Raw genomic sequence first — 71,730 nt, forward strand, 5'->3', positions numbered from 1 at the left:
GGGTTGACAGTGTTCATTATGAGCTCCTTTTATTATCAACCAGAGAGTTTTCAGTTTTGGCACAGTATAAGTCATCACAATAACAAAATATAAAACCAAAATGGACTGCATTAGGGGCTTATTGACCATTTAATTATGTTTAAACAAAAAAGATCTGCATGAAACAATATTTACTTTTATTTTGACTTATAAAACCACTTGTTCCTGAAACATGTTCAAAACAGAATTGTCCATTTCTGTATCTAAAAGATAAACTTCTACAAAACAGATGAAGATGTGATTCCAGTGCCCCAATGAAAGGAGAGTTTAATTTTACTTCCATTTAATTTCAATATATTCCATCTTTATAACACCACGCTTTCCATGGCAGATTACAGCAACAGTTAAGATGAACCCATCAGGAAATGGATATCCTCACTGAAATTTGGCCATCCGTTTTGTACAGTGTAGAAGAGTGAGCACAAGAATTTATAACTGCTTTTGTTACCAGCTATAATAATTTTTTAAGCCAGTGGTTCCCAAACCTGGTTCTGGAGGCACCCCAGCCACTCAGGTTTTCAGGATACCCACAATGAATATTCATGAGAGATTTGCATGCACTACCTCTACTGCATGCAAATGTATCATGAATATTCATTGTGGATATGCTGAAAACCTGACTGGCTGGGGTGCCTCCAGGACCAGGTTTGGGAGCCACTTTTAAGCTGTTTTAGTGCTATTCAATTTTTATTTCATGACATTTATATCTAGATATGGGAAGCATGCAAAGCTAAGTGCTTGTAACCTTTGTAAATCCTCTATTTGTTGTGTGATTCTACTATTTAATTAAAAACAAAGTTAATAAAGGTATTTTGAGAACAGGGGTGTGTGTGACCTACAAGTAATCTTAATGGCACCAATTTATAGGTTTGTAGGGGGCGCCAGAAGCCCTTGCACCGGCCCTGCACTCAATGTAAAATGAACACTGATACAGCATGAAGAGAAGAGGCAAGGGGCGCTACACTGAAGGAAGGAGTACACACAGTGAGTGAACGTGTAACCCAGTCTTACTATCCTGATTTAGAAGGGGCTCGAGTGGCACTCCATGTTTTTATCATTTATTCCCTCTGGTCCCGTCAGCTCATCCACTGAGAAACCACACAACATTCAGAGAATTAATAAATGTTCTAGTTCTTTTAACTCTTAACTGATGGTTTCTACTGTATTGATCTTCTTAGTCATTTGTAATTTATATTGCTCTCCAGATGATCATAAGCAGTACATATCTGGGCTAATACTCATGCTTAACCCTCATGCCTGTCCTGTAGATCTGGCAGAACCCTGAGTGGATTTCACACTCCAGATGTACTTCAATACCATCTGGGCCAGGAACAGCTGAACTCCCCAATTGATTGATGCAATATAACACCTTATTGTCCAGTAATCTATCCACTGGTTAAAATGCTAGTATAGGACTTCCCCTTCTCTTGCATTGGGTCATCTGGCAGGGGAACCAGCAGTAACACCCAGCCCTTTTTTTGTAGGAAAAAAGGTGCAGGTACTCATTATGGGCGGGGTCACAACATATGGCTCCACCCCTATGATAGCCACACCCCTTATACCAGCCATGGCGCATATCATTGAAAATATTATACTAGTATTGGAGAAAAAAATAACGTGACTTTTTCATTTGAAATAATTTCTGTAAGCTGTTACAGCTCCAGTATACCCAGTGCAAAATAAGACAGCAGCTGTAAGTTCTCAAATTGGACACATTTCAAACACTAAAATGAAAATAAAATGATTTTTTTCTACCTTTGTTGTCTGGTGACTTTGTTTTTCTTTCCATATTGGTCCCAGTCTCTGATTCTGCTGCTCTCTATCTGTTCCCTTAACTCTGTTTCCAGGGCTTCCTTTCCATTTATTTCTTTACTTTCCTCCTTTCTTCTTCATTTCTTACCCTACATCCATAAGTAAAAGCTGGGTCCTCCTCCATGGAATTGACTGGAGGAGGTATAACGTAGATCCAGCTTTTGCCTATTTTCTCCATCCCTCCCAACTAGTCCATATCCAATGATTCTCCTCTCTCCCCTGCCCTCCCCTCTACCTATGGCTTTTCATCTTTTTCTCACCCTTGTTCTCCCCATGCCCCTTCCTCTTATTCTCCAGACTTTCTCTACTCCCCTTTTCCATCCAACAGCTCTCCTCTTTCTTTCCCCATCCTTCCAGTGCACCCCAACCAATTCTGAAGCCTAGAGTGGACCGCCCTCCAGAACGCTCGAACTTTGACTCATCCCCACCATATATGCCCCATGGTGCCCCTGTGTCCACACTCACCCTCGCTGTGCCAACTACTTGATTCACCAACTTCTGCTGGTGGTTCGCTAAGCGTGCTATCCGAGCAGAAAACAGGAACACCTCAGGAGCCCAAGGAATTGTGCACCCCAACCAATTCTGAAGCCTAGAGTGGCCCGCCCTCCAGAACGCTCGAACTTTGACACATCCCCACCATATATGCCCCATGGTGCCCGTGTCCACACTTCCTCCAGCATTTATCCGAACAGTTCGGAAATATCCTCTGCAGGCGGGCAGGTGTAAGATACCATCTATATAGCACCTTCACTGCATTCTCCTGCAGAGGAGTATGAATAGACACCCCCACCGCCCCGCTTTCTATTCTCTTCCACTCGGCCTCTCCCAGGTTCTTCCCTAGTTCCTTCTCCCATCTTCCCTTATGGACACCACTGCAAACTGACTGGTGACTTATCAAGCCACGAGAGGAGTGAAGCCCTGTTCTGATGCAACTTCCTGTTCCGCGTGGGCGGCAGGCATCACTGGGAAGATCGAGGCAGCCTGCCTTAATCGCTGCAGTGTCGCTACCCTTCAGCGATCAAGCTTTTCTTTATTCTCGCGCAGGATGCTGGTGTGAAACAGCCAAGGGCAGGAAGCAGCCCTCCGCTCCGTTCCTCCTCGTCTGAGAATAAGAAGGTAGATTGGGGGGGGGGGGGGAGTGAGAATTGACAGAATGGAAGAAAGTGGGAGATATATTGGAGACCCAAGAGAGAGCAATACTGGAAGGCATTCAGGCCCCAGAGTAGGAGTGCAGGAGGAAGAAAAGACAGAGGAAGGTCAGGGAAACCGAAGAGATGCAGAGCATGGAGAAAGCATAGGGAAAGGGACACACAGGGGCAATGCTGGACACAATGAGGTAGGGTAGGGTGGGGAGGGACAAACAGGATGAAATGCAGGAAAGAGCAACACAGACACAGGGGGAAGATGCTGAATGTAATGGGAGGACAGAGACACTAAGAGGGCAGATGGGACAGGGACACACAGAATGGAGATGCTGGACGGGACCAGTAGGGGACACAGAGGGAAGATCAATGGTGGACAAGACAGAAGAAATGTCAAACAGACAGGGGATACTGCAAAAACAGGAAAAACAGAAAATAGACACTGGACCAGCCTGACTACAAAAATAAAATGCGCAGACAAGAAGGTAGAAAGAAGAATTTTATTCTGAATTTATTAATTGAAATATCAGCTTTTAGAAATGTGCATCTGTGATATTTTGCATGTAAGTTTCAATTTTTCTAGTATTGCTACATGCCGAGTCTGACTTCTTGTGGTAACTTTCCAGTTTTGCCTTCATATCTGTTGTGTCATGTGTTTTTCATGCGTGATCAAGATGCAGTATTCTGCTAGTGTGTAGTATTTGCCGGCATTTTGTTTTGTTTTTTTTGTTTCACTAGGTTGTGTACTGGTGTTTTAGAGCCCGGTGTAATTACAGTTCTGCCTTTCCACGCATAAGGTTGTGCTCCTCCTGTCCTTGGAATTAGTGCTGTTATGGTTTGGTAAGGTTATGAGTGTGTTTTTGCACAAGTTTGTGTATAGTGTTTTGCAGTGGAGAGATTGTGTGTTGGCCTTACTGAGGTGGCACCAAAACATCAGAAAGGGTTTTAGAGCCTAAATCATGACACACTACCTCTTGAAGGATCTACATATGGTCGTTAATAAAAGGAGCTCATTGTGAACACTATCCACCCTAAAAGGGTGTTTTGTGGCTCTACATGAGAATTCTGGTATTATGATCCCTTGTTTCATATTGTTGATGGTCTGCATTTTCCGTATGGGTGGTATATTGGTGTATTAGGGTATGCCTAGTGTTATGGTACAGTAAGGTTCTGAGTGTGTTTTTGCACAAATTTGTGCATAGTGTTTTACAGTTGAGCGATTGTGGTTAGTATATGCTTTGAGCAACCACTTTATTCTTTGATATGATACATATCTAATATCTAAATTTAATAAAAGGTATTGTGACTTTTATTTTTACTTTTTTTTTCTGTTTGTTGTCAATTGTGGATATAAGCTCCGCCCCTGGTTCCACCCATAACCCCGCCCCTTTAGCCTCCCCAATCAGTTGGGCCACCGACCGCCTATGCCCATAATCATTTCAAGAAAGCCAATTAATTATTAGTGGAACATAACCACAGAGGTATGGTATGGTTGCATTTTCAATATGGCAATACTAGAACCCATCTAAGGAACAGGTTCTTTTGAGTTAGTCTTCAAAGGCCAAGACTTGCTTTCCTTGTGCCATTACCATCCAGTTGGATAGGTAGTGTCTTAAAAGGTGGAGGATAAACGTGTGTTTTTTCCCCCCATTTATATTGCACATTATCCCAAACAAAGTCGGTTTCAACGTGGCTTACATTTGAAAATACAGTGAGAACTCAGTTATGTCATAGGAGCAAACAGATGGATATGTTTGAAACATTTAACAAAGTTGAGATTAGCATATATACCCAACTAGGCATTTAAAAGTCTATCCTTTAATGATGCAGCATGTTCAGAAATCATAGCCATAAGTACAGACAGCTATTCAAATATCACTTGTATACACCAGAACAGGTATCCATACACACATTGCAAAAATAAAACAACAACTTCTGCAGAGTACATCCAAAAATGAATTTTTATTTTCTTAGTTACAACTTCCAGAACTCCAGACAGGAGATGTACAGATCAGCAGGACCGAAAGCAGTCCCAAAACAAATAAAGTCAGAAACGACACAGTTTATACCTAATAGTTCCACCACCCTTAGGATTCACTTTTGGGTTTAAAAAGCAAAACAATGTGCATATAAGGACTAGATAAACAAATTAAAACAAAATTTAAAGCAAATGCCCTTAATATGTAATACTTGGTAACAATAATGAAACAGTGATGGAATATTCACATACCAAGCAACCTCAGCCAACATATTTATTTTTCATTGAACATAATTAACTTTGTATGAACTTGGTGGCTAATAGTGTGCTGAACTGGACAATGTTGGCACATTTAGACTTGACTCTGGACTTCTGCATGAAGGTAGCTCTACCCTCATTATTCAATATCTGTCTTTTTAATAGTAGTAATAAAAAATGTCAAGTGCATTTTTATAATATACCACTGCAATCCACAAAACAAAAGGCGCAAGTTCCTACATGCTATCTTTTTCTTTTGATCTAAGCCAGGAATTTTTTTTTTAATGCTCCCAGGTTTCAACCGAATTCATGTTTAAGGTGGGGTATAAATGTCATAAATAAGTAAATAAATAAATGTAAACTCTAAATGTTGAGCACCTAAATCTCATAAGTAGGGTTACCATATTTGCCCTAAGAAAAAAAAAGAGGACACATACCCTGCCCCCTGGCACACCCCTTCCCCGCCCCGCCCCCTATGCAAGACTTCAATGGAAGTTTCGCGAAGCTGCCGCTTGAACTGTTAGCAGCAATTTTGAAGTGGCACAGGGAGCAAGACAGTCTGTAGGTGTGCCGGGCAGGAAAGAGGGGGCTCTTTTCTGCCCTGAAGAGGTCACTGGACCACCAGGGCACCACAGTAAGGTAAAGGAGAGGAGAGGAGGATAGGACACCCTGAGGACTGCCCAGCTGTCTGCCCTCCAGCCTGCCCGTTCATCCGCAAATCTGGCTAACAGGCAGGCTGGCAAAACCCACCCGGATGCCTGGCCGTGTCCTCAACAAGAGGACATATCCAGGTAAAACTGGACATATGGGTGCTCATTTTCAAAGCACATAGACTTATAAAGTTCCATAGTAACATACATAACTTTGTAAGTCTATGTGCTTTGAAAATGAGCCTCATGGTAACCCTACCATCCTGTGCAGAAGGAATGGATCCTCAGAAGCTTAGTAGAGATTGGGAGGCAGGGCTGGTGTTTGGATGGTGGGGCTAGTGCTGGGCAAGACTTCTACGGTCTGTGTCCTGAAAATGGCAGATACAAATCAAGGTAAGGTATACACAAGAAGTAGCACATATGAGTTTATCTTGTAGGGCAGACTAGATGGACCGTGCAGGTCTTTTTCTGCCGTCATCTACTATGTCACTATCCAGCTTATAATCGAAAGTGATCGCCGGCCATTTCCCGACACAAATCGGGAGATGGCCGGCGATCTCGGAAAAGCGGCGAAATCGGTATAATCGAAAGCTGTGTTTTTGCCAGCATCGCAGCTTTCCCGTCACCTCGCCGGCGAAAGTTGAAAGGGGCGTGTCGCCGGCTAAGCGAAGGCGGGACATGGGCGGGTGTGGGCGTGGCTACCAGATGGCAGGCTTTCGCCGATAATGTAAAAAAAAAAAAAAAACCCCGGCGATAAGCAGTATTTCGCCGGGTTTACTTGGTCCTTTTATTTTCACGACCAAGCCTCAAAAAGGTGCCCCAACTGACCAGATGACCACCGGAGGGAATGGGGGATGACCTCCCCATACTCCCCCAGTGGTCACCAACCCCCTCCCACACTAAAAAAATACAATTAAAAACCTTTTTTGCCAGCCTCAAATGCTGTACCCACCTCCATGACGGCAGAATGTGTTCTATCCTCCGACAGCCTTTCCCTGGTTGTGATGTGGCTCTCGGGTGAGTGTGACACCTTTTCTGTTAGGTGCCCTGCAGAGTCACATCAGCAATGCATTGTGGTGGGTGTAGGGTACTGGGCTGTACTCCCATGGTGCTTTTCCCCCTGCTAACTGGGTCAGAGTGTGCCCTGTTTTACTTCCGTTGGTCCATGATGTAGTGGCCATGTTTGTAAGCCACTTTTAGATCCCTTTCATGTGTTAGCCACGTTAGAGAACTTAGTTCTTACCTTGAATGTGGCTGAAAGAGGGCATTGTACACCATTGTGCCAGCTCTGACCTACTGCTAATCTCAGTACCAGGAAGACTCTTTGCCAGTGGGGCACAACCTCTGATCTGCAGTTAACTGTAAGTAAACGTGCTTATTCAAATAAAGGACTTTTTCAAAGAGATTAGTGTTCAGGTGTCAACTGGTGTGGCAAGCTTATACAGCAGCAACAAGTCCTGTCCCTGGAGCACTTTTAGTAGGTACCGCAGTGCACTTAAGGCAGGCGGACCCATACCCATCCTCCCCCTACCTGTAACACTTGTGCTGGTAATGGGAGCCCTCGAAAACCCACTGTACGCACATGTCTAGGGTGCCCAGTTGGTATCCTGGCATGTCAGGGGGACCAGTGCGCTACAAATGCTGGCTCCTCCCACAACCAAATGGCTTGGATTTCGACGGGTTGGAGATCGCCGGTATTTTTTTCCATTATCGCTGAAAAACAAACCCAGCCATCTCAAACCCAGCGAAATCCAAGCCATTTGGCCGGGCTAAACTGTATTATCGAAAAAAAAAAGATGGCCGGCCATCTTTTTCGAAAATACGGTTCCGGCCAGCTGTAGCACCGCCGCCAACATAGATCGCCGGCGATCTACTTGGCCAGCGACGTTCGATTATGCCCATCCACGTTACTATCCAGCTCATAATCGAAAGTGATCGCCGGCCATTTCCCGACACAAATCGGGAGATAGCCGGCGATCTTGGAAAAGCGGCGAGATCGGTATAATCGAAAGCTGCTTTTTTTGACAGCTTCGCCGCTTTCCCGTCGCCTCGCTGGCGAAAGTTCAAAGGGGCATGTCGGTGGCGAAGCGAAGGCGGGACATGGGCGGGTATGGGCGTGGCTACCAGATAGCCAGCTTTCGCCGATAATGGAAAAAAAATACAGCATTAAGCAGTATTTCGCTGGGTTTACTTGGTCCTTTTAGTTTCACGACCAAGCCTCAAAAAGGTGCCCAAACTGACCACATGACCACCGGAAGGAAGCGGAGATGACCTCCCTGTACTCCCCCAGTGGTCACTAACCCCCTCCCACCAAAAACATCCCACTTTAAACACTTTTTTTTTCCAGCCTCAAATGCCGTACTCACCTCCATGACAGCAGAATGTGTTCTGTCCTCCGACAGCCTTTTCCTGCTTGTGATGTGGCTCTGGGGTGAGTGTGATACCTTTTCTGTTATTTGCACTGCAGAGTCACATCAGCAATGCATTGTGGTGGGTGTAGGTATTGGTAGTTGGTAGGCACTACTCCCCTGGTGCTTTCCCCCCTGCTTACTGGGTCAGAGTGTGCCCTGTTTTGTTTCCTGTTGTAGTCCATGCGGTAGTGGCCATTTTTGTAAGTCAGTTTTAGTTCCCTCTCCTGTGTTACCCACGTTAGAGAACGTAGTTCTTACCTTGAATGGTGCTGAAAGAGGGCATTGTACACCATTGTGCCAGCTCTGACCTACTGCTAATCTTAGTACCAGGGGACTCTTTCCCAGTGGGGCACAACCTCTGATCTGCAGTTAACTGTGAGTAAATGTGCTTATTCAAATAAAGGACTTTTTCAGAGATTAGTCTTCAGGTGTCAACTGGTGTGCCAAAGTTATACAGCAGCAATAAGTCCTAGAGGCTGTATGCAGGTCCCTGGAGCAGTTTTAGTGGGTGCAGTACATTTGTGGGTAGCGGGGGTTGGGGGGCTCAGCCCCCTAAGTAAGGGAGATATGCACGTGGGAGCTGTTCTGAAGTCCACCGCAGTGACCCCTAGGGAGCCCAGTTGGTGTCCTGGCATGTCAGGGGAGCTAGTGCACTAAAAATGCTGGCTCCTCCCACGGCCTTGGATTTGGCCGGGGTTTGAGATGGCCGACATAACTTTCCATTATCGCTAAAAAACGACGCCGGCCATCTCAAACCTCGGCCAGATCGAAGGCATTTGGCTGGCCGGAACCGTATTATCGAAACAAAAGATGGCCAGCCATCTTTTTTGAAAATACGGGTCTGGCCAGCTGTTTGCAGCACCGCCAAAATACATCACTGGCCATGTATTTCGCCGGCGCCGTTCGATTATTCCCCTCCACGTTACCAGGGAGAGCCATGATTTTATGTCATAGTTCAAGTTTTTGAACAACTGTTTGCCCCCATTTGCATGGACAAATAAAACCCACAAGAAAATGGAGGTAGACCAATAACGTTGAAACACAAGGGTTCGGCTTTAATTGACATCTAAAAGCACAACAAACAGTAATGTTTAACGCAGGATTCAATGAGTCCAAACAGAAATAACAATTGTGGCACCATTTAACCAACCATGGAATAGTGACTTCAAAAGAATGCAGCAGTATATCAACTGCACAGGAACAAATGAAGTGTAAAACAGAGACCTGAACGGGACAAATAACACCCACAAGAAAATGGAGGTAGACCAACTCTCTAGTGTAAAACCTCTTACAACTATAAAAGCAGCAAAACTGCGAAAAGTTGACAAGCAGCTGTACTGAGTGTACAGTACAACAGAGAATTGCAGTGGTTCCCAAACCTGGTCCATACTCCTGGAGGCACCCCCATTCCAGCCAGTCAGGTTTTCAGGATACCCACAATAAATAGTCATGAAAGAGATTTGCAAAGTTTGCATGCAGTGGTCCTGGAGGCTCCCCACATGCAGTGCAAACCCCTCTCATGACACTGCAGCAGCAGTAGACAATCTACGTTTCAAAGGTTTCTGAATTTGACTTAGTCTGAGCTCTAGAATACTTATCAGAAGAGCGGATATTCTGCAACAACTTTGGTTGGCACTTGATATACATATGAAAGTCTTTGCATGTCATATGCTTAAAGTTGTGGTGCACAAACAGAATTCCCATTACAGATTCAACCTGAAGTTCGTTTCTCTCCTTTGTCCATTGGCTCTGCATTAAGGAAAAAAAACTTGTTCAGTGTTGTTAGCATTATGTGATGGAATCGCAAAGAAATACTCTGCAATGATAAGAAGTTCTGAGAAACATTCCTCAGTCTTGCATCTGTTGAAGTACTTCACCCATTTCTCATGTGACAATAACTTTTCAAAATCTTCATTTTGGTTTGACTCAACAAATCTCTTCAAGTTGCAGAACTGATCAAAACATTTGCTATCATCAATGTCTATTTCCTTTTCTTTGAGATATGCCACAGTTGCAAGAACTTCATCCCAACTTGGAATTTTAGTGAAAGCCATCCATGAAAATACAGTGAACTCCTCCAGTGGCACGGTCCACATTTCCAAATATTCCAAACATGTGGTGTACAGCGAGGCTACTTGTGAACAAAATGCATCACAGTGGTCATCCAGTCCATCTTGACGCAACTTCTTTAACAACTCCTTCACCTTTAGTGACATGAAACTCTGTTGTGCTCGACATGTAAGAGCAGACTGGACAGATTTAAGGCAGTTCATAACCTCCAGTAGTGAGTTATTGTCACGTTCAAGTTTTTCAATGTGTGAATGGAACACATTCATCAGCGAATGCATATGCCAAAGGTAAATCTCACTAAAATCATTTTCAAAGAAATTTCGGATCACAGCAGGTGGCTCTTCTTGAGACAAAAAGAAAGACTTCAAGGCTGGAAACATCTGCAACATGCGATGGATGCTAGGAAACAAAGACAGCCATCGAGTCTTGCAGTGATAAAGTAGCTGACGATATTCCACTTCAACAAATTCACAGTACTCTTTTAAATGTTCAGTTCGAACAGTGTAGATTGAGAAATAGTTGTAAATTTTTAAAACTATTGACTCAATATCAACATCAAGTGTATCAGCGCCATGCTGAATGCAGTTATTCAAAACATGTGCTGGACAACCAATTTCAACTAATGTACCATTGCCACTGCTTTTTCCTTTCATCTTCTTTAAATTAGCAAACACATTCTGGCCAGCAGCTCTAAGCTGGACACCTCCAAAATTAGTATTACAATTATCTCCTGCAAAGGCTATACACTTCTGAAATAAGCTATGTCTGTCCAAGGTGTTCTTAATGCACGTTGAAATACTTTCTGCAGTTTCATCTGGAGTGATATGCACATCAATGAGTTTCGACTGTAAACCACCATTTTTCCAATCGAAGTAGTAAATAAGAATTGGAAACAACTTCTGAGATCCATGATTACTACCATCTGTCGCGACCCCACAGAAACGTACACAGCTTAGTGCTTTTACAACCACATCAACGGAATGCGGAGCCAGCACACTATTAACAATTGCTTCGGTTTTCGTTTGTGCACATGATATTTTTCGTGCAATGTTGGAGTCAGATAATATTGTTTTTACTAACCTGCAACTGCAGTCCATTGATTTATAGCTATGATGATGTTTAACTGCATGAAACGCCAATGTTCCTTCAACAGCCGAAACAGAATCATCAATTTTGGAACACGGTGTTATGAAAAAATCTGAAAGTTTCATAGATGAGCTTTCTCCCCGAACATTCTTAACATGTTTCGACGTTCTGATATGCGCCTCTAAATCAAGTGCACCGTTATGCGCAACAGAAATATAAGTCCCACCACCACATGTTATGCATTCCGCTTCCCTGTCATGTCGACCTGAACGAAAACATGGGTATTTCGCTTTCATCACATCAGTAAATGAACAGTTTCGTTTCGGCATTTCAAGTTCGTAGCTCACGTTAGATGACTGTGCTCACTAGGTCAGTGCAGTGAAAACTCTGTAAACACAAAGCAAGAAAACCGTAATATCTATTCCTTGTATGTCCAGGATTCCCACTGTCTCCCTGTTCACTCTTCCATTTTCATCCTGTCTTCTTATCCAGCATATCTCCCCCATGCTCAACCTCATTCCCAGATACAAAACGTCTCCCAGTTTCTCCCCCCCCCCCCCCCCCCCCCCCCCATTGTCTGTTAAGCTAATTTAGGAATGAAAAACAAAAATGAGAATATTATGATGGCTTTTGTATCACTCCATGGTGCGACTGCACCTTGAATACTGAGTGCAATTCTGGTCAACATACCTCAAAAACTATATAACGGAAATAAAAAAGGTATAGAGAAGAGTGACGAAAATGGCAAACAGGATGACTTACCTATGAAGAAAGGATAACGAGGCTAGGGCTCTTCACCTTGGAAAAGAGACAGCTGAGGGGAGGTATGATAGAGGTCTATGAAATAATGAGTAGACATGAATTGCTTGTTTACTGTTTCAAAAAAATACAAGGCCTAGGGGATCATATGCAACAAAACTACTGAGTAGTAAATTTAAAACAAACTGGAGAAAGTATTTCTTCACTCAATGTGTAATTAAATTCTGGAATTTGTTGCCAGAGAGTGTGTGGTAAAACAGTTAGCTTGCAGGGTTTTAAAAAGGTTTGAATAATTTCCTAAAAGAAAAGTCCATAAGCCATTCTTAACAAGACTTGGGAAAATCCACTTCTTATTTCTAGGATAAGCAGCAGCATTGGGGGTGCTGAATTTTTTTTTTTTCTTTTACAGGTGATGCAAGCATTCCCCCTCTCCCTCCTCCCCTCTGAGTTTCAGGGTCCCGTCCCTCCCTCCCTCCCTCCATTCGAGTTCCAGGGTCCCCTCCCTCCATTCGAGTTCCTGGGTCCCCCCCTCCCTCCTTTCGATTTCCAGGGTCCTCCGATCTCCCCCTCCCTTTGAGTTCCAGGGTCCCCCCTCCTCCCTCCCTTCGATTTCTAGTGTTCCCCCCTCCCTCCCCTCCAAATTTTAAAGGTCACTGTAGATGTAGTTATTCTCTTACCTCATCAGCTGATCAGCAAGCAGGCAGGCAGGCAGGCTAAACGTTCCTCACCTCACCCCAGTCCCTGGACGGAGGAGTTAAGCTGAGCTGGCTGCAGCCTACGGTCTTCAGTTCAACGTTAGGCTCGCTTCGGGCTTCCAATCTGCCATTTATTTGGCAGCAAATACATGGCTGATATGGCTTATTATATCGGGTTATTCTGCCCAAGTTATGTGGTTTTTTTTTCAACCCTGCAAAGATATTTGGGAGAAAACAACATTTTATAATGACCAGACATACTCAATTAATTGCATTTAACTATTCTGCATCGACTACCTGCTCTTAGCTCTCACTGTCTAGGAGAGATAATGGGAAATCCTTTAATATGGAAGTTACTTGAGTAAAAGTCCAAGAAAGCACAAGGGCAGACGGTCTGCAAACTCCAAGATGGAGTATATACATGTATATATATTTTAATTGTTTTTTAATCAATAAACCACATTTACTCTTTTAACGATCTGCTTCGTTTATTTTCCAATTACTTGAGTAAGCCATATTTGTTTAACAACACAAAGTGGGAGAGGGTCACAAATCAAATACTTTTTTTTCTCATCTACTGTCTCCCCCCCCCCCCCCCTCAACAAAAAAAACCAGCCAATTCCCAGCAAACACAAGAACAACAGTTCATGCATATCTGATCTACACTGATTTTTTTTCTATGTTGGTGCTATAGACTAGTACTAACAAATTAAATAATCCGTGCAACACTTTGACAGCTGTATCGTATTTACGAGTAATCAAGTGTCAGCAAGCTTATTAGTACATGGGCTGGCTGGGGCCCATTTTGCAAAACCTTACAGTTTAATGGCAGCAGATACTACTATTATATTCAAGGGTCCTGGGGAGGAGAATTCTATGCAAAAAAAAAAAAAAGAATAATAATAATTATGCACCCGTTTTGTAATTTTCTTGAGTAGGCTTCTCCCTCACCCCCACAGCAGCAGTTTCCCTCTTCAATTCCATCTCCATTTCTTAGTTTGTATCTCTTCCCCCTTCTTAAATTCAGTCAGTTTTCTCTACCCCTCCATCCCCTTTTTGGTCAGCTGCAGCATTCTACCTTCTTAAATTTTCTTCCCAAACCTCTGCCTTCCCCTTGCTGAGTCCCAGCAAGGTCCATGTTCTTTCCATGGCCCACCCTATCTCCTCCCTCTCAGGCAGAAACCCACCTTACTTTTCTCTACTTCAATCCATATTAGCATACATTCTCCATCCACCTTTTGCCAGCTCTCTTGTCCCCCCCCACCCACCCTCCTTACATGCTTCTACGTTCCCTTCCCCCCAGGCGGGCCCTAGTTTTCTTCAGTCTACTACTTCTCCCCCTTCCCCACCATGCATGGCAGCCTACCAACCTACCACATCTGAAAGAAAGTGGCTCCGACCCAGACCCAGACAGGGGAGGCCGCCCTTGGAGGTGAGAGACAGAGACGAGTCGGATAAAAAAAATTGACCTCGTCTTCGTTCATATGGCAGCGGCTGCAGGCAGCAGCCAGTAGAACTGAAGCGCTGCACTGTGCGCCTGCCTGCGTGCTCACGGAGGGTGGGAGGGAGGATCATCAGTACTGTAATTAGCTGACTGGGGCGGGCTGGGCTGGCTAGCACACGCACGGACGCTGCACATCGGACGACGGGAGGAATCTGAGTCAGGAGGAGTGGAGGACTAGTCTCGGACTCGGAGAAACCCGAACAAACCCATCAAATGAAGAAATCCGCCCGGACTCTCGACGGCGCCCTCAAAAAGAGGACATGTCCGGGGACATCTGGACCAATGGTAACCCTAATAATAAGTCTGTTTTAGTACCCCTATACCAGGAGAAAAAAGTCTCTGCACTATAATACGTGTTAGGATCCTCAGACGCTTAGCTGAGAGTAGGTGGCAGAGCCGGTGGTGGGAGGCGAGGATACTGCTGGGCAGACTTATAGGGTCTGTGCCCTGAAAATGACAGATAGAAATCATGTTAAGGTATACACAAAAAGTAGCACATATGAGTTTATCTTGTTGGGCAGATTGGATGGACCATGCAGGTCTTTTTCTGCCGTCATTTACTATGTTTTTACTATGTTACTATAACCAGCCCCTCCAACACACTGATTGCTATTTATATCAAATTACTCTATCAAAGGTTATTCCATTATTATACTTCTGTGTACATCTGTGCACTGCATAACATGTTTGAAAATATAAGTGAGATCAAATAAACATGCTACCAACAATAAAGAACGACAACGTGGATGTAGCAGCTCATAGTTTTGTTTGTTTGTTTGCTTTGGGGGAGAGGAAACTGAGAATTATTATTATTAGCATTTGTATCCCACGTTTTCCCACCAATTCGCAGGCTCAATGTGGCTTACATTTGCCGTAATGACGATTGCCATTTCCGCGTCACAGAATACAAAAGTCGCTGCATTAAGGTGCGTGCATACGTGGTAGAGTGGAATACATTGTGGTAGTGCATATTAATTTCTATGTGATACATAGGAATGTAACATACAATTAACCTAATTGGCTTCAACATTTTTGAAATGTACTTACATACCGGCAAGAGCGGCCATTAACTGAGGGTCCACAGGGCCTGCGTCCCGCTCTCCGTCCCCTCGTGCAGCAGATACAGTCTTTGATTTTGGCCAGGAAGGAACGGAAGTACAGTACAGGTCAGAGGTCTCGGAGGAGGCGGGAAGTGACGCAAGACAGGAGAAGAAGAGGCCGCCCCCCCCCCCCCCCCCCCCGGAAGGAGAAAGACCTGTGGTGGCAGCGGCAGACAACAGTTGGTGGCAGAGAATTGTTCCGCGCGGTTTCTGTTTTGTTTTGGCGCTCCCTCTGCCGCTCTTACCGGGTTGCGCCGGCCCTGGGTAAGTGAACGCCACTCTTTTAGCTTGAGTTGTAGAGTACTGGTAGGAAAGTCCGGTCCTAAAGGTTTTACAGACTGGTCAGGGTTTCAGGATATTCCTAGTGAACATGCATGAGATAAATTTAAGCCGGAGTTGTCTATATTTGCCCTGGATAGATGGATAGGGCTCAAATGTTTACGAGAAGCGCTCTCATACATGCTAATTCAAAGGCGCCCAAGGCATGTTTATGTCCTAGTAAGCCAGCGTCTACGAAAAGAAGAGTGTGTAGGAAGGGCACACCAGAAACATTGATGTCCATAGAGGTCTGTCTGTTTTTCCCCATTCCCTATGCATTTTATTCAGTTGTCAGGGGAAGTCGGCAAGCAGCATGTCTTACCTGTTGCTTCCTCCTCTACCAGTTTTCCTCTGCAGTCAAAACCATACATGGAGTTAAAAAAAGAGACGGCTGAGGGGAGACATGATAGAGGTATATAAAATAATGAGTGGAGTGGAACAGGTGGATGTGAAGCATCTGTTCACGCTTTCCAAAAATACTAGGACTAGGGGGCATGCGATTAAACTACAATGTAATAAATTTAAAACAAATCGGAGAAAATTTTTCTTCACCCAACGTGTAATTAAACTCTGGAATTCATTGCCGGAAAATATATAGAAAGATATAGTAGAATTGGAAAAGGTGCAGCGAAGGGCGACTAAAATGATAGCGGGGATGGGACGACTTCCCTATGAAGAAAGACTAAGGAGGCTAGGGCTATACAGCTTGGAGAAGAGACGGCTGAGGGGAGACATGATAGAGGTATATAAAATAATGAGTGGAGTGGAACAGGTGGATGTGAAGCATCTGTTCACGCTTTCCAAAAATACTAGGACTAGGGTGCATGCGATTAAACTACAATGTAGTAAATTTAAAACAAATCGGAGAAAATGTTTCTTCACCCAACGTGTAATTAAACTCTGGAATTAATTGCCGGAAAATGTGGTGAAGGCGGTTAGCTTAGCAGAGTTTAAAAAGGGGTTGGACGGTTTCCTAAAGGACAAGTCCATAAACCGCTACTAAACGGACTTGGAAAAATCCAAAATCCCAGGAATAACATGTATAGAATGTTTGTACATTTGGGAAGCTTGCCAGGTGCCCTTGGTCTGGAGTGGCCGCTATTGTGGACAAGATGCTGGGCTCGATGGACCCTTGGTCTTTTCCTAGTATGGCATTACTTATGTACTTATGTATATATTATGATGGGGGAGAGGGGAAGCAATGTGTTTGCCTAGGGTTCACTGGGGGATTCATTCTGACTTACCTGGAGTCATTTTAGGACAGAAATTGCCAATTCTGTCCTGGAATTTTGTGCGTCTACAATGATTGTGCAAGAGAGATTTACATGGAGTGCCTTGCAGGACAAGGATTGAATCTCATTTTGTGGACTACTGAAAATTATGCAATGAAATGTAGAAAATGCAGCAATCCTTTTAATTAAAACCTTAAGTTTTTCAGGGTTATAGAAGGGTTTCTCTATATAAACATAAATCTTTTGCTTTGTACATGAAACTCCTGCATTAGTCAGTGTGTTGAACATTGCAGGGATTTCACATGTGTAAAGCATCCTGGGGAGAAGGGTTAGTGCCTTATTAAGCACTTGGGAAAATTAGGGCTCTCTTTATTGAAAGCTCAGAAGATGCTAAAATAACTGTCTTTTGAATTTGCTTTTAGGTCATCTTTGTGTCAAATTCTATACAGAGTGGAAAAAGTTGGGTACTATGAAGAAGCACTTGATGTAGCTGAACTTGAATTCATGGCTTCATTAAAGGATCTGGAAGCTGGATCTCAGCCTGTTATTGAGGAGCATGTGAGCTACGGTCTCTCAAACATGCCTGACATTAAAGTAGAACATGCAGTGGAGTCAAACCCAGAGGAAGGACAAGCCCAGAATGTGGCAATGGGAATGAAATTCATTTTGCCCAATCGGTTTGATATGAACGTTTGTTCTCGCTTTGTGAAGTCCCTAAATGAAGAAGACAGTAAAAATATTCAAGACCAGGTCAACTCTGATTTGGAAGTGGAATCTGTCCTATTTAAAGGTTGATATTTATGGTATAGCTTGTAGTTTAATATTCTTTGCACTGATGTAGAGAGATTATATGAAATAAAACCATATTCAGGATAGGTATAAAAATATTTTTAGAGTTCCAAAGAAGTCCGAGAAGTCTAAATGTTCCTGGAGCCTGTCTGAGGATTTTGTACTTAGAACAAGACATGTAAGAAATATGGAACACTCATTGGCAGACATCTTCAGTGTGACCTGGGAAGAGAAGGGTCATGGATTTGATATACTTCCAAAACGATTTACATACATAGTATATGCAGGTACTTTCTCTGTCCCTAGTGGGCTCACAATCGAAGTTTTTGTAGCTGTGTCAATGGAGGGTTAAGTGATGTGCCCAGGGTCACAAGGAGCTGCATTGGGAATTGAACCCAGTCCCACTGGTTCTCAGCCCACTGCACTAACCGTTAGACTACTTCTAAAACCTATAGGATGGCTTCCGGTGACAAGTAGAAACAATAGTTTGACTGGAAGCTCTTAGCCTCAAGGCACCATATTCTTTTCTAAATTTCAGTCTTCACTGTATTTGCCCCTTCCTATTAGTTGCAATTGCTTAAAAGATTTCATAGTTACCGTTTTTATTTGTTGTTATAAATTGAACTGTGCATTTTTATGGAGAAGACTGGGAGGCCGTTCCACGAATTCACCACTCTTTCCGTGAAGTATTTCCTCAGGTTATTTCTGAGTATCCCCTTTGAGCTTCATCCTATGCACCCTCGTTCCAGAGCTACTTTTTAATTGATAGAGACTCTCCTGCTGTAGGGGGTATTTATCATGTCTTCCCTCTCTCGCCTTTCCAAAGAATACATCTTGAGATCTTTGTCTGTCCCTATGTGTTTTATGACAAAGTCCACTGACTATTTTAGGAGCTGCCCTCTTGACCGACTACATCCTATTTATATTTTTTTGAAGGTGCGGTCTCCAGAATTGTACACAATATTATAAATGAGGTCTCACTAGAGTTATTCGGGGGCATCCTTTTTCTACTGGCCATTCTTCTCCCTAAACACCCAAGCATCCTTCTAGCTTTTGCTGTCACTTTTCCTACCTATTTGGCTACCTTAAGGTTATATGATCACACCCCAGTCCTACTCCTTTTTCATGCACAAAAGTTCTTCACCTCCTAAACTTTACCGTTCCCTTGGGTTTTTGCAGGCCAGATATATGACTCTGCATTTTTTAGCATTAAATCTAAGCTGCCAAATTCCAGACCATTCCTCTAGCTTTGCCAAGTCTGTCCTCATATTGTCCACACCATCAGGGGTGTCTCCCCATTGTAGATTTTGGTATCCGCAAGGAGGCAAATGTTACAAGACAGCCCTTAAGCAGTTTCGATTACAGAAATGTTAAAAAGAGCCAAACCTTGTGGCACACCACTGGTAACATCCTTTTCCTCAGAATGAGCTCCATTTACCACTACCCTCTGTTACCTTCCACTCAACCAGTTTCTAATCCAATCAGTCACTTTAGGGTCTATACCGAGGGCACTCAATTTATTTATAAGTCATCTATGCGGAGCCGTGTCAAAGGCTTTGCTAAAATCTAAATACATCACATCTAGCACTCTCACCCAGTCAAAGAAATAATCAGATTTGTCTGACAAGACCTGCCTCTAGTGAAACCATGTTGCCGTGGGTCCATGGATTCCAAAAACTTTATTATTCTCTGTTTTTAAAGCGTTTCCATTAATTTACTTACCAGAGAAGTCAGACTTACTGGCCTGAGTTCCCAACTCTTCTACTTTTGTGAATGTATACAAATCCACTGGTGACACTATTTGATATATAGTGAAATAGCTCATATTTGGTTTTTTGGTTTTTTTTTACTTGTGATCTGGGCATTAATTGCATTCTTAGATTTGCATCCTCATACTTTGTTGATTGGAGTGGAGGAGTAGCCTAGTGGTTAGAGCAGCGGACTTTGATCATGGGGAACTGGGTTCAGTTCCCACTGCAGCTCCTTGTCACTCTGGGCAAGTCATTTAACCCTCCATTGTCCCAGGTACAAATAAGTACTTGTATATAATGTAAACCGCTTTGAATGTAGTTGGAAAAACCACAGAAAGGCAGTATATTAAGTCCCATTCCCTGTCCCCTTTCCCTTTTTCAGTTATGGAAAAGGTGCTCCTCAGGACAAAATTCATATCTCACGTAAAATTAAGGATTTAAAATTTAAATTTATCCTATTAGGAGAGAATGTTTGTACAGAGTTTATAGCAGCCAACGCCCATTGCTTAAGGAGGCAGTAATGGTGTGCAGGTCTGTGAAGATATTTTAAAAGCTAAACTTTCCTGGTGTGGACTATGGCTGACACCACAATATAGGGAATGAAGGCTAAGATCTGTGTGACAGGGTCGGTTAGACCTGGTGTCTTGGAGAGGTGGTACGCTCGGGCCTGGGGAAGGAAGCTGGGTGCTGCTGTGGTGGTAGTCCTTATTTTAGCAATGCTGCTGGAGTGCCTCTAAGGAGATGGCTCTTCCAGCCCTGAGAGCTAGCAAGGGGTGCCTGGCTGTCCAGGCATAACTGTATGAGGTGTGTAGGGGTAGCAGAGATGCTAAGGCAATTGGGAGAAGACAAGAACATCTTTTCAGTTTTGCGTGTTCTTTTCCTCCTGGAGAAGGTCAAATGGCATCAGTCTGCAAATGAAGGAAAGATGTAGCAATGTATTGTTTTGTTGTAGCAACAGCTGTTTTCAGTCGTTCTAGGATACAGCATCGCTTCAGCAGGACAGTGTTCTCTTTTGGTTCTGAAGTTTGTTTTGGGGTAATTTTGCACAGCTTTCTTTTTGCAGCTTGGTACATTTTGTTAAAAGCGTTCCCTGCCTGGTAGTATCCTGATTCCTTTAATGACTCAGTAGTGCCAGAGGAATATAGTGTCATGGTACACAGAAACATACACTCCTATTATTTACAGTCTTAAATGATGACTCTGACAGTGTCAGTGATTCTCAGTTTTGCTGTTTCCTTTCCTGCTTTACTTTTCTAAGCATAGCAGCAGAAGGATTAGCTGTCGCTTTTTATATATGCCCTTACCAGTGCTGTGCACTTAACACGGTACCTGTGGCAGTTTACAGCTTGCAGAAACTGAGATACACCTTCCTGTCTCCAAGAATCAGAATGTGAATAAATAGCTGTGACTTGCATATGTAACACCTGCAAAGTTACTGACATGTTTTCTTTTTCTGATTGACTTAGCTGAATACAATATCCATGCTTCTCCTTCTCCTGGGATACAAGTCCGACATGTATACACACCATCAACAGCAAAACATTTCTCCCCCATAAAACAGTCAACGACGTTAACCAATAAGCACCGAGGAAATGAAGTCTCTACGACACCTCTGCTCATAAACTGTAAATATTTTACTTGTACCATCTAAAGTGTTGTCATACTTTGAAATACTGACTTTCTTTATCTAGCAAGATTTAATACGTTTAAATCGGTTCAAAATTTTCTGTTAAATACCGGCCAAAATGTGTATTTCTCCATGGTTATGACAAAAATAGCAGAGTTGTTCATTTCTGCTGAGTGCCCTCCTGAACACTGTATTTTTCATAGTGGTTGTCTTTTTGAGGCCATGTCACATTCAAATAAGTGCCCTGTTAAAGTGAGAGGTACAGTCTGGTAGGCTGTGTGATCTAAAACACTGTTGCAAGATAGTATATGTATAAGGCAGGTGCTTTTAATCATATCACAATGAAACAAACTCTTGAATAACTGATTGACATCATTGTTTTGGTTTTCTGTGTTGGCTTCTATATAGTAGCACAAAGCATGATGTCATCAATAGAGAACAGTTTTGTCCTTGTTTCATGTTTGAAAATAAGTGCAGTAAATTTATTTATTTATTTGCTGCACTTGTATCCCAAACTTTCCCAGCTATTTGCAGGCTCAATGTGGCTCACAAAATGTTATAGCAACATGTACACATTATAGGATAAGAATTTCAAAATATAGATGGGTACATAGAATATCAAGGCAATCATAATAACGGAATAATAATTTTACAGTTACTACAAATAAGAGTGCATAAGTAAATCATATTGGATTGGAAGCGGATTGAAAGATCAACATTACATAACATAATTATATCAGAACAAGATATAATATTCAGTCGTGAGGATGTAATTAGGACGGACAGATTTCCAGCTAAATTGAAACAAATAGGTTAACTGCTAGGCCAGTGGTGTTTTAGCTACCGAGTGGGTTGCAAGATAATACGTGGAGCACCAGAGTCATGAAGGCCTTTTTGCATACATGGAGAATGGGAGAAGAGTTTCAGGGAATCGGGTCTCGATTTATTCCATGACCTAGCTTCAGAGTGCTCATTGCTGTGAGACTGATCAGATAGAGGTTCACTCATGCAGGACCCATAGCAGTGACCTCTCCTGGCAGCACCTCATTAATCATAATATTGCCAGGATAGAGGAAAAGGGAGTGGAACTGGGGCAAATGAGATACCAAGCTGAAGAGGAGAAACTTTTTCATCTGACTAATATTTTTTTCAAATTTTATCGTTTCCATTTTGCTGTCTTTAGGTTATTCTGTTTGAAACATCTTCTAATATAAGCCCTGTACATAATAAAAGCAAGAGGAAAAGAGGCTGCTTAGTGTGAGAGGGAAGGTATTGTGGTTGCTGTGTTAGTTCACATGGCTACATAGAAAGGCAAACAAGTTTTAGGTGACATGAATGCACTGGACTAACTTAGTGCATTTGTGACAGGCCCGAGTAATCAGTAAATTACAGCTTGCATTATAATAGTGGGGATTGTTTTTAAAGTTGTCAAGGTTTGTAAAATAAATAATGGTAACAAAACAATTTAGGTTGAAGGAAGACATTGGTACTAAAAGCAGAGTCTGTAGAGTACAATGAAATAATGTCAGTGAGATCAAAGAATATCTGTGAGCTCATACGGTAAGACTGCAAAGGGATAACAAATAGCCAGACAGACAATACTGGCTGTGATGTGGGGAAATGGGATAGAGCATTAATAAAAATAGAAATAAATTTTTAGTCTTGAGTGTGAAGTTCCAGTAAAAAGATTAAAGAAGCCCCTATAACAGTCACCCAGTGACCTCTGTGTCCTCTGCTTACAGCTCTCTCCGTTCACCAGCTGGCAGCACAAGGAGAGATGCTGTATTTAGCAACCCGCATTGAACAAGGTAAAACTTGAACTGTAATGTGAAAAGTCTTGAAAGAGCCAGCTGCATTCTAAAAATATAACTTTCAGTCAGATGTGATGAAATGTCCTGATGTATGTATTTTGTGCCTTCTGTTTTCTCTACTACCAGTGGTTTTGTTGAAGTTGCTGAACCTCTTGGTGGGGAGGGAGGAGAAAGATGCTGGACACTTGAGGGAGGAGAGGTGGGGAGATGCAGTGGCATAGCTAGGGTAGTTGACACAAGGAAAAGGAAAGCATCTTAAACACTACAGTGAGCACTAGAACATCAATTCACCTATTGTAAAACGAAAACAGACAGATTAGTACAGATCGTTGATTCTGCACAGTCAATGCCAACCGAAAGCCATGTCTTTTTCACAAACACAGATACACCCTAATCCACTGTAGAATAAGTAATCATAAACTTTCTATTTAGATAAAAATTAAACTGAACCCCCGATGCCAGACTCTGCATACAATGCAACACCACACCACAGAAACAGAAAATGTCCCCTAGTACTGTGCAAAATAGGCCAGTGGCGTTTTAGCTACCGAGTGGGTTGCAAGATAATACGTGGAGCACCAGATTCATGAAGGCCTTTTTGCATACATGGAGAATGGGAGAAGAGTTTCAGCAATCAAAGAAACGTCTATCTTTCGGAAATCTCTGAAAACATTCTTCTTCAACAAGGCCTACAATGAGAACTTATAACCTCACTAAGTCCACTCAACTATGAGCGCACACCTCCTATAATTACCCTAACAACTCTTTTCCCCCTTCCCTCACCCCTTCCTAAGCGCTACACGTTACTAATTGTATCCGATATCCTGTTATGACAATGTTATCAAATCTATGTAAGCCACATTGAGCCTGCAGATAGGTGGGGGAATGTGGTATACAAATGCAATAAATAAATAAAATATATATATATATATATATTTTTTTTTATTTTTGTTACATTTGTACCCCGCGCTTTCCCACTCATAGCAGGCTCAATGCGGCATACATATCATATACAGGTACTTATTTGTACCTGGGGCAATGGAGGGTTAAGTGACTTGCCCAGAGTCACAAGGAGCTGCCTGTGTGCCTGCAATGGGAATCAAAACCAGTTCCCCAGGACCAAAGTCCACCACACTAACCACTAGGCCACTCCTCACTCCAGCAGATATAAATTTGAAAAAACTAACAAATACCAATCACCACTTTACAAATTAACAAATAGAAATAAAACAAATACAGAAAATAAAATAATACCATTTTATTGGACTAATACATTTAGCTTCCAGAGGCAAAAATCTCCTTCCTCAGGTCAATACAGTATAGTGCTGTTACAGTATCCTATCCTGACCTGAGGAAGGGGGTTTTGTTCTCTGAAAGTTGTCAAAATGTATTAAAATTAGTCCAATAAAAAGATTACCTTATTTACATGTTCTATTTATAAATATTTATTAGCACAGCTACAATACTATATTCTAAAGCAAAAAAATAAAAATATATATTTTATTTACAGTTTGTTGTCTCTGGTTTCCTCATCTTCTTTTCACTGTCTTCCTTCCATCCAGCATCTGTCTTCGCTCTCTCTGTGCCATCCAGTGTCTGCCCTCTTTCTACTACTACTTAGCATTTCTACAGCGCTGCCAGGGTTACGCAGCACTGTACAAGTTTAGACAAGGGGAAGGACAGTCCCTGCTCAAGAGAGCCCCTTCCATCCACTGTCTGCCCTCTCTCTCTTCCATCCACATCTGCCCTCTATCTCTGCCCCTTCCATCCACCATTTGCCCCAGTCTGCCCTCTTTCTCTCTGCCCCTTCAATCCGTCAGCCCTCCCTCTCCCATCCATCCAGGGTCTGTCCCCTCTCTCTCTCTCTGCCCCCTCTTTTCAGCCCCCAGTTCCAGCCCCCTTATTCCACCTGCCCCTAATTCCGACCCAGCCCACATCTCCCACCTGCGCCCCTTTTCAGCCCCCAGTTCCAGTACTAGCCCCCTTATCCCAACTACCCTCCTTTTCAGCCCCAGACCCATTCTCCCACCTGCCCCAGGCTTGGACCCATTTTCCCTCCTGCCCCCTTGTCAGACCCAATTCCAGCTTCAGACCCCTTCTCCCATCTGAGCGCTCCCCCTCTCCCATTTGAGCCCCCCGACCCGGTCCCGTCCCCCCTCCGTTGAGAGCCGACAGAGCACTCTTCTCCTGCCACCACCCTGCCTTTTAAAAAAATAAATCCATACAGCGGCGCAGGCAGCGCCTCACGTCTGCCCTGCGTGTGCTGTGAAAGGAGAAAATTGCCTCGCTGGCGTCAGGCCTTCCCTCACTGTGTCCCACTGTTGAGGAAATAGGAAGTTACCTCAGAAGAGGGCGGGACACAGCGAGGTAAGACCCGACGCCAGCGAGGCGATTTTCTCCTTTCACAGCACACGCAGGGCAGACGCGAGGCGCTGCCTGCGTCGCTGCATGGATTGTTTTTTAAAAAGGCAGGGTGGTGGCAGGAGACGAGAGCTGTCGGCTCTCGACGGACCGCCCCCACCGCCCCACTCTTGCTAAGCCACTGGGGAGATGAACAGGGGTAGGGAATGGAAGATCTGGGCATGTGGTGGGGAGGGGCGGCACAGCTGGTACTGAAGGGCAAAAAACACTCTGAAACCTGCAGCAAGAGAGGGAATTTAAAATATCTTCCTTTTAGGATATTTCTGTAACTATCTTTGTTGATTATTTATTTTTTTCATTGTCTTTAAGAACTGATTCCCTTTCCTCTAATAGTGGTTTTATTAAGTAGCATGAAACAAGTCCTAATAACTCTGTTATTCTTGACTAGATTAGTTTGGAGGTATTTCTCTGTATACAGTAATACAAATTGGATAACAAGCTAATTCTGGGTCTAATTCAGTAAAAAGTTTTTACAAAGGCATATACTAGAATGAAGTCCATATGAAATAGGTCCTTCTGTGCAATAGTACCAGAGTTTGCATTTTTAGGTTGTGTATATATTGGGCTAGATTCAGTAAATGGTACACAAAACTCAGCACTCGGTTCTATTCTATAATGGGCACTCAGATGAGCACCCATCATAGAATAGCGTTGTGTGCTGATTTGGGTGCTAGGACTTACCACTGCTGAAACCAGGTGTAATTCCCGGCGCGCACCTTCAGTATTCTATAACACTGCGTGCAAATTTTAGGAATGCCCCGACCCATTCTCACACCTCCTATGGCAACACCCCCTTTTAGGTTGTGCTATGGGATTTGGGCACACATTGTTATAGAATAGCGTGTAGCAAGATGTGCACGCAAATCCAAATGGATGCCAATTAGCACCCAATTATTACTAATTGGCTCATTAGCCAGTTTAGTTGGGCACACATCTTCGATCAGTGCCAGTTTTTGGTGCCATATATAGAATCCGGGGGAATCTGGTGTTTGGTGTCGGCTCTCTGGAGTCACTGAGGGGAGAGCTGGGCGGTCCCTGGGTGGGAGGAACCCATCTCAAGGAGAGTGGTATTAAAGTAAGTTGAAGAGAAAATGTGTTCTTTGGGTTTAAGTGACAGTATGGGTGGAGTGATGTTTGATAAAAAGAATCACTGTTGCACCCCCCCCCCCCCCCCCCAAGGATCCTTGGGGGCAGAAGGCAATCCTGGAGTACAGTATAAACTCAGGCTAAGAAAAATGAGTAGTTTCTGCCCTTATAAGTGGCAACTGGAAGGGAATTTGGAGCTTCAGGTAGATGAGGGGAATCCAGCCTGGAAGCAGGAGTCAGAGCAGGGGAAGCCTGTTCAAGGCCAAGGTGCAGCCCTGCGATGTGCATCGCTGTTGGAAAGACAGCCTAAAGGGTCTATGCCTGAAGGAGTGGGATTGATATCAGGGGTAACAGGATCAGCCTTGGATTATGTCTGGCCCAACAGGATGGGTAAAGAAGAAGGAGGAAGAGTTGTACATACGTAAATAACTAGAGATACTGCCGTAAATATGATGGAGAAAGGTACAGGGATTCCTCCTGAAGGGATAACTGAATAACTGGAAAGTGGTTTGGAGTTCAAATCATCACCAACTTCTGAAGGATTGTTTATTGAAAGCCATTTGCAGGAATTGCATTTTGAAACCATCTGAGTGCTATATGGCTCTTGGAGGTGAGAGCAGGGACGCTTGGTCTCTGGACTGAATAAGGTGATAACATAGAATTCGCCACAAGCTCCCAATACCCCAAATCTCTATTCTGGACCGTTGGCCCAAACCCAAGCTCGACTGCAGGCAAACTGGAACTGTGAATGTGGTGTGTGTGGTTCCCTGACGCATCTGGTAAAATTTAGCTTGTGGACCAGGTCAGACTGAGGGAAATTTCCCCTGAACTGAGCTAGTGGGCTGTGAGACCTGGGTTACATGTGCTTACATTAGTTCTTTGGATGTAATGAGGCGTCCCACAGATCAAGCCAGTGACTGGTGGGTTATGTCCCTCTGCCAGCAGGTGGATATAGAGAGAATACTGAGGTTTGGGTGGTTGTGTATGACCACATATAGTGAGCATCAGAAGTTCTCTCTAGCAGGTGGAGGGTCATAACTCTGCAGTTCTGGTGTCTGTGCTCCTCACCTGTTCCCTCGGGACAAGTTGAGCCTTTCTTAGGGGGTTGAGAGCTCTCTTCTCTGGTGAGCAGGGCATACCTGGTGGTGCCAGGACCCTTTCAGTAGCCACACGAGGATCAATGCCTTCTTTGGGAAAAAAACTCCAGCGCTCTCAGGCAGCAGGATTTTGTTCCCGCCGGTGGTGAGTGTATGGGGAAGGGGTCCACGGGGTACGCTGGCTGCTCCATCTGAGATGGTGAAGCGCTGCTCTCTGTGCAGGGGCTGGAGAGCAGCGTTGGGGGTTTCTTTTGCTTCCCCTCACGAGGCTCTGGATGGAGAACGTTCAGCCGACTTTGCGAGCCACATGGGGCCTCGGGGGTGCTCGGCTTCGGAGTCGGCGGCCTCTTACAACTGCTGTGGCGGTTTCGGGGGAGGAGGATTTTGCTCCATTTCTGCCTGCGGAGCTTCGTGGATTTTGTCGTCGGCTGCTGCCCTTCCTGGGTTGACAGTGCGTGCGTCAGCGGACGCGGTTTTTCTATCCAGCCAGGATGCGGGAAGGAGCAGGGGAGCTCTGTCTCTTGGATCTTCATCACGACTACCTTCGCACCTGGTTCCTCCGGGGCAGTCCCCTACTGGCGCCATTTTGAATTCTCGTGTTTCATTCTTGCCTGCACCTGTACCTGTTTCTGAGAAGGAGACAGGTGCTGCAGACAGGGGAAAGGGATTTTGGAACAGAAGACCCCTTTTCACCTGAATTTATTCTTTTGTTGCATAAAGCCTTCCTCCTTAAGCGCTCGGGGAAGGTCTGCTAAGGTGACTCTTGAAGCCCCCTCAGGGGAGGTGGCCTCTGCCCCCCCTTACTACTTAAGTGGCCACGCCTACAGCCTTGGAACCTAGAAGCGGTTTTGGTGGCCTCGGTGGCGGATGATGGCCAGTTGTCCTCTGTGTCTAGGTTGTCCAGGTCTGATACGCTTGAGGAGGGCAAGTTCGCTCCAGAGAGTGGAGATGGTCCTACAGCAGCACGGCTTTTTTGCCAGGAGGAACTTCCAGCCCTTGTCGTGCAGGCTTTGGAGGTTTTAAACATCTCTCCTCCGGGTAGGTGTCCCTCGATCATTGTGATTCCTTCCATTATGTCAGGGACCAAGAGACCCACCAGAACCTTCCACATACATGAGGTGATGAAGGTCCTTATCGCTGCGCAGTTGAACACGCCAGAGACAGGTTTGCAGGTGGCGAAAGCCATGGCACGCCTTTATCCACTCCCGGAAGGAGAATTGGAGACCTTGAGTTGCCCACAGTGGATTCTTTAATTACTGCAGTTACTAAGAAGACCACCTTACCCGTGGAGGGCAGGACAGCCCTCAAGGATCTTCAGGACAGGAAATTGGAATCTTCCCTAAAGTTGTCCTTTGAGGTTAAGGCTTTGGCACTTCAGGCATCTGTTTGTGGCTCTTATGTGGCCAGAGCGTGTCTGTTGTGAGTACAGAAGGCGGTGTCCCCGAAAGAGCTGGTGGAGGCCTTGCCATCTCTTGAGGCAGGACTCGCTTACTTGGCGGATCTCCTCTATAATCTACTTTGAGCCTTGGCGAAGGAAGTCTCCCTTGCGGTCTCAGCTCGCCGTTGGTTATGGCTGTGCCATTGGGCAGCTGATACGACTTCTAAGTCTCGGTTGGCGCATTTACCTTTCAAAGGTAAGCTTCTGTTTAGTGAAGAATTGGACAAGATTGTCAAGGACCTTACGGAATTTTGTAAGTCTAAGTATTTGGAGATCTAAGTACTTTGAAAATGAACCCCGCTATTTCTCAAGTGATTAATGGTATCGTGCCGCGTAGACTATTTAGTATGTCTCTGTCTCCCAAGTGGATGGATGATGGGCTAACTGCCCTGATCCTGACCTGGTTTCTAACTAGTTTTAGTTGTGCTTTAACTACGCTTTTTGAGGTTTTGTGTTCCTGAGCCAGTTTTATGCTGAATCTCAGTTGAGTTGGAGGTGCCTATTTGGCTTATTCTCCTGAACCAGTTTCTCATCTGTGTTTTCAATTGTTGGGGGTGCTTTCTTTGTTATAAACTCCTGTTTAAAAAAGGAAGCAAGGAAGCTGTTTTAAGGAGCTGAGGTATATCTCGGAGGTTTCTGAGATCCACCCCCCCCCCCCCCCCCCGGACCACTGGTGTCTCCTTTCGAAGTGAGCCTGTTCTGATTTTATTTCAGCTGTTTCTGTGCACTAGTGTTGTCTGTGTTTGTTCCTTTTTAAACAAACACACAGGTGTGTGGCTTGTTCTTACTTACAGCAGGGACCCTTTCAAAGCTGCATCAGTTACTGACAGAAAGCCTTGTTGCTAATCTTTCTCAGTGAATTAACTGTGTGGAGGACTAGCTTTTGTTTATAGCTGCTACTGTTTCTTTGCTACTTTAAATTTCTGTTACAATATTTCCCCACCAGAACTCTTCCTGTTTCTGTCTGCTGGTGGTTGTTGGTTTTTTTTTTTTCTATCCTAGCTGTATGACTCACAGTGGTCAAATCTGTCTTATACAGTTGTACAGTCAGCCGCGTTGTACATCTGAAATAGCCAAATTTCAGCAGTTGCCTACATGTTGTAGTGTTCTAAGTCATCTGTAGTGCTGTTCTAGAGGTCAGGAGGAGTGGCCTAGTGGTTAGGGTGGTGGACTTTGGTCCTGGGGAACTGAGGAACTGAGTTCGATTCCCGGCACAGGCAGTTCCTTGTGACTCTGGGCAAGTCACTTAACCCTCCATTGCCCGCCGCATTGAGCCTGCCATGAGTGGAAAAGCGCGGGGTACAAATGTAACTAAAAAAAAAAAATCTGTATTGCATGGCTATTCTGTCACCCTGTATGTGCACCACCAGTATAGCACAGTTCAAGCAGTTGTCTTTATGTCTCAGTTATGGAAGCTCTGTATATGGCACAAATGCAAAGCTGTCTATGTAGCATGAGATATATTAGATGCACATTTGTTCTGCTTCCCAGGCAGCAGCTGACTGCATGACCTTGGCTGCGGTGTCCGTAAGTAGGGTATCAGATGCAGCATCTATGCACTTGCTATAGCTATCATATTACATGCAGTACCTATAGATATGGCTTCAGCCACCTGTATGATGCCAGTTACCACAGCTACCTCTACCACTCTGCTGCTAGAATAGTTCCAGCTACTGCAGCTGCCTGTATGGATATAGCTGATCACTTGCTTCTGTAACTCATGCTACAGCTGTGGCCTGGAAGTCTCCAGTTTTGACAGCCACATCTCTAGCTCCTACCATGTCTACATGTATAGTATCTCTTGATGCATTTGCTTATGGTGTTTGGCTAAGTCAGTAGACTGTCTTTTCTGGTTTTGGTGGCTATGTGCCTCATCTACTCTGCACAACTATTTACTTCAGTTTCGCTGGTGACCCATATGGCTCAGGCTATATAAACCATCTACTTTATGCAATTCTACAGTCTAGCTATTTTGCACAGCTAACTGAATAACACTAGCATTAGCCACTACTTTTACACAACTTCAGGAAGTCTCTGATATTGTTGTTTTATTCTGAGCCTAATAGGCTCCCATTCTTGGTTGTCCTATTTGAGTGTCTTATATTTCATGGTGTGTCTCAGGGTTCTTAAGATGACATTTGGATTTTCATGTCTGAATAAGGCATTCTTTGTCACCAGGTCAGTCAGTAGCCATTCTGTTTGGACTCCGTTGGTCTCCCTTTATTCTCAGCGAAGGATGATTCTTAAATTTTACTTCTGGATTTTCCTGGTTGTCACAGATGTAGACAGGGAAGCACAGTGGCTTTTCAGTTCCTGACAACTTTCTTCTTATACTCCCTTCTCTGGATATTCAACTCATCCAGGACTTCTGTTGTAGTTGCAGTATTCCCTTCATAGATGTGCTTTGGTCTTAGGCTGTTGCCTGCAAAGACCCATTCAAGAAAAAACACCTGTTAGGTTTGTTTCTTGCTTTATGCATCTCTTGCATGGTGTATCAATGCTATTTCCTATTATTCCTACTTTTCATGGGACTTGCGTCCTTTTCCTCTTCCATACCCTTTGTCTTTCCAGAGTCCTTCTGATTGGTCTTGGTTCTTTCTACTGGGTTCCGCTGGAAAGGATCTCTAATGCTATTCCAGTTATCTCTTTTTTTTCAGTGCTTCAATGTTTTAGTCCCACCCTATCTCTTTTTTTTGAGTGCTTCAATCTTTTAGTCCTACCCTATGTTGAGGACTCTGCTTTGCTACATCCCATTGGAGTGGAGGAATAGCCTATTGATTAGTGCAGCGGACTTTGATCCTGGGGGACTGGGTTCAATTCCTACTGTAGCTTCTTGTGACTCTGGGCAAGTCACTTAACACTCCATTGCCCCAGGTACAAATAAGTACCTGTATATACTATGTAAACCGCTTTGAATGTAGTTGCAAAAACCACAGAAAGGTGGTATATCAAGTCCCATCCTCCCCCCCCCCCCCCCCCCCCCCCCCCCCCATTGATCTGGACTGATCTGATAGGATGCCAAGGAAGGAAAAGTTATATTTTACCTGATAACTTTTTTTTCCTTTAGTCCTAACAGACCAGTCCAGAATCCCTCCCTGAATGGTTAATTTTATTTGCTTACCTGATATTTTTTCAGATATCACTGATTCTACTTTTAAGTTTTCCTAACCTATTATATGTCACGGTCTCCTGACTCAATGAAATATCTGCATGTCAGTAGAGTATATGCTGCAAAAGCCCACATTTAAACATGAATTAGGTTGAAACCTGGGAGCATTTAAAATCTTTTTTTTTTTTCCTGTGCCTACATCAAAAGAAAAAGATAGCATGTGGGAACTTGCTCCTTTTGCTTTGTGAATTGCAGTGTTATATTATAAAAATGCACTTTTTTTTTTTTTACTACTTTTTCACAGAAAGTTATTGAATAATTAGGGAACTTCATGCAAATGTTTTGTCTAGCATGAGTCTTTGAAGACACATCTCTTCAACAAAGCCTACAAAAGACACCCTTAATGAAACAAATCATTCCTTAAACCATTCAAGTGCATCAAAAAAACACCTCTCACGCGACCTTACTTAACACCTTTCCATCTAAATCCTCATCTACCTTCAGCTTATTATCGATTGTATTTAAGATCATGTAATGACTATATCATAACAACACTCTGTAACCACATTGAGCCTGCAAAAAGGTGGGAAAATGTGGGGTACAAATGCAATAAATAAATGTGCCAACATTGCCAGTTCAGTATACTGTTAGCCGCCAAGTTCATACAAAGTTAATTGTGTTCAGTAGAAAATAAATCTGTTGCCTCAGGCTGTTTGCTGTGGGAATATAGCATCACTATTTTCATTATTGCTACCAAGTAGCATTAAGGGCATTTGCTGTAAACTTTGTTTTAATTCATATATCCAGTCCTTACATGCATATGGTTTTGCTTTTTAATCCCAAAGGTGAATCCTAAGGGTGGTTGAACAATTAGTTATAAACTGTGTTGTTTCTGACTACTTGTTTTGGAATTTGGACTTGCTTTGGGTTGGGCCAGGAGCTGGGATGATTACTTGCTGCGGGGATGGACCTCAGGAGAGCCATTTTTCTCAGGTTTACATTACTTATCCTTCTCCCTCAGTGCCCTCTCCTTTTTAGGGGAAGATTCTTAAACTGTAATACTAAATATCTGTATTGTCGTGTAGGTGTCGGACACTGTTTTCTGCCTCACAAACCACAGTTCAGTCTGGAAGGAGCTTTTTACCCAATAACATATTATGCTAGTATGCTAGTACCATTATGGGCCTGGAATCTGCTCTTTTAGCTCTGACAGCATCTAATGACCTGTTTACATTCTTTCTTTTAGACTTTTATACAGTTCTAACATAATAAGTAACAGGGAAGGATCAACACAACTTATCCAATCTGCCCAGAAAGGTGGCTAGGATTGTACCTGCCACTTCATACAGACCCCCCTCTTCCCCCCCTCTTTTGTTTTTAGGGTTGTAACTGTCACTCCTTGACAAGCAAAATGGATGTAATGCCCTTCTTGTCTTAAAATAGAATTGGTAAGAATCCTCGGTGGCCTGGGACCTCCACAGCTGAATCGTATCCTTCAGCCCCCATTCTATTCTAGCTCCTAATTCTGAGTAAGCACTCCCATTACAATATTCTCCTCTCAAGATTCCAGACAGGTTGAGGATTGGGAGAGAGCTTAACAAAATTTATTGTAAGGATCAGGAATGCATAATGAGTAGAAGCAATGAGAAAGGATCCTAATTAGGTCTGTCTATCGAAACCTATGGAACTTTGTAAGTCTCAGTGCTTTGAAAATGAGCCCCATAGTTATTTACGTTTTTTTCATTGATCCTAAACATTCAAGCAATAACTTTGATTCTCTCTCCTTCCTTCCTTCTCTAATCTAAGTTAGAAAAACAAGTTGAGAAATGAGTGAGTCATGCCAGGTGCAAAGAAAATAGGGAACTAGCTGTCCAAGAAGGGAGGAGGACTTTCCTATGAGCAAGATTGTGGTCAGCCAGTTTGGAATTTACATTAGAGTCAATGGAATGCATTGGTTTTCTATGTACTCGAAATTGTATATAAGAGAGGGCAAAAACTGAGCATTTTAGAAGACCTTCTGACTTGCTACACGAAGTGCTGTCCGGCCGTCCACCTATCTGCTTGTATTCCTGATCCTACTGTGTTATTGTGGTAAGATATAATAAAGGTAATTACCCTTGCTATCTGTCTTCTCTCCTTCTTAACTAATGACTAGCAGGATGCTTACCCTCCTGAGCCTAAATTAGTTATGGGTAGGACCCTTACACATCTACTGATATTCACGGATATCAGGAGTCACCATCTCCTCCCTTCCCTCCATTCATTATCACCATTTTTTCCCTTCTCTTCCCTCCTTTCTATGGGCACCATCTCCCTTCTTTGATTCTTCCATCCCCTATTTCTAGCATCTGTCCCTCCCCCCAAACCCCATCTTTCTTTCTTTTCCTTTTTTTTTCTCTCCTTTCACCTCTTCTTACCTCTCTGGCACTCTGCCTCCCCCCGCATCTCTCTCTCACATTAGCACCCCTCCCCCACATCTCTTGCTCTTCTCTTCTATTGCTGCCCCTCCTCCCTCATCTCCTTCTGCCGCCATTGCCGCCCTCCTCCCCCACATCGCTGACTCGTCTCATTCCCCTGCTGCCAACCCTCCCCCCCCCCCCCCCCCCAACAGCGTGGTCCACATCTTTTTCTCTCTCTCTTTTTTTTTTTTTTTTTTTTTTCTACTGGCAGTGACACCTCTTCTTATCTCTCCGGCACTTCAGCAGCTCCTTCTCCCTAATCCTCACAGCCAAGCACACTGTCATGCATGCCGATCCCTCTCTGTAACAGGAAGTTCTGCCTCCTCTGACAGAACTTCCTGTTTCAGAGAAAGGCTTGGACCTGGGTGACGCACAGTGTGCTTTGAGTGCAGCAGCCATGAGGAGCAAGGAGAAGGAGCCACAGAGGATAGGACAGTGCCGGAGAAGTAAGAGATGCAGGCAGAGCAATGCTGGATGTTTGCTAGTGGGGGAGAAACGCGTTAACTTGTGTTAAAACTTTTAATGAGGGAAAGGGAAATGGGACTTGATATACCACCTTTATGAGGTTGTTGCAACTACATTCAAAGCGGTTTACATATATTCAGATACTTATTTTGTACCAGGGGCAATGGAGGGTTAAGTGACTTGCCCAGAGTCACAAGGAGTTGCAGTGGGAATCAAACTCAGTTCCCCAGGATCAAAGTCCACTGTACTAACCACTAGGCTGCTGCTCCACTCGGTAAATATTAACTCGTTAATCGCATTATTAACATGTTAAATGTGCAGCCCTAAATAGAACTAAGAAACAGAACAATGTCCTGCTGAAAGTATAGTATACGTGTAGCCTTGTATTACATTCTAAAAAATTTGTAAAATCGCTGGATTCAATAGTTTGATGTCTACTACATACTGTTATATTTCATAAAACCAATACAGGAAGATGAACAGGTTGGATAGGTAAATGCAAAAGTTAGACGTGTAGTTTGTGACTTGGAGCTAACCACAGGATGGGGCTATGTGTAATCATCACATGTGGAAGGAGCAGTAGTTAGTTACAGGACAAGTACAAACGTGGCCATGAAAAAAAAAATAGCCAAAAGTGAAGATGGCTAAGGGGACAATGATGTCACTGCAATCATATTCTGGTTATTAATTTTATTGTTGACCTGACACGGCCATGTTTTGGCAAGTGCCTGCGTCGGGGTCCTTGTGTTAAAATAACATACATTTTGCCTTTATATAGAAGGCTGACTTCTAGTGGTACTAGCACGAGACTACCACTAGAGCTCCAGGCATGCATTTTCAACTGGGAGCTGCAAGGGGATTCGCTCCTGCCTGACAGACCCCACTTGGACCACGAGGGAACTAGAGGTAGAATCGAGGGAAGGGGGGCAAGCGAGAAGATGGTCTGGCATTGAGGGGCGTGGTTGAAGGAGGGGGGGTTAGTAACCAGGGAGCCTGGCTGCAGAAGGGGGGCTCATGAAACAAAATGGGGGGGGGGGGGGGGTCTGGCATCTGAGGGTGTGAGAAAAGGGAGTTGAACCACAGCTTCAACCACCAATATTCAGTGTCAGTAGCCGCATAGCTAAGCAACCAAAGTTAGGGTTGCTATTTATGCATTCCTGTTTGGTCATTTAGCTAGATGGGTGCCAGCACTGAATATTGCCGATACCCACCTAGCTGCCGGCTCCTCCCCAACTCTGCCTCCAGTATGGCCTTCTGCCTACTTTTCAGAGCCAATATTCAGCAGTACTACTGTTTAAGTGCTGCTGAATATCTTAAGCCGGCCTGCTGAGCGTGATTTAAGCAGGCAGTAGCTTCTCCTACCCATGTAAATTGCTTTCAATATTGACACGAATATGTTCACAAACCTTAGCCTCTCATATCTAAAGGATAAAAATATGAATAAATGATTAACAATTTAAAATTATAAAACCAAAATTATTGATTTAAAAAAAAATGTGTGCTTATAGTCAGTTGAACCAACAAAATACTGCTGCATCATTCAAAATTACATTGAAACAGTCTTCACTAGAAGAAACTGAAACAATAAAGATTTCTCTGCATGAAGAATAATATTGTTACCTTAAACTGAATGTATATGTGAATGTAGACAGGGTTGTGTTGTCCAATATACTTAATGTCTATTTATAACCCTGTGACTAAAACCAGAACTACCAAAATTATTGCAAAAGAATATTCAAATAATATTTTATTGCACCCTTATGCTGTCATAATTACTTTTAAGGAAAGGGTGCTGTCTCTTATCCACAATAAGAAAACTGACAAGGATGGTATAAAACAAAAAGAAGAAACAGACTTGATTTAATAAACATAGAGAACAAAGATGGCATTAGAAATTAAAAAAAAAAAAAAAGAGAGAGAAATAGTCCTCATTTCTAAAACATAGAAAACATCCCTGAAACATTAGTCACAACATTGTACCTTTTTTCTTTATTGTGCACATAGCGTTAGGTTCTGCTTCTGGCTGTAATCTGTTTGTGGCTATTTCATCCATCTTTTTCTGTAACTGTAGATAGAGTGATAATAGAGGCACTAGTTGTGCCTCTCTCCTTTTCCTTTTCACAGCTGTCATGCCTTGTGCAGGTCAGTTTGTGTGCCCATCCAGTCCAGAGACAGTGGTTGTACAGAAGTAGCTGTAGAAGTACAAGCTCTGAATCTTTTTACAGTATTACACATTTGATGTCTAATAAAACTTTACAAGAGAATCACAGATGAGGCTAAAGTGGAGTTCTTTTTATCTATATTTTAAGATTTTTGTAAACTGCTTTCTCGTTCACAATTGAAGCAGTACAGTAATTGAAAAAATGATAAACAATCCTGGAAAACTGCATTAAGAGATCATAAATCCCAGCCTTAGCGTGATTAATCTCTCCAAGATGGGGTTTATTGGATTGTGATCACAGATGTTTGTTTATTAAAAACTTAGTATACTGCTTAACTTAAGAGACCAAAGCGGTTTACAATTCTGTGCAAAAAAAAATTTAAAATAATAAACTAAAAAATAAATTCTTAGGAACTCCATAATATTTATTTATTGATTGCACTTGTATCCCACATTTTCCCACCTATTTGCAGGCTCAATGTGGCTTACATAGAGCTGTTATGGCGTTGCCAAACAGGGTACATGATACAACTGGAGTTACAATGAGATCAAGGGATGACAAGAAGAATTATTCAAGTGATAAAGGAGAGAAGACATTCAGAGTAATGGAGGAGTGATAGAGTTAGGTTATGAGTTCTCATGGTAGGCCTTTTTGAATAGATAGGTTTTTAGTGATTTGCGAAAGTTAGCTATTTCATTAATTGTTTTCAGGTTTGTTGGCAGTGCATTCCACAGTTGCGTGCTTAAGTATGAGAAGCTGGTGGCATGTGTTAGTCTGTATTTTAATCCTTTACAGCTGGGGAAGTGTAGATTAAGAAAAGTTCAGGCATTTCTTTTAGCATTTCTAGGTGGCAGGTCAACGAGGTCCATCATGTACATCGGGGCATCTCCGTAGATGATTTTATGAACAATCGTGCAGATCATGAACGTGGTACGTTCTTTAAGTGGTAGCCAGTGTAGTTTCTTTCTTAGTGGTTTTGCACTTTTGTATTTTGTTTTTCCAAAGATAAGTCTACCTGCAGTATTCTGGGCTGTTTGGAGTTTCTTGATGGTCTGTTTTGAGTTTCCACATGGAGTTGAACATCTTCTTAGTTGTGTTTTTCATGTGGTTTTCGAGTGTGAGATATCGATCAATGGTGACTCCAAGAATTTTCAGAGTGTTTGAAACGGGAAGGGGAAAGTGTGGTGTATTAATGGTAGTGAATTTACTTGTGTTATGTTGTGAGGTGAGTATAAGGCATTGTGTGTTTTTCTGCGTTGAGTTTTAGCTGAAATGCGTCCGTCCAGGAGTTCATAATTTGGAAGCTATTGCTAGGAAAGACCTAACCACACTCACACATCAAACATCTAGATTCTTTATTCAACTTGCAAGGAAATTCACTTTCCAGAGGCATTTGTGCACCAAGCCATCAATACAGGAGTTCAAATTTAAAAGCCTCTTTAAAGAAGAGTTTTTAATAACATTTTGAATTTCTTAATATTTTCTTCCAAACAAATATTGTTTAGAAGATAATTCCAAAGGAAAGGTACCATGTAGAAAAATGCTGTAGTAACCTCACCCTCTGTAGAGAGGGGACTACTAATCTGTGATCCTGTAGGGACCTAAGAAACCCAGTCAGAACCCAGGAACTTGAAAGAAAATATACCAGTGTCTCCTGTCCCTGTACATCTTAACATCCCTAGTAAACTTTCTGGGAGCTTGGAAACCAAATATCATGATTCCTCCTTCACTCTAGTCTTCAACCCTGGAGAAGTATTTGAGCAGTGTGAAACGTGCATATGATACAGGGGAACTGTTGGAGAGCTTCAGATAACAAGACTTGAGCTGTTCCTTTTTATCTGTTTTTAGAGAATGTGATTAATGTGAATGATGAAGAAGGCTTTACACCACTCATGTGGGCTGCAGCTCATGGGCAGATTGCAGTGGTGGAGTTTCTGCTTCAGAACGTAAGGAAAAAGATTATGCGGCTTTGTTATTTTCTTTTAATGATTTGAAGGTTCAGAACGCTAGCCCTAACTGCCGTGGGACTGATTGGGGACTGTGGTAGTCTTTTGAAGCTCAGCTAACAGTTGAAGGGGTGACTGTAGCCACTTACCATTCTAAAAGCTCCATTCTGGCTACCAGGCAGTTCTCTATACTAAAACCTCATCTTCCTGCCTTCACACCTCTCACTCATCCTGAAGCAAGATTAAACCTAGGTTTCTGGAGTTAAAGTGAGTGAGTAGCCACTACTTTAAAACAAAGGGAAACAAACCCATTTTCTGTTGTCCTAATTCTTTGCTCTATCAGAGATAATATCAAGGAAAGGGTCTTTGGTGTGGCCTCCTCCACTAATGAAGTTTTTAACTTCACTGTCAGGCAAAAGAGTAGCGTGATCAACAAAACTCTTCCAATAATGCCAGGGAGACGGAAAAAAAATCTCATACAGTTTATTCCATAAATAAAAAGGTGTTAAAAATGATGACTCGTCACCTTGTTTCGGCTAAAGTGCCTTTCTCCGGACTCTGTGTATATGTGATGAAGCCAAAGTGTAACAAAGAAGGCTTCACAAATTGCTAAAAATCTCCGCAATGGTAAAACCAAGAGAAAGGCACAGCGAAGGTGACAAGATGGATGATATCAATAAAACTACTACTGGACTTGAAAAAAGTTCACAGCAAGAGTTTATTGATAAAGACTGAATCTGAAATATTAAGTAAAGCTGAAGTTCGCTCTGGTTAAGTAACTTCACTGTAGCACATAAGTATGATGCTGTTCGAGCAGTGCCGTTCGTACTTATGTGCTACAGTGAAGTTACTTAACCAGAGCGAACTTCGGCTTTACTTAATATTTCAGATTCTCTCTTCAGGAACCAACTGAACATCAACACACAGGGACTCCTGAGGCAGGCCAGAGCAGCCGAAACATATTTCGTGTCGAGTCCAGTCTTTATCAATAAACTCTTATCGACATCATCCATCTTGTCACCTTTGCTGTGCCTTTCTCTTCATCTACATGATTAATACATGCTAATGCTTAGCATGTGCTAAAAACGCTAAGCTGCCTCTAGCACGGCTTAGTAAGCAGGACCCTAAGAGTCCAAAAACTGCCAAGTGGTATACTGTTGTGACTACAGTGCAGACTGCTGAAATTTTGTTCCTTCTGACAGCTCTTGGCTTTCCCTTGCCCTTGTTATAGCATTACGCTTGGGTGAATTTCCCCCAAAAAGGTAGTAAATAATAAAAATTCTTTTGCCATTGGTATTCCACACTTATATACGGATGATCAGAGGCAAACACAGGCGCTAGAGGCTGTTAGTGCCATACTAGCACCTGCGTTTGCTACCGCCCCATGATTAGAGTCACCGAGCGTGTGAAACAGCGCACTCGTGGGCTCTGAACGCAACTAGCATGCAATTGCATGCAAAACAGGGCTCCTAGTGCAAATAGCATGCAAATGCATACTAAACCTATTCATCCCCAGTGATCAGCGACCAGCGCGCCAATGATTGGCTCGCTGGTTACTGCAAACCCTACACTAGCTCCGAGCTGGCGTTTAGGGTTTGCAGACCATTGGGGAGGAATGGTGAGTCCTCTCCAGCATGCATTTGCATGCTAGCAGGCCCCCATTCTCCCCAATGAAGCAGCCCCCCCCCCCCCCCCCCAGCATCTGTAAAAAGTCCCTGGTGGCCCAATGGGCGACAGACAACCCCAGCCCCCCCTACCCCCCCCCCCCCCCAAGCATTAGCAAGTGGTCTCTGGTGGTCTGGTTGGCCGCTGTCAATCCCCCTAACCCCCTACCTTGAGTTGGAGGAGGGAGGTAGCCTGCCTCCCTTCTGTTCCTTTGACGCCGCCTGCAAAATGGTGGTGCCCAGCCCCACCTAGTGTATCCTGGGATGCGCTGGGTGGGGCTTCACACCATATAAGGGAGAAACTCCCAGGATACACTGGGCAGGGAGGAGCGCATGCTGAGTTAATTTGCATGTCATCTCTGATCATAGGTCCAATGATGCCCCGCGCTGTTCCAACACTATTTTTAGAGCGCTGTTTGGAACAGCGCGGGGCTTTTGATCATCTGCTTTTTAATGTCTTCCTTCAGATTTCTTATCCTGTAACCGATGTTCTATTCATGCCCGCAGGGTTCTTACTTCTAGTAAAGGCATGCTCCAATGTTGCAGGGCTTCAGTGACATTTTGTTATCCCTCTAGGGTGCGGACCCTCAGGTTCTGGGAAAAGGTCGGGAAAGTGCGCTGTCCCTTGCTTGCAGTAAAGGATATACCGATATTGTCAAAATGCTGCTGGATTGTGGAGTTGATGCAAATGAGTATGATTGGGTAAGTCCACCCTTGTAATTTAGATGGTTTTAGAGGGTCTTTTGTATTTTTAAAGACCTACTACTAACATTGATTATCATGCTTTATGATCTGATATGTAGAAATGTGCCATGCTTGATCATTGAAAGTGGAGGGTAGAGGTACCCTAGCATGTCTATCAGTGTCCATATTTTAAGTATATGTTAGTCTGGTCTTACAAGTGGCTCAGTCAGAATGCGGAAGGTCTTTGTGGTCTGGAACAAATGGCATATCTCGTGAATGAAAGAAACTGTGTCAGAAGTAGCCTGTTGAAACCTCAACTTTCTGCTGCAGTGACCTCTAGAGATATGTACTGAGCTCTCTGAAGCTGATACACTTTAAGCCTATGTCACTTGAGTTAATATCGGAGGCTTCCCCCTTCCCACCCCTCCATGAAGTAGTAAATAAGGCTGTCTAGTCCCACTCTGACTGCCCATTTCCCTTATTTGCAATGTCCAGTCAACAGCTTCCATCTGCCTTACTGTCCATCCTATGCATGTTTGAATTCTGCCCTTCCATCTCAATGGTCTGTCATGCTGTTTTTATTTTCGTCCAGCTTATAGAAGGTTCCATCATCCTGAGCATCTGGTTTGGTCTTGCTCATGTTCTCCAAGTATCTGGAGTATCTTTGATTACTTCAGATGTATTAAACCTATTCAAACAGAAGGTGATATGTCATTTAGCTTTTATTTTGTTAAACAGAAGCATTTTAAATGTTTATTGAAAGCCTCTGAGTGTAACTGCTGCAGTGACCATATGATGATCAGTGTATTTGTACTTGAATAGAAATCTAGTTTCAGCGGTGCCCTTGGGTCTTTGTTTAGAATACTATAGGTGGTGGTCATTTCTCCCTCACTGGTTCAGTCTTGTAGCTAGCTTTGTCTTGAGTGTTTTCAAGCTTAATAGAAAGGGAGAGGGAACAGCAGTATATGGAGCATTTGCTTCTTAGCGCTTGAACTAAAGAAGTTCCATCCTAATCTGTCTCCATTTGTCCAAAGTGTACTCAGAGGCCTAAGCCGTGTTGTAACCCACCTTCACAGAATACAGAATGAGTTACATTTGGTCACCGTATTACAGTATCTCAAAAATAAGTGTATCCCCAGGGATTTACGAATAATGAGAGCCACGCCTCTTTCTCGACAATGCAGATTTCATTAGCAGCTTAGATCTCATGATTTTCATTGTTGAAACCTTTAAAAAGAAGAATGATATTTTGCGCCCAGTTGTCAAGGAAATATTAGAAGTCTTGAAAAGAGAGGATTGTAACTAAGTCTTTTTTGAACTACATAATTGATGTGGACTTTGTTTCTTTTGAGCTACACAGTAAATTGGGACTTTTTACATCATCTATAGACCACATTCATGTGTCATCTTTGCTGTGTTCTTTGTAACCCACCTTCATGCCATATGATTATGTGGTGTTGAGGAGGTCACAGGTTGCTCTTGGATGTAGGTAAAGACAAATAATGTGAAAGAGGAATCTAATTATTCAAAATGGAAGTTCTGTGACAAGTTGGAAACTAATTTCTCAGCTTGGGTAGGCTTACAAGCATGGGAAACAATTTTGGAGAATGCCTTCAAGGGAAAAAGCAGCAATTGAAAATGTAGAAAGCTCATTAGAAGAGGTGTTCACGTCTAAGGAACTCGTTTGTTGGAGATTTTGGATAGTTCAGACTTTAGTCTCTTGCTTCACTCTATAAATGTAGTCGCAGTTGATCTAATGTTTGAACTAGACTAAGTAATTGTAGCATGTCTAAGCTGTCAGATCTCCTTTTTTGTTTGCAGAATGGAGGAACACCGCTACTCTATGCTGTCTTTGGAAATCATGTAAAATGTGTCAAAATCCTCTTAGGTAAGTAACTGTGTAAAATATTATCTGAAAACAAATGTCTGAAATAATAACAATGAAGTGTGTTTATCCATAATATATAGTAAAAAGGATCATCTGTTGCTATATTGCTGGAGTTAAGGATGCACATATTTTGTTTTTTAATCCCTCATGTTTTGCATAGAAAATGGTGCGGATCCAACCACTGAGACAGATTCAGGGTACAACTCCATGGAGCTAGCTGTGGCTATGGGCCATCGATGTGGTAAGTATATGAAAGGGAAGGGGTAAAGAGAAAAGGAATTGGGACTTGCTATACCGCCTTTCTGTGGTTTTTGCAACTACATTCAAAGTGGTTTACATGGTACATACAAGTACTTATTTGTACAGGGTTAAGTGACTTTCCCAGAGTCACAAGGAGCTGCAGTGGGAATTGAACCTAGTTCTCCACTATCAAAGTCTTCTGCACTAACCACTAGGCTACTCCTCCACTTCTTTTGTGTTGTTGATATATAAAACATCAAGCGTACTGTAAGAATCGTCCATTTGCACAATGTTCTTATCTGACTCTTTTGCTGAGGACCTTTAAATTGTTACAGAACACTGACAAAATAAAGACTCTCACCTTTGGGAGATGGGCGAGGTAGTAAAGAAGCACAGTTCTTTGTTGAGCTTAGAATTTTTTTTTTTTGCTCTTGAGTCTGAGCTCCTGCCCGTCAGTGTTTTACACTGATAATTTGTCACCTTCGCTGCTACTTTCTTGCCAAACTTTGCCAATTTCATCATCCAGATGTCACAGAAAGTGAAGGGATCTTCTGCAAAGGAGGCCCATCGCGAGTTCCGAAACATGACTGGTGCGACCCGTTCCCAACTGGTGTCCCCCAGACACTGCATGGACTCGGAGCTTCTGGAAAACTCCGGCAGCGAGACCAAGGAGCTGCGACGGAAACCAAGAGGGGTTTCGTCGGTACAGGACTTGAGTCGTGGTTTCCAGTCCATGCGGGAGGAGGATATCTCTACTAAACTGGACTCCCTCAGCCAGGATATGGTGTGACATGGGAGTATGCGTCAAGGTCCTTGAAGCGCAAATGGATGAGCACCCTGAGGCGCTGTTGGAGGTGCAGACTAAACACGATGAGCTGGCGGAACAGCATGCTGAATTGCTCAGTAAAGTGGATGACCTGGGAAACTGATGCAGGCAGAAGAATTTGCTTATCAGAGGTGTCCCATATGGTGGTGCAGAGGAGAACGTGGTGCACATTGTTCAAGCTGTTTTCAAGCAGCTGTTATGGGGTCGAAGACTCGTCCCCTGACATTGAGTTGAAAAGGGCTCACTGTGCTCTTAAGCAGTCTCCACTTAAGTCCAGGGTTTTGGTTTTGGATTTGGGCCTGGTAGATGGGTGATGGGATAGTCATCTAATCCAGCGTGATTATGCTTTCTACTCTCCCGTGCACCTTATATACTCTAGAATAGACTACCTTTTTTTGGACAAGGGATTGAGAGGGCATTTGAGGGGTGCCTGATATTGGTGATGTCACCTTGTCTGATCATGCCCCCATTGGCTTGATCTGGCGGCATTGTGTGAGGAACCTAGGGACAAATGCTGGACGTTGAACACACAGTTGCTTTAAATCTGAGGCAGTAGTAAGTGGATATGGGGAGGTTTTACAGGACTACTTTACTCATAACCTGTCCCCTCAGTTGCCACAATGTGGGGTGCTATGAGGGCTGATTCCTGAGGGTACTTTATTAAGGAAACAGATAAACCTAAGAGGCAGCACAGTCACAGCTTGAGCAGAAGATTGTAGCCTTGGAGTCTCGGCATAAGGCTACCAGGGACAGGGCTGTATGGGCTGAGCTTTGGAGGGCCCCACCTGTCTTTGGCTACCCATAGGCAGGAGGAGATATCCTTTTGGTTGGAGCGTGTAAAGCATCAGAGGTATGAGTATACAGGGAAAGCCCATAGATTGCTGGTCACTAATTTACATATGTCCTGAGCTGACCAGCATATTGATAAATTAGGAACAGGGAGGGAGTGATTAAATTCCAATTGGGAGACATTCGGGAGTGATTTCAGGAATTTTGGGGGGCCTGTACACTGGGGATGAACAAATCATGTAGACCCATATAGATACTTACTTGACCTCTAGGCAGGTGCCCCGTCTAACTCCAGATCAGCAGAAGCAGCTTGGTGGGCGGACGCTCCCAGGGAAATTTTGAAGGCGATCAGGACCCTGCCATCTGGTAAAGACCCAGGTATAGACAGTTACTCTCTAGAATTTTATAAGACCTCCTCTGGGGAAGTAGTGCCCTTGTTTGACCAATGTTATGAATAGTTCTAGGCGGGGTGAGGCTTTGCCAGTGACCGTGCTGCATGGATCACGGTTATCCCCAAAGACGGAAAGGATAAACTAGATTGTCAATCTTATCGGCCCATCTTGGTGCTTAATGCCAATGTTAAAATTATCGCTAAAGTGTTGGCTACCAGATTGGTGGCTTTGTTGCTTGATTTGATGCATGCAGACCAAGTAGGCTTTGTTCCTGGAAGACAAGCTGCCGATACGTTTACTTTGTCTCAGGATACGAGGCAGGTGTGCCCTTCGTCATCCCTGCTTTTTGACTTGACGATGGAACCATTTGCTGAGGCAATTCAGTCTAACCCAAATTTGAGGAGTATTGTGTAGGCAGAGGCTGCCAAAGGCAAGATGCTGCCCCCTTCCTTCCTCCACTCTGTTTGTGGCATTTACCTTGTTTGGTCAAGTTTCAAAAGCTAGTGGCGGCAGCGATTCCCATATGCTGCCCTGCCGCCGGCACCCGCCTCTTCCCTTTACTGCGGCCACCTCTCTGACGTAATTTCCTGTTTCATCAGAGGCTCAGGGGGCCACAGTAAAGGGAAGAGGCGGGTGCTGGCGGCAGGGCAGCATATGGGAATTGTTGCCACCGCCGGCTTTTGAAACATGTCAAAACAGGTAAACGCTGCGAACAGGTGGAGAAAGGAAGGGGGCAATGCCACTCCCTTAAGAGGGGGGCGATGCCGCTCCCTGAAGAGTGCTTCCTGAGGCCCCTGCTTCAGGTGGCCTAAAGGTTGAGCCGCCTCTGCGTGTAGGTGCCCATGATTTCTAAGATTAGTTTATTTGCTGATGATGTCCTGTTTTCCTTGTCGAACCCTGTATTGACACTTCCTAATCTGATAACAAGAGATGGAGACTTTTTTCTTTGGCATCTGGCATCACGGTTAATATGAGCAAGACTGAGGCATTTAACATTTCATTGCCGACATCTGTAGTAGACTGTTTGCGTTCCTTCTTCCCTTTTGTGAGTGACTGATGCTATATGTTATCTGGGAGTAACAGCTTCCAGGTCTACCTTATTTGATGCTAATTACCACAGATTGCTTCAGGTGGTTAAGGAGGACTTGTTTAGATGGGTGGGGTGGGTGGACGTGACCCTATCCTAGATTGAACGAATAACGTGCCCCACTTTCTCTATCTGTTTCATGTTCTTCCCATAACCCTCCCTTGGAAATTTTTGGATAATGTACAGGACCTTCTCCTGAAGGTTATCGGGGGGGGGGGGGGGGGGGTCCTAAACTTGATTTTGATTTTACTAGAAAGATTTTAATCAGGTGGGCTGGGGGTTCCCCATTTGAGGTTGTATTATAAGGCAGCTCGAGCTGCGGTAGAATGGTTTCAGAACCACTCTTGTAAACTGTGGATAGGGTTGGAGCAGGCCTTAGTAGGTGCTATTCCTTTGGGATCCCTTATGTGGCTATCTAGACTGAATAGATTGCTGGCTGACTCTTAGCCCAGCTACCTCTCATATACTGAGGATATGGGACTCCCTGGGGGCTCATAAGGATTTATTTGTATCCCACTATAATTCTTTACTATACAACACTCTTATTTCCTCTTGAGCTTACTTCTTTGGTGTACAAGGTTTAAGAAGCTAGAGGACTGGTATGACTGGGACAATTTGTGAATTATGATAATAGATTTGTTCTTTTTGATGTATTACAATGGGAGTTTCAGCTTTCTGAGGAACATCATTTCGCTTATTGTCAAGTTATGCATTTTGGTATTTTTCAGCAGTTTCTGTACTGTTACTTTGAACCTGAATAAAAACCGTAAAACCTTAAACACCTCTTCCTCTGCCATTTGTCATTGGAGAATCCTGCGGGGATAGAAGAAGTTTCCACAGGATTCCCATGGGGATGGAAGAAGTTGCCATGAGATTCCCGCAGGAGTGTAGTCAGAATCTTTGGTGACTCCAGAATGAGGCTTGGAATGCACTGAGAGAGGCAATTGGTGCACCAGAATGAGGCTTGGAATGCCCAGAGAGGCAGCTGGAACACCAGAATAAGGTTAGGAACACTCATTGGTTGGATAGTGAATACCATCCAAAAAAGCCACTGGAGGCTGTTGGTGTCCTGAGGAAACAGAGGGCAAGTAAATAATAGCATTGACTCCTGCAGGTACAGGTGGGGATGGAGGAGATTAATTTTAGGGATGGAATGGATCTGTACTGGCAGGTATGGGTTAGGTTCCATTGGGGGTGGGTGAAATAATCTGTCCCCGTGCAACTCTCTACAGCACTTTGTAAAGTAGAGAGTTGCAACATTGTTGGGGAGCCCATCTCGGCACCCATTTCATGCAGGAAGCCTGATCACAAGCCAAACAAATGTCCTGATCATCTGGAGCTCAGGGCAATATTTTGCTCCCTTGAGTGTTTGCACATCTTCTTCAGGATCAGTTGGTTTTTAATACAGATGGCCCATTGAAGGTGTAAGTTTCTTTCACCTGTTCCTGGAAGCAGCAAAAATGTGGGATTTTGTGATTTCTGATTGCATGAAAATCTAGGTCATTTACATCCTAGGCAGTCGGAACTGAATAGCACACTAGCTCAGTAGAGTTCATCAGCCCCACAAATGGTCTGTTGCAGGAATTTTTTTTTTGAGGGGGGGGGGCTATGTTACACCTCAAATAGACCTGTAAGCCAGCATGGAAAATGCAATGAAAACTTGTTCAGTGTACCCATTGCTGGATTGGCAGGGGAGGGATGCACTGGCTATAAATTGAACTTGATACTCCCCCTTCACATTTATTCTTCCATCTCTCTAATAGCAAAAATAGCCCAGCACAATGATTCTCATGGCATCATACTGGTCTTGGAAAATACAAAAGGAGGAGAAAAGTCTAAAACCTCATGAATGTGTAGGCAACAACCAAGAAGTGAGGCAAAAATTAGGATTTCCGTAGTTTTAAGGAACTCAACACATTTGAGACCCGACATAGCCGTGTTCCGGCGTGTGAGCTTGCCTCAGGGGTCCAATGCTAAATATCGCTGTGCCTGTGTTGAAATAAGACACTTGTATTCTACAAACTAAGACAGCTCTGGCTGTGTTGGGTCTCAAATGTGTTAAATTTGTGACTACATTAAAGACCCTTAAACTTTGGGAATCCTCGTTTTTGCCTCACTTCTTGGTTATCATCATACTGGCCTTGTCAGAACTTGTTCCCTCTTCTCAAAAGACTCTGTTCTTCTTCCGTTCAGACTTCACTTCTTCCCAACTTTGATAAAGCAGAATGAAGACCCCCTTCTACATCCAGATCTGGAATTCCTAGTCCTAATGGTGTGAAAATAGATCAGAGCTTAGTTTTCTGCCCTAGGTCTACTAATGACTATTTCAGATATCTTAGGGATAGCAAGAATACCTTCCACCAGACATACGTACATATTTAAATGGTGACATTTACCATCTGGTGTTTTTATTAACAGTCATGACTGTTTGGTTCCAAACACAATACTACAATACCTTTAGTATCTCTGTCAACTCAGACTGCAAACATCCTCTGAGTACATCTCAGGTCACTCAACCTATATTGCCTTCCTTGCTTCAGGGTCTATTCATTTCCAGATTCATAAAGGGGCTTCAGATCACCAGTGCAGAAGCCTCCTGTGCCATAGGACCTCAGGATTGTACTTGTGTCTTTCATGAACTCACTATTTAGTCCAGGGAATCCACATCTCTCGAGAATTTCACCTGGAGGGTATTCTGTCCATTCACAGTCACTTCACCTAGAAAGCCCAGCATGGTCACTTATGAACAGTACACTCACTTTCATCGTAACACAAAAAGTAGTTCAGTATACTCATCCTAAATTCCTAACACGTGTGTTCTCCTTTCCATGTGTAAAGGAAATATTGCTTCCTATATTTGACCCTAAACTGCACAAGCACCCATATGAGAAGTCTGTTCACACTGTGGACTGTGAAAGGGCTTTTGCTTACTATCTACAACAAAATGAATATATCAGATAGTCTGTCTCCTTCAACCCTAACAGAATTGACATTCTAGTGTGACCTTAGCCAATCGGCTAGTATCCTGTATTCATTTCTGTTGTGAACAGAATGGTGTTCCTCTAGCTATTAAAGTTGTATCTTATCAAATCTGAACCACTGCTGATACTGTATTATTGGAACTCTGCTGCACTGAAGCTATATGCAAGGCAGATACATGATTCTTGACTCATTTGGTGTGAGTGGCTTTGTTTTGCATTGGATCAAGGGCTTCCTGTCTTCCAGGTCCTACCAGGTTAAAGTGCAGTCTACCATCTCTGCTCCCTGGAGAGCCTCCTGTGGGGTGCCTCAGGGCTCACCCCTATCAACTACACTGTTCAACATCATGCTGATTCCACTTGCTACCGCCCTCAGCAACCTTGGCCTAAATCCTTACATTTATGCTGACGATGTCACCATCTCCATCCCTTTCAGTGACACAGTAGCTGAAATCTCAGACCTGATTGCTGCCAGCTTATCTACAATGGATCACTGGGCGAGGGTGTTCCGGTTCAAGTTAAACAAGGACAAAACTCAGTGCCTTGTTCTTCACTCTCCCTATTATTCAGTCCCTACCGCTTCCCTCACTGTAAAAGACCTTAGTATTCCTCTATCTACTAGTCTAAAGCTTCTTGGGGTGACCTTGGATAAGCACCTAACTCTGGAAGCTCAGGTTCGGGCTGTCACTAAGAAAATGTTCAACGCAATGTGGAGGCTCCGGCATGTCCGATATTGCCTAACTATAAATCTGTTTCACACCCTTGTTCATTGGCTGGTGCTCTCTCACCTGGATTACTGCAGCGGGATTTATGCAGGTTGCCTTGGATATCTTTTGAATAGATTCCAGACTGCACAAAACACAGCAGTGAGACTGATCCTGGGAAAACCACGTTTTGAGCATGCTCAACCTCTGCGTTTCCTCCTCCACTGGTTGCCTGTGAGGGAACGTATCTCTTTCAAAATCTGCTCCCTCACCCATAAAATCATATACGGGCAAGCTCCGGAATATATGCTTCGCCTTATAGACCTACCACCTAGAAATGCAGTTGCCACCTCAAGGTCGTATCTCTGCCTGCACTTCCCCAGTTGCAGAGGTGTAAAATGCAAAAAGATCTTTACCTCGTCCTTCCAATACTCCAGTGCCAAGAACTGGAATGTTCTGCCAAAATACTTAAAAACGCAAAATGACCATCAACTGTTCAAGAGGCTGCTGAAAACCCACCTATTTGGACTGGTCTACTCCCCCCACACCCTTACTGATCAATAGTCCCACTTACCCCTGCAGCCGCCTTGCCCCTTCCTTGCCTATCCCTTGTCTCTTACCAGTTTCTCTTATTGTATTGTCACTTTTTTTATATATATATAATTTAGTTAGTGTTCCTATGTTAGCCACATTGTGCCTGCGTGCGTGGGAAAATGTGGGGTAGAAATGTACAATAAATAAATACTTTCACTCAATATTGCTTGGACCAGTCTTTAATCGGGGACAGTGCATTTGGTTGTGTTGTGCTGTCCAGCCAGTGTCTTATTACTTTAGTTATTCTCTCACATTGTATTCATGGTCATTGATGAATTTGCCTGTAACACCAAGTGCTCCTGATTTGGGAGTTTCTCATTTGTGTGTCTGACTCAGTCCTGCTTGTTGATGGAAAAAAGCAGTGTTTCTTATGTGTAGTTTTCCATCAACAGCAAGATCTATCAAGTACACAATTCCTCCAATATCCTTGAGAGTTGCATTCTTTGGAAAACTGACCGAGGAGACTGCTATATGCAGAAGGGATCGTACATGCTCAGACCTGTACATGTAGAACTGAACTCTGGAAGAGCTGTTCTGTCCTATCATTTTCTATAGTGCTACTGTATGTCCTGGTGCCATTAGATAATGCAGCCCACTTGTTTGTTGATCAGTTTTGCTGTCTGCAGAAAACAGCTGTTACAGGTGAGAAATGATGTTTTTATAATGGTACTAGTAAAAAAGGCCCGTTTCTGACACAAATGAAACGGGCGCTAGCAAGGTTTTCCTCGGAGTGTGTATGTTTGGGAGAGTGTATGTGAGAGTGACTGTTTGAGAGTCAGAGTGAAAGTGTGAGTGTGTGAGAGAGAGAGTGAGTGTGGGTGTAAGTGTGTTTGTGACAGAGTGTGTGTGTGAGAATGAGAGTGTGTGCAAGTGTGTATGTGAGACAGTGTGAGAGAGAGTGTGTGTGTGTGGGCGAGAGAGAGAGAGTGTGTGTGAGACACAGATTCTCTGTGAGAGTGAGTGTATGAGACCAAGCGAGTGTGTGAGTGAGTGTGTGGCACATAGAGAGTGAATGTGATACAGTGTGAGATAGAGTGTGTGAGAGTGAGAGTCAGAAAGACATTGTATATGAGAGAGAGAGTGTGAGCCCTGCCCTCCCAATCCATGCCCATCTGTGCCCTGCCCCCTCCATTCATCCTTTTCCAGCAATTCCCCTCTCTCCCTGAGCCCTGCCCTCCCAATCCATGCCCATCCATGTTCCTCTGTCACCTGCCCCCTCCATTCATCCCTATCCAGCAATTCCCATCTGTCCCTGAGGCCTGCCCTGCAATCCATATCCATCCATGCCCATCTGTCCCCTCCATTCATCCCTATCCAGCAATTCCCCTCTCCCTGAGTCCTGCCCTTCCAATCCATGCTCCTCTGTCACCTGGCCCCTCCATTCATCCCTATCCAGCAATTCCCCTCTCTGCCTGAGGCCTGCCCTGCAATCCATATGCATCCATGCCCATCTGTGCCCTCCATTCATCCCTATCCAGCAATTCCCCTCTTCCTGAGTCCTGCCCTTCCAATCCATGCTCCTCTGTCACCTGGCCCCTCCATTCATCCCTATCCAGCAATTCCCCTCTCTGCCTGAGGCCTGCCCTGCAATCCATATGCATCCATGCCCATCTGTGCCCTCCATTCATCCCTATCCAGCAATTCCCATCTGTCCCTGAGGCCTGCCCTGCAATCCATATCCATCCATGCCCATCTGTCCCCTCCATTCATCCCTATCCAGCAATTCCCCTCTCCCTGAGTCCTGCCCTTCCAATCCATGCTCCTCTGTCACCTGGCCCCTCCATTCATCCCTATCCAGCAATTCCCCTCTCTGCCTGAGGCCTGCCCTGCAATCCATATGCATCCATGCCCATCTGTGCCCTCCATTCATCCCTATCCAGCAATTCCCCTCTTCCTGAGTCCTGCCCTTCCAATCCATGCTCCTCTGTCCCCTGGCCCCTCCATTCATCCCTATCCAGCAATTCCCCTCTCTGCCTGAGGCCTGCCCTGCAATCCATATGCATCCATGCCCATCTGTGCCCTCCATTCATCCCTATCCAGCAATTCCCCTCTTCCTGAGTCCTGCCCTTCCAATCCATGCTCCTCTGTCACCTGGCCCCTCCATTCATCCCTATCCAGCAATTCCCCTCTCTGCCTGAGGCCTGCCCTGCAATCCATATGCATCCATGCCCATCTGTGCCCTCCATTCATCCCTATCCAGCAATTCCCCTCTTCCTGACTCCTGCCCTTCCAATCCATGCTCCTTTGTCACCTGGCCCCTCCATTCATCCCTATCCAGCAATTCCCCTCTCTCCTTGAGGCCTGCCCTGCAATCCATATCCATCCATGCCCATCTGTCCCCTGCATTTATCCCTTTCCAGCAATTGCCCTCTCTCCCTGAGCCCTGCCCTCCCAATCCATGCCCATCCATGCTCCTCTGTCCCCTGCCTCCTCCATTCATCCCTTTCCAGCAATTCCCCTCTCTCCCTGAGCCCTCCCCTCCCAATCCATGGCCATCCATGCTCCTCTGTCCCCTGCCGCCTGCATTCATCCTTTTCGAGCAAGTCCCCTCTCTCCCTTCCATGACCCACCCTCGCATCCATGCTACTCTCTCTCCCATGTCCCAGCCTGGCCCGCCCTCTTCTCCCCCCCCCCCCTTCGCATCCATGCTGTCGTTTCTTCCCTGCCCTCCCGCTGCCATTGTTGTACTTTAGTGGCCACCCTCTTCTCTTCCCCCAACATGGTTTTTTTTTTTTTTTTTTTCTTTTTAAATTTACCTCCGTGGCGGTTCCGGCAGCGAAGCGTCAGGGAAGGAGGCGTGCTCCCGACGTCTAGGTTTCCCTTCGCTGTGTTCCGCCTTCTTTTGACGTCATCCTTGACGTCAGAAGAAGGCGGAACACAGCGAAGGGAAGGCTAGACGTCGAGAGCACCGCCTCCTTCCCTGACGCTTCGCTGCTGAGCGATGCGATTGGTTGAGTGTTATTGCTCCGCCCTCGACGTCATCACGTTTGACGCGTGGGCGGGGCAGACACAATGCGATCTCACCCCCTTCACTTAGAATGTTGGCTAACAGAGGCTTCATTAGAATGTTGGAGGTGCGTTTTATATAGAGAGATATTATAGTACTATAGGAGAAAAAAATAACGTGTTTTTTTTTTCATGATAAATAATCTCTGTAAGCTCTTACAGCTCCAGTATACCCAGTGCAAAATAAGACAGCCAATGTAAATTCTCAAATTGGACATATTACAAACACTAAAATGAAAATAAAATGATTTTTTTCTACCTTTGTTGTCTGGTGACTGTTTTTCTTTGCATATTGGTCCCAGTCTGTGATTCTGCTTTCCTTTGTTTTCGCTTAAGTCTTCTGTGCCATTTGTCATTTTTGTCTCGTTTTTCTTTGCTTTCTTCAATATTTTTCAGGCTCTCTCTCTGCCCAGATTTAATTCATTTTTACTATCCATTCTTTAATTTCCTTCATCTACCTGTGGCTTTTCATCTTTTCCTCACCCTTGTTCTCCCCATGCCCCTTCCTCTTATTCTCCAGTCTTTCTCTATTCCCCTTTTCCTTCCAGCAGCTCTGCTTTCTCTCTCCATCCTTCCAGTGTCTCCCCTATTTCTTTCTGCATTCTTCCATCCAGCGTCTTCCCTCTTTCTCTCCCCATCCTTCCGTTTTCCCTCTCTCTCCCCATCCTTCCATGTTTTTCCCTCTCTCCCCATCCTTCCATGTTTTTCCCTCTCTCCCCAATCCTTCCATCTGTGTTTTCCCTCTCTCTCCCCATCCTTCCATCTGTGTTTTCCCCTCTCTCCCCATCCTTCCATCTGTTTTTCCCCTCTCTCCCCATCCTTCCATCTGTTTTCCCTCTCTCTCCCCATCCTTCCATCTGTTTTTCCCCTCTCTCCCCAATCCTTCCCTCTGTTGGTTTCCCTCTCTCTCCCCAATCCTTCCCTCTGTTGGTTTCCCTCTTTCCCTCTCTCCCCAATCCTTCCCTCTCTCCCCAATGCTTCCCTCTGTTGGTTTCCCTCTTTCCCTCTCTCCCCAATCTTTCCCTCTGTTGGTTTCCCTCTTTCTCTCTCTCCCCAATCCTTCCCGCTGTTGGTTTCCCTCTCTCCCCAATCCTTCCCTCTGTTGGTTTCCCTCTTTCTCTCCCCAATCCTCCCCCCCTCCCCGCGACACTCCGGGCGAGTCCTGCACTTAGGTTTTTTTTTTTTAAGACTCAGAACGTGCGAACGATGCAGCCGGCAGCGATTGAAAGAGGCTGTCTGGGCTGGCGTCTGCGTCGGAGCTTCCCTCACCCTCTGCAAGTCCCGCCTTCGTTGTTACAACTTCCTGTTTCGCGGGACTCGCAGAGGGTGAGGGAAGCTCCGACGCAGACGCCTGCCCAGACAGCCTCTTTCAATCGCTGCCGGCTGCATCGTTCGCGCGTTGTGAGTGTTAAAAAAAAAAAACTAAGTGCAGGACTCGGCCGGAGTGTCGCGGGGGGGGGGGGGGGGGCATGGGGCGGGCAAAAAAAGGTGCAGATGCATTGGGGGGGGGAGTTTTGTTTAGTGTTTGTATCGGAAGGGGGGGTGCTGAGTTGCATGAATTCCTAGGCAGGGGGAGGAGTAGGGAAACACGCTACGCGTGTTTCCCTACTCCTCCCCCTTTCCTTGTTTTTTTGTGGAGCAGCTGTGCTGGCGACGTCATCCTTGGCTTCACCCAACTCAGCCAATCAGTCATCCTTGGCTTCGCCCAACTCAGCCAATCAGACGTGCTGCACGGTCTGTGAGTGTCATTGCTCCGCCCATGAGGTCATCACGTTTGACGTGTGGGCGGGGCAGACAGTCATGGATGAAAAATTGATCTCTGGCGCCTCACATTTAGAACGTTGGAAAAGTGAGGCTTCAGAACGTTGGTGGTGCGTTTTATATAGAGAGATGGGGCGTGGCTGAGGGCGGACCTATGAGTGAGGGTGAGTGTTCCTGATACCCTAGCCTACCAAGAGTCCTACCAAGAGTGCAGGAGTTCAGTGCTTTAGTGCTTTACTGCCACGGAGTGAGATTCAGAATGTTTGAGGTGGGTTTTATTTATATAGATAAAGTTGTAGCAGGATTTGCTTCCCACAGCAGAACACAGAAGTACTTAGGACCTCCAAGTTCCTATCCAGATGCAGCTTTTTGTCATACATAAACTCATGCAGAATGCTTAAATTGTGTGCTGTGCACTAGAAATTTCACTTGTGAGCTGGAACTTTAGGCTTGGAAACTACTCTGACTTGCCAGTTTTCAACATTGTACTTGTTTGTGTGGCCTATAAAACAGGTGAAAGCCACTGGAGTTAGTAGAGCACACGCCAAATTCAAGGTAAGGTTTTAAGTCTCAAGTCCAACAAAAATTAGCAGCAGTAGATTTGTAATACAGCAGATACCTTTGTATAGGGTGCCTAGTTCAGCAGGTGGACATTTAGGTCTGTGTTCATACTGGAATGTGGATTCTTTTTATAAAATATGTATAATACCACTGAAAGTACATATGGATTTGGTAGCACACAGAAGAAGAAAACATTTGGAAAAGAGTGGCATTCTTTGCATGCATAAATAGCTCTATTCAAACATGTAAGCAGTGGTGAGTTCAATAAAACTGCACATCTGAGCGGAGCCAAGTGTCAAAGCTGAAATGTTTGGTATTTCAAGGTATTTTTAAACTTCTGAGAGGAATGTGTTACATGATGACAGATGAAATCAATCAATTCTCGAGTGAAAACTTGAGAATTGTTTACAGTAGTGGGACACATTTTTTGCAAAGACTGAATTTTAACCAAATCTCTTTTCTCCTTTAGTTCAGCAGGTTATTGAAACTCACCTGCTGAAGCTCCTACATAGTATCAAGGAATAGCCAGCTGGTCTTCAGAAAGAAGAAAGTTTCACATCTGCTGGGTCAGACTGATTGGTTTAGCCATCAGAAGCAGCAATACAGCACTGTCACTTCACTGCAGCGCTTACTGTCCCAGTGCATTTTCATTCATTGTGTTCTCACTCTTTGGCTCCTCTTGTTGGGGGGATTTTATAACTTCCTGCACTGGTAAAAAGTGTATGTGGGCTTTCACTTTGAAAATTAGCCCAGGAAACGGAGATAGAGACACATGTATGCCTACTAATTTGAGCAGATATTTTTTTCAATAAGTGCATACATTTGAAAATTCAAAAGTATGTACATAGTTCCAAACATCCCATCCACAGGAATGCCTAGAGCAGATGGAAATGCATGTGCGATGGCACTACATGTGTATTTTTACCCATACCTAGGATGGGAAGTTTCTATAAAAGCCTATTTCCATGAGTTAAAGCACTGTTTCACCCCACAGAAATGGCTTTGAAAATATATCCTCTGTGTCTTCCCGTTTACTTTTGTAAATATGTTTTATTATGGGTCTTCAAATAGAAGTTAATACGGTATGTGTGAGAGGCTTCCCTAGAGGCCAGTATTGTGCATATTATTGCTAGAAGAGAGTAAGTTATTAAGCAGTGTGGAGGAGATGTGGCGTCTGCTTCAAGCACTGAATTTCCAAGGCACTGAGGCTTTCCAAAGGGATTGGGGCGTTTGTTATACTGCCCAGTTCTGCAGGCTATCTTACAGTGTACCTGCAGTGTCCCCCAGAGCCAGGTCCTTACAATACACATGAGACATTGTAAAGACATAAATACTTGGAGGAGTAGCCACTGGTTAGTGCAGTGGCCTGAGAACCAGGGCAACCAAGTTCAGTTCCCACTGCAGCTTCTTGTGACTCTAGGCAAGTCGCTTTAACCCTCCATTGCTCCAGGTACAAAATAAGTACCTGTGTATAATATGTAAACCTGTTTGATTGTAACCACAGAGAGGCAGTATGCCAAATCCCTTTCCCTTGATATGGGAAGCATCTTTTTATGTCTGTGTCATATAGATCAGCTGCCACACTTTCTAATCTAGAAGTTTGTCAAGATTCTAAGCAGTGTAATTGTCAAGTATTGCATCATGTTTGACTTTAAAGGAGCATTTGTATTAGCCTTGTTGCAGCTATTATTAGGAAGCCACAAGCAGTATGATTATGCGGCTCATTTCAAAGAACATAGACTTACAAAGTTGAAATTTGTAAATCTATGTTCTTTGAAAATGAGTCTCTCTGTAACTTTGGGGCTCATTTTTGAAAGAAAAACATCTAAAAAGTGGCATGTGTGTCCAAATTGGTAATTTTTGAAACCCTTTTGCTGATGTTTCTCTATTCAGTTTGTCTGCAGTGCGTCCAGATCTCAAGGGAGCATGTCAGGGACATGTTAAAGGTAGGACTTGGGTGTTCCTATGACCTGGACGTTTTTCAGCCATAATGGAACAAAATGAAAATGTCCAGGACAAACCAAGATCTTTTCAGCTAGACCTGTTTTTTTTAAGCAGCATAAGGATCTTACCAGGTACTTGTGACCTGGATTGGCCACTGTTGCAATCAGAATACTGGGCTTCATGGACATTCAGTCTGTCCCCGTATGGCAATTCTTATGTTTTTAATAATGACTAAGCCACAAAAAAGTGCCCTAAATGACCAGATGACCACTGGAGAAATAAAGGAATGACCCCCAATTCCCCTAGTGGTCACTGGCCCCTCCCACCCCCTAAAGATGTAAAAGAAACAGTACATTCCAGTCTCTATGACAGCCTCAGCTGTTGTAGCCAGTCCTATTAGAGCAGCAAGCAGGTTCCTGGAGTAGCCTAGTGGTTGGTACAGTGCACTATGGAGACGAGGACCCAGGCCCACAATCCACTCTGTTACACTTGTGGTGGAAAGTGTGAGCCCTGCAAAATACACCAAAAACCTACTGTGCCCACATGTAGTTGATAGCTGCAGCCATAAGGGCTGTTGTAGTGGTGTACAGTTGGTTTTTGGTGGGTCTTGGAGGGCTCACTATAGAATATAAGGGAGCAACAGTGAGATGTGTATCTGGGAACTTTTAGGTGAAGTCTAGTTCAATGCCACTTAATGGTGCCCCACTGCTCTGCTGGGATGTCTGTGTGGCCAGTCTATAAAGAATGCTGGCTCCTCCCCAATGGCTTGATATTGTGCGTTTTTCACTTGGACTTTTTTATTTTTATTTTGGAAATGGACCAGAAAGATAAACGTACAAAGCACAAAAAAAGAAATCTAGCAAGTGGCCATTTTTAGAAAAAAAAATGTTTTGCTGTTTCCAAAATGGCTATATTTGCTATTCGGATTCTGGGCATTTTGAGAAAAATGTCCAAAGTCTGTCTTAGATGTCATTATCAAAAATGCTCCTCTTTGTAAGTCTATGTGCTTTGAAAATCAGACCTATATGTAGTAACGTTGAGGTCTTGCAGTGATTCTGTCCTCCCAGTTTAGATATGTTCTCAGGTTTGCTTGTCAACATTTTTTTATTTCTTAGGAGTTTATACAAAAATTGTGTGTGGTGAAAACTGCAGATGCATTGCAGTAAGATGTTGGCTTATTCTGTTTATTGCATATGTAAATAAAAAGATTTGAACTGAAAACTATAGTTTGAACTGAAGTAGTTCTTTTTAAATTCAGGATATGAATAAATCTTGTTTTGACTGATATCGCTTCCATTTTCCTCTTTCTTTTATGGTTTATTTTTGTTTGATATAACATCTATGTAATAAACTTTAGCTAAGTAGTATACAGTTAAAAAATAAATTGTGGGCATATCACTGGGGCAAGACACAAAAGGAGACAATAAGCAATAAAGCAGTGCTTCTAAACCTAGTCCGCAAGGCCCACCCAGCCAGTCAGGATATCTGCAACACATATGCATGAAATAGATTTGCATACCAAGGAGAGAGGTGTGGTAGTCGTGTTAGTCCACTCTTAAAGGTTATCAATAGAAATCAAACAAAATAAAACATGGAAAAGAAAATAAGATGATACCTTTTTTATTGGACATAACTTAATACATTTCTTGATTAGCTTTCGAAGGTTGCCCTTCTTCATCAGATCGGAAATAAGCAAATATGGTAGCAGATAGTATATATAAGTGAAACATCCAAGCATTTCTTTTGACAGGGTGGGAGGGTGGGAGTGGGTAGGAGGTATGCATGGAGACATCAAAGCATTTCATTGATAGTCTAACAGGATGGGTGCGGGTAGGTGAGAGGAGGGTGATAAACAGAGAAATACAACTTTATGGTTTATAATGGGCTAGAAAACCCAGATCCTTGTTAAGTCCTGTCTGTTGGGTGTCAAAATATTCAATCATTCTGACTTCAAAGGTCTTGCATTCCTATATTGTTTTAAAGTTACCTTTCAGGATTCTTACTATGAAATCACTGGTACAGTGTTCTGGTCTTGTAAAGTGCTGGCCCACAGGGGTGGGAACCTGACTGGCACCGGCTTTCTTCATGTGATGTCTATGTAGATTAAATCTTGTCTTAAGCATCTGGCCTGTTTCTCCAATATAGCATCCTTCGTTACATTTTTTACACTGAATGATATATACCACATTAGAAGATGAGCATGTGAAAGATTCCTTTATGTTGAATATTTTTCCTTTGTGAATGACTGGGGTCCTGTGAAATGTTTTGGCATAGCTTGCAGCTGGATATATTACAGGGAAATGTGCCCTTCTCTTCCTTTTCAGTCTGTGTTGGGAGTTTTATCCCATGACTCTTCAATTTTCTTTGGAATCTTTCATAAGGTACTTTGTCAAAGGCCTTTTGAAAATCCAGATATGGAATAGCAACCGACTCACCTTTATCCACATGTTTTTTCACCCCTTCAAAGAAATGTAGTAGATTGGTGAGGCAAGATTTCCCTTCAATAAATCCATGTTGGCTTTGTCTCATTAATCTATGCTTTTGAATATGCTTTGTAATTTTGTTCTTCAGAATAGTCTCTACCATTTTGCGCGGTACCAACATCAGGCTCACCAGTCTATAATTTCCCAGATCACCTCTGGAACCTTTTTTAAAAAATTTGCGTTACGTTGGCCACCCTCCAATCTTTTGGTACCATGCTTGATTTTAAAGATAAATTACATACCCTGTTTCCCCGAAAATAAGACATTGTCTTATATTAATTTTTGCTCCCAAAGCTGCCTAGGTCATATTTTCAGGGGATGTCTTATTTTTCCATGAAGAAGAATTCACATTTATTGTTGAACAAAAAAAATGAACATTTATTATATACTGTACAGTAGTTGTCCCACACACTAACGATCTCCCACAGCAGTTCCTGGACCACTTGTACAGCAGGGACGGTATTGCAGCTTCCGGCCACCAGGGGGAGCTCATCAGCAGACTCGCACAGCAGGGACAGCGTACGGTATGGTGGCAGGCGATGGGATAACGGCAGACTGTGTGCAGTTCTACATCTGGCGGTAGGGGATGGCGGCAGGCGACGGGCCTCTTGATGCCTTGCTTGCACATTTACAAGTGACGGCCGCAGAAGGGAACATCGGGGTTGGCAGCAGGTGATGGTCTTCATGTCCTGCATGCAGCTGCTCTGCAACGGACGGTGAAGGTAGGGGACAACGGCGGTGGGCTAAAAAGAATCACAGCTGCAGGCTCTGGTGTTCTGTTCGGCGGGCATGCTTCCAAACAAAAACTTTGCTAGGTCTTACTTTTGGGGGAGGCCTTATATTTAGCAATTCAGCAAAACCTCTACTAGGTCTTATTTTCAGGGGATGTCTTATTTTCGGGGAAACACGGTATTACTAACAATGGGAAGGGAAATGGGACTTGATATATCGCCTTTCTGAGGTTTTTGCAACTACATTCAAAGCAGTTTACATATATTCAGGTACTTATTTTGTACCAGGGGCAATGGAGGGTTAAGTGACTTGCCCAGAGTCACAAGGAGCTGCAGTGGAAATTGAACTTAATAGTTCTGCAAGTTCATTTTTCAATTCTATCAGTTTTCTGGGATGAATACAACCCGGTCCAGGCCATTTGCTACTCTTCAATTTGTCAAATTGTGTCATTACATCTTCCAGGTTTATAGAGATTTCATTCAGTTTCTCTGACTCATCAACTTTGAATACCATTTCTGTCACCAGTATCTCTCCCAAATCTTCCTCAGTGAAGACCAAAGCAAAGAATTTATTTAATCTCTCCGCTATGGCTTTATCATACCTGATGGCCCCTTTTACCCCTCAGTCATCTAGCGGTCCAACTGTTTCTTTTGCTGGCTTCATGCTTTTATGTTTAAATCATTTTTATTGGTTGTAACAGACAAATAAAACAGTTCTTTGTCAAAAATAAAATTTATACATAAAATTGTCAACCAACAGGCTGAACCAGCCTATCAAGTTACAGTATAATATTTACATTTTCTCCCCTTCCTTCCCCACCTAGTAACCCTTGGTGCTCCCTATGGCTTATCACGTTCCAGTATTACAAGTATAACAAAAAACAACAATTGACAAACATCTGGCTAGATTATTCCAGAATAAACTCCTTTAATCGGCTTTGGTTTGTGTGAGTTATTTAATTGTGTTAAACCTGGGAGTATCCTTCCCTACCCCCCTGCCTTACCCCTCCCTCCCTTTGCCCTACTCCCCCCCCCCCCACCTTTGCTCCATTACAAAGTCAACTATGATTGTAATTCAGTTCTCACACAGGTCAGTATCTAAGGCAGTGGTATCTCTCATTGCACCCTGCTTGCCCATCCATCAATAGATCTATACTGCCATCAACAGCCCCTCTATTTATTGACTGGGCCTAGAAAGCACAGGGGAAGCTTCAAAAATTCAGCAGTAAGCTTCGTGCCTTAGTCGGAAGAGTAATCCAAAGCATTTCCCACTGTGCCCTGAACCTGAGACCTGCGGGGCTTTCCAAATCAGTCACCCCACACCTGTCTATTCTCATTTGTCGTACCATCTGTGCGCGCCATATCTGTAAAGGGGGTGTTTCTTTTGCCCTCCAGAATTGCAGAATTGTGGTTATTCCAAAATATATAGCCATCTTGGCAAATGCCTTAAAGCCCTCTGGGGGCTCTGTAGTAAATTTAAAGCGGTTGAATAAAATTAGGGGATCACAGATGAGGGCACAATTCCATAATTGGTCTATTCCCGCTATAATCTGCCTCCAGAACCGCCCCACATTGGGACAACCCCAGAACATATGCCCCAGAGAGGCCGCCCTTGGCTACATTTGGGGCAGGTTCCTTCGGCAGTAAACCCCGCTCTCTGTGCTCTGTGAGGAGATATGTGTGTTCTCAACAGCCATCTATATAATCTCTCTCTCTGGGGTATGGAGAGTCGTTGTTTATAAATGGATTTCAAATATGATCTACATTCTTCCTCTGTGAGTGCACAGCCCAAATCCCTTGACCATTCCCGTGCAATCTGTCGGAAGTCTAGTTCTGCTGTTGTGTCCTTCAGTTGCCGATGATGGAATCTCAATGGTATTGAGAGCTGAGCTCCCAAAGTAAACTCCTCAGAGAGAACCTCCACCACATCCTCTGTGAGGTCGGTCCACCCTAGGGAAGCAACATAGTGGCTCAGCTGATGATATGCGAATTGGTATGTCGGGGGGATCCCATACCGGGTCTGAAGCTCTAGGTATGAGAGGATTCGTCCCTGTTCTGTGACTATGTGCGCCAGGTATACTATCCCCTTCTGTGCCCATTTGTTAAATATGCTAACCCCTTGGCCTGGCGGGAACGCCGGATTATCACATATTGACAGCCATGGGGATGTACGGGCAGAAAAATGATAACGTCTACACACCCACCTCCACGTCTCCCTAAGAGATTTCAAAAGGGGATGTCTTCGGAATGCTGCAATGGGGAGGGACGTCCCAGAGTGGAGCAGGTGACTAAAGTACGTGTCTGGGAACAACGACGTCTCCACTGACGTAATAGAAAAATCAGACGTCCCTCGATACCAATCATTTATGTGTCTCATGGAACTTGCGATTGCCAGAAATTTGATATTTATGAGTCCCATGCCTCCCCCCTCCCTTGGGGCCGTCATCAAATAATAAGGAATTCTAGGTTTCTTCCCCTGCCACAGGTACTTTTGTATTAGGCGCTGTAAGAGCTTTTCATCTTTGCGTTTCAAAAACAATGGTAATTGTTGAAAAACATATAACCATTTGGGGGCAACCATCATATTAAACAGCGCTATTCTACCCCAGATTGTAAGTGGCAGCTCCCTCCACATAGACAGCTTATTTCTAGTCATCTCAATCAGTGGGCCTATATTCTCTCTGTACATGGAGGCCCCATCTCTAGTTATGTACACTCCTAAGTATTTCATTTTTGTTGTCTCCCATCTGAGTAGAGCCTCTCCTTGCCAGCATAATTTAATGTCACTATCCATAGACATCGCACAGGACTTAAAGAGGTTAAGGCCAAACCCTGATAGCTGCCCATACTCCCTAATCAATGCTAGGGCGGTCTTAAAGGACTCCTGCGGGTTAGTTAAAACCAGGAGAACGTCATCGGCGTAAGCCAAAGCTCGGACCTCCTGTTCCCCCAATCGTACCCCCCCAATTCCCGGATCTGAGTTTAGAAGACGCAATAATGGTTCTAGTGTAAGATCGAACAAAAGTGGGGATAAGGGGCAGCCTTGACGCGTTCCCCTGCCTATCTGAAACCTTTTCGAAATCCCCCCATTTGCTGTGACATAAGCTTCCAGACCAGAATATAGAGCCCCAATTGCTTGCCTCATTTCTGCAGGGATTCCTATCCAATCTAGCATATGAAACAAGAAGGTCCACTCGACCCTATCAAAAGCCTTCGTGGCATGAAGGCTTACCAACATCCCGGGGATTTCCTCATGTCGGCACTTTGCCATTGTCAGTAAGACTCTCCGAATATGTGATACCAAGTGCCTTTTGGGGATAAATCCCACTTGTGTAGGCTCAATCACACTCGGTAGACATGCGTTGAGCCGAATGGCCAGGATCTTCGCTAACAATTTGATATCGACATTAATCAGCGAGATAGGCCTATAAGATTCGGACTCCTCCCCACATTTTCACGGCTTCAACAATAGTGATATGCAAGCAGTATTTTCATGTAGTGGGAATCTCCCTTCCCATATTACTGCCTGGTGATATTCAAATAGTGGGCCTAGCAACTGGGGCTGAAGCAGTTTGTAAAATTCTCCCGAGTACCCATCCACCCCGGGAGCTAAGAAAGACTTTAGTCCTTTTATTGCTTCAGACAGCTCCTTAGGATGAATAGGGGCCTCTAGGCATGCTATCTCTGACTCTCCCAATTTTGGCATTTTTGCCCTACCGAGAAAGTCACTCATATGGGCCTCCGTGGCAGGCCGATTGGCCCTGTAAAGGCGACTAAAATGATCCTGTAATATCTGAAGGATCCTGCCTGGATCATTAGTAAGGCCTCCCGTCTTTTCCTTTAGAGCCGATATAGCTCTATTTCCTTCCCTTTTCCGAACTAGCCGGGCCAACATACCCCCTGCTCTGTTTCCAAAGCGATGAAACTTATATTTTTGAAAGGTTCTGTTCTTTAGCATTCTTTCGTGCAATAGGGAGTTTACAGCAGCCTGTATAGACAGATAGGCCTCTCTATTAGCCAAGGACTGCCGCTCGGTATATTGACGTCTAGCATTCCGCAGCCGCCTGTTCAGCCGCAAAAGGCTAGCCGCATGCTTTTTCCGTTTGTTTGCTACATATGCTATTAGATCCCCCCGCAACACCGCTCTGCCAGCGCACCAAAATAGTTGTGGGTTCGATTTGTGTTCTTTATTAAACAATTCATATTCTTCCCACTTTTTTACTAAAAATTTTTGAAAAGATTTATCCTTTACCAGATGGCCAGGGAACCTCCACCGCCTGGCCGGCTGAAAGCCACCTGGGGCCTCCAGCTCCAACCAGACGGGGCTATGGTCAGATATCACAACTTCCTCGATTTTCGTGTCGCGGACACAATGGAACAAGGCTGCTGAAATAAATATGTAGTCTAATCTTCCCCATGTCCCGTGGGCCCTGGACCGATGTGTATAATCTCTTTGATCAGGGTGTAAATTCCGCCATGCATCCACTACAGAGAGGGAGGTGGCGAACTCATTTAGCATCTGTGACCCCCTCCGACCCTCCATTCCTCTGCCGCCCTCCCCAGAATAATCCATCTTAGGGTCTAGTGATATATTCATGTCCCCTGTTATGATCAAATGTTTGTCTTCATATGGCAGCAGCCGTCTCAACAACCCTGGGAAGAATGAGCTATCAGGAGGAGTGGGAGCATAAACATTCAGCAAGTATAATTCCTTCCCTTGTAGCCATAACTTAACCAAAAGGAATCGCCCCTTGGGATCTTGGAGGATCATTTCTACCTTACAGGCCAGTCGGCGGTGTATACATATTGCCACTCCTCCTCTCCGCCCATCTGGGGATGCATATATCACCTGTCCTACCCATCCCTGTTTGAGTTTTCCATGTTCTGCTGCCGTCTACTTTGTTTCCTGTAAACACGCTATATCTACATTGAGGTGTTTTAAATGTGCCAGTATCTTTTTCCTTTTAATGGGAGACGTGATGCCCCCCACATTCCAAGTGACTAATTTACAGTGTGTAGTCGTGCGGGTTTGCTATCTTCCAGTATTTAAACGCTGAGAACTCAGCCCCTGGGTCCCAGCCCTTCCCCAGTAGCTGTCTACATAGTCCTTTCTCTATCATTCCCGCCATCATGGGCATGCAATTCCAGTGTGTTTCTTCCTTTTGCTTGGCCTGTGTGTAAGACCCTATCCTTATAGCTCTGGAGCACCCTCCCTCCCTTAGACATTGATTCTTTCCAAATCTCCATCTTCCCCTCCCTTTACCCTTCCCGTTACCTAGGCCCCCCTCCCTTCCAACCCTAACCATTACTTCTCTTCTTCCAGGTGACATGTTACCGCTACTAGGTTCCCCCTCCCTTCAGCTCTCCCCCCCGGCCCCAGCGGAAGCTCCCCCCCCCCTTTTTGATATCAAGTCAGATCCAAGATGACCCTTAAGTATGCCAACTCCCTCCACACAATTCTTATTAATGAAACATATAACATATTAGTACTTTATCTATATTGCACCAACAAATGCCTTACATAACCTTAGTAGATCACACCATCGTCTCTTTCTCTTATACTTGAGCCTGTTGTGTGAACCTTCAACAGGAGTCCTCTGGTCTTAAAGTCAGGTTGGTGCAGCGTCTGGCGCCTGTAGTTCAACGTCTATAAACTGTTGGGCCGCTTGGACTGAGTGGAAGGAACGCCATCTATTTTCGTGCTGGATCTTCAAAACAGCTGGGTAGAGCAGCAAAAATCTTGTTTTTCTGTTGACCAATGTTGTGCAAAGCGGGTGAAATCTGCGCCGTTGTTCTTGTACTCCTGCTGAGTAATCTTGGAAGATTTTTATCTGGGCTCCGTCATATCTCAAAGTGTCTCTTTTTAAACGGAAGCCCCTCATAATTTCTTCTTTATGCAGGTAGTTATGAACTTTAATTATCACCAATCTGGGCCTTTGTTGTCCCTGTTGCCACCGGCCCAGCCTGTGAGCCCTTTCTATGCACAATTCTCCATAGCTATCAGACAGAGCTAGTTCTTTTTTAAGCCATTGCTCCAACACGTGCCCCAGTGATTTCTCTGGGATTGCCTCTGGTAGGCCAACAATTCGCAAATTGCATCTTCTAGCTCTATTCTCCATGTCTTCAATTTTATCTTGTTGTGCCTTGAGTTGATCCATCATCCGGGTAACATCCTGGGTGTTCTGCGCCCTGGTATCTTCCAAAACTGAGATTCTGCTTTCCGCTTCCCCCAGTCTCTTCACTGTATCTGTCATGGTAGCTTCCATGCTGCTCATTTGACGTTCTAGCAAGTCAAATCTTGGGTTAAGTACAGCACTTACTGCCATAGTGATCTGAGCCAGTTGTTTTTCAGAAAAATCTCCAAGCTTTTCAAGCTTTCCTTCTGCCATTTGTGCACCTGTGGGTGAAGGAGTGCCCTTCCCCTTATCGTATTTGGTGCCGCTTCGAGTTGTACCGGCAGACTTAGGCCTCAGATATTGCTCCATACAGTCTGTGTTTCGCCCTGTGCTGTGCTTTGCGCACCAACTTAGTGGTGTTGGCACCCTTATATAAGAATATCGGAGGAACAGAATTTCCTGCAATCAATATGCACTGCTACATTTACTTCCTATGATAGTTTAATTATTATGAGCCGGGCCACACTCTCCTTGATTCATTTCTTTGTCTAGACTGTATAATAATGTCGACCTTGGCACAATTCCTCTCCTCTATTAGCAGTTATCTTAACTAGAAAGTTCAAGGGGACTGCTGCAGCAAATTTCTTGGTTTACATGAGTCACCAGTGCTTCGCTTGTCTTTCAATTACAGTAGGTTTAGCTTGCTTTTCCCTCCCGGCTATGGGGGTTGTTATAGACCGGGCTAGCACCCTCTTCGAGGCGGGGGGAGGAGCAGTCGGGAGGAACTATTGCCCAATCACTTCTGCTGTTATCGCCCTTCCTTGTTCTGGGCCCCGCTCCTTATCCTACCGCCACTTGCCGCTTACCCCTGCTGCCGACCTTCCCCTGCCCGTTCCGGGATTCTTCCGGCCACCATCTTGGATCGCGGCGCACGCGGTTCAATAATCTTCGGCTACCGCTCTACGCGGTGCATCGGCAAGGACCCTCCGTTGTCTTTTTGCTCTCGGGGCCTTTAGGCAGCGCTAGTTGCCGCGGGGGAGTCCCAGCAGACGGGGGAGATGGAAGTCCCTCGTGCGGTGTTGCGGAGCCCTCTAATCAGCGGCCATCTTCCCGCTCGGCTCCACCGGAAGTCCGGCTTCATGCTTTTAATATACCTAAAGAAATTTTTACTAAGTGTTTTTTGCCTCCAAAGCAATCTTTTTTTTTTTTTTTTTTTCAAAGCCCTCTTTGCCTTCTTTATCAGTGCTTTGCATTTGACTTGCCATTCCTTTTGCTGTTTCTTATTATTTTCAGTCGGATCCTCCTTCCATTTTCTGAAGGATTTTCTTTTGGCTGTAATAGCTTCCTTCACCTCACCTTTTAACCATGCTGGCTGTCACTTACATAGCAACATAGTAGATGACGGCAGAAAAAGACCTGCATGGTCCATCCAGTCTGCCCAACAAGATAAACTCATATGTGCTACTTTTTGTGTATACCTTATCTTGATTTGTACCTGTCCTTTTCAGGGCACAGACCGTGTAAGTCTGCCCTGCCTCCCACCACCGGCTCTGGCACAGACCGTATAAGTCTGCCCAGCACTATCCCCGCCTCCCGCCACCGGCTGTGCCACCCAATCTTGGCTAAGCTCCTTAGGATCTATTCCTTCTGAACAGGATGCCTTTATGTTTATCCCACGCATGCTTGAATTCTGTTACCGTTTTCATTTCCACCACCTCCTGCGGGAGGGCATTCCAAGCATCCACTACTTTATCTGTGAAAAAATACTTCCTGACATTTTTCTTGAGTCTGCCCCCCCTTCAATCTCATTTCATGTCCTCTCATTCTACCTCCTTCGCATCTCCGGAAAGGTTCGTTTGCGGATTAATACTTTTCAAATATTTGAACATCTGTATCATATCACCCCTGTTTCTCCTTTCTTCCAGAGTATACATGTTCAGGTCATCAAGTCTCTCCTCATACGTCTTGTAACGCAAATCCCTTACCATTCTCGTAGCTTTTCTTTGCACTGCTTCAATTCTTTTTACATCCTTCGCAAGGTACGGCCTCCAAAACTGAACACAATACTCCAGGTGGGGCCTCACCAACGACTTATACAAGGGCATCAACACCCCCTTTCTTCTGCTTGTCACACCTTTCTCTATACAGCCTAACAACCTTCTAGCTACGGCCACCGCCTTGTCACACTGTTTAGTCGCCTTCAGATCCTCAGATACTATCACCCCAAGATCCCTCTTCCCGTCCGTTCCTATCAGACTCTCCCCGCCTAACACATATGTCTCCCGAGGATTTCTATTCCCTAAGTGCATCACTTTGCATTTCTTCGCGTTGAATTTTAATTGCCAAACCTTAGACCATTCTTCTATCTTCCTCAGATCCTTTTTCATGTTTTCCATTCCCTCCCGGGTGTCCACTCTATTACAGATCTTAGTATCATCCGCAAATAGGCAAACTTTACCTTCTAACCCTTCGGCAATGTCACTCACAAATATATTGAACTGCTGCCCAGGTGGGCACCCACTCGGATATTTGACACGCTATCCCTATTCGTGAGCACCAGATCCAGCGTCGCTCCCTCCCTCGTGGGTTCCGTCACCATTTGTCTGAGCAAACCGCTTTGGAAAGCATCCACGATCTCTCTACTTCTTTCCGATTCCGTAGACGGAACCTTCCAATCTACATCCGGCAGATTGAAATCTCCCAGCAACAGCACCTCTCTCTTAATTTGTTGTACCAACTTCCTTTGGTATGTTTAACCGTCTTGAATCCACCTTTATTAGTGGACTATTGTATCCAGTTGGGTAAAATCTCTTTATCTTTTTAATTTGAAATGCTGTAGAAATGTTTAGTACTAGTAGTTTTCTTATATGCTGGTGTATCTTCTCAAAGATTTATTCTTTGTATGTATGTTAAAATATATAAATAAAGAATTAAAAAAAATAACCTTTATAGAATAAGGCCCTAAGTGACTGGGTCAGAAACTGGTTGAGTGGGAGTGAACAAAGGGTAATGGAATACGGAACCGGCTCCCACTTAAAGAACGCATCACATTCAAAATATGTACACTAGTTCACAAAATCATTCACGGAGATGCCCCAGCCTACATGTCAGACCTGATAGACTTACCACCCAGGAACACTAAAAAATCATCCCGTACATTCCTCAATCTTCACTTCCCCCAACTGTAAAGGTCTAAAATACGAACTAACTAACTTCCGCGAACTACTGAAGACCCATCTCTTTAACAAGGCATACCACAAAGATCAACAAATGTGAACTCCTACACGTACATCCAGAATTGCCTTACGATATTTGCTTGTTATACAACCATGACGATTTATCATTATCATGTTACCCAAGATCCTTATGCAATACTAAATGTCTATTTTCTTATATATTTCCACTATTCATGATGTATTGTAAGCCACATTGAGCCTGCAAAGAGGTGGGAAAATGTGGGATACAAATGCAATAAATAAACTCACTTTCAGAAAAAGGGAGTTACCAGCGATATGTGCTTTGTTTGGTTCTTTTCAACATTTTAAAAGAAATATCAGGAAAGGCTTTCCTCTCTATGGATTTTACCAGACTCTGCAAATCTGTAACAGTGTAGGTAGTCTGGAAGGAGTGAATAATGTGACCTGTCACCCTCAGGCAAGCTAGAGTATTCCTGTTCCTGTCATGGCCTCTGGGGTAGCTTTTGACAAAGATGATATTGTGGGGGGGGGCTACTTTCTTTTCCATAATCTCATCCTTTTACCCGGCAACTGGGCAATAGCTAATCCCACAATAAAGACAACATAAGTTTAACCATACTGGGTCAGACCAGTGGTCCATGCAGTCCAGTATCCAGGTCACAAGTACCTGGCAGAAACCCAAATAGTAGCAGCATTTTATACTACCAATCCAGGAGCAAGCAGTGGCTTCCCCATGTCTATGGGGAATAGCAGACTATAGACTTTACCTCCAAGAACTTGGCCAAACTTTTTTTTTTAACCTAGATAAGCTAACTGCTGTTACCACATCCTCTGGCACCAAGTTCCAGAGCTTAACTATTTGTTGAGTGA

General features: G+C 44.0%; 2 protein-coding genes across 4 annotated transcripts; one reads left to right on the forward strand and one right to left on the reverse strand.

Moving 5' to 3' along the window:
* Nucleotides 1–9,718: 9,718 nt before the first annotated feature.
* Nucleotides 9,719–15,557, reverse strand: LOC115463086 (protein FAM200B-like). Of its 2 annotated transcripts, none has more exons than XM_030193290.1 (4): nt 15,456–15,557; nt 12,883–13,112; nt 12,209–12,283; nt 9,719–11,833 (listed from the first exon to the last, which is right to left on the reverse strand). In XM_030193290.1, the coding sequence occupies exon 4, from the start codon at nt 11,773–11,775 to the stop codon at nt 10,045–10,047; it is 1,731 nt and encodes a 576-aa protein (XP_030049150.1). In that variant the 5' UTR covers nt 11,776–11,833; nt 12,209–12,283; nt 12,883–13,112; nt 15,456–15,557; the 3' UTR covers nt 9,719–10,044. The 2 variants fall into 2 exon arrangements, with proteins under 2 accessions (XP_030049150.1, XP_030049151.1); XM_030193291.1 differs by having other exon boundaries at nt 15,452–15,557.
* Nucleotides 15,558–15,648: 91 nt separating this feature from the next.
* On the forward strand, nt 15,649–57,803 carry ANKRA2 (ankyrin repeat family A member 2). 2 transcript variants are annotated; one of them, XM_030193292.1, is made up of 9 exons: nt 15,649–15,768; nt 17,477–17,844; nt 21,061–21,219; nt 22,964–23,029; nt 39,118–39,215; nt 41,456–41,581; nt 43,385–43,451; nt 43,612–43,692; nt 56,859–57,803. In XM_030193292.1, the coding sequence occupies exons 2-9, from the start codon at nt 17,559–17,561 to the stop codon at nt 56,912–56,914; spliced, it is 939 nt and encodes a 312-aa protein (XP_030049152.1). In that variant the 5' UTR covers nt 15,649–15,768; nt 17,477–17,558; the 3' UTR covers nt 56,915–57,803. The 2 variants fall into 2 exon arrangements, with proteins under 2 accessions (XP_030049152.1, XP_030049153.1); XM_030193293.1 differs by lacking the exon at nt 43,612–43,692.
* Nucleotides 57,804–71,730: the final 13,927 nt, after the last annotated feature.

This window comes from Microcaecilia unicolor, chromosome 2 (assembly GCF_901765095.1).
Source record: "Microcaecilia unicolor chromosome 2, aMicUni1.1, whole genome shotgun sequence".
NCBI classification, from domain to species: domain Eukaryota; kingdom Metazoa; phylum Chordata; class Amphibia; order Gymnophiona; family Siphonopidae; genus Microcaecilia; species Microcaecilia unicolor.

Coding starts and splice junctions, on each gene's coding strand:
- ANKRA2 (XM_030193292.1), top strand. CDS start 17,559: ATGGCTTCATTAAAGGATCTGGAAGCTGGATCTCAGCCTGTTATTGAG. Junction 23,030..39,117: donor AGCAACCCGCATTGAACAAG/GTAAAACTTGAA, acceptor ATCTGTTTTTAG/AGAATGTGATTAATGTGAAT. Junction 43,452..43,611: donor ATGTGTCAAAATCCTCTTAG/GTAAGTAACTGT, acceptor TGTTTTGCATAG/AAAATGGTGCGGATCCAACC.
- LOC115463086 (XM_030193290.1), bottom strand. CDS start 11,775: ATGCCGAAACGAAACTGTTCATTTACTGATGTGATGAAAGCGAAATAC.